Source organism: Danio aesculapii, chromosome 17 (assembly GCF_903798145.1).
Source record: "Danio aesculapii chromosome 17, fDanAes4.1, whole genome shotgun sequence".
NCBI lineage: Eukaryota > Metazoa > Chordata > Actinopteri > Cypriniformes > Danionidae > Danio > Danio aesculapii.
Genome location: NC_079451.1, coordinates 16,344,438 through 16,416,526, shown reverse-complemented (window position 1 = coordinate 16,416,526; position 72,089 = coordinate 16,344,438).

Here is a 72,089-nt window from a genome sequence, read left to right as displayed (position 1 = left end):
CAAACATATAAAATGCACCACACATCTCGGGAGATGAATTGGCCTTCATCTCAGAACAAACAATCCCTTCAATTTGCATTCTACTGAGCCGTGTCCGTCCTGAATAAACTGCAGCACATTTATGGATGGTTATACTGAAATACGAAGCTTGTTTGCTGTTCTTAATATGATTTGGGGTAAACATTATGCGAGTACGAAGACAAATTAAATCATGAATATTTACTTTTGCTAATGTTTTTTCCTCCATCAGCGCCGCTAATGGATGTACAAACATCTGCAGAAATGAGAAAACCCTGCATTAGTCAGTGTGCTACGTTGCTTTGCAATACACTACACCAAAATGTACGACCAGATGGTAGTTAGCAGCTAATGCGCCCAGTAATCAAATAAAAGAATCCAATACTCATTTTCTACTTTATGAAGACTTAAAAAACAAATAGACTTATTCAATTGTTTTTCAAACTGCAATTTGCTTGATCGAAATGAAACAGTTCGTTTGGCTGGAGATTAGATCCATTTTTTCCCAAGCGAGGGTGCGTATCCTCAACATTTAATAGCAAATGAAAGCATTACATATGCATTTGCTTGAAAAATGACGACATTAATGGCCATCTGGCTCTGTATGTATCAATCTCAAACTTGGCTTTGAAACTCACCTTAATTGCTAAATATGTGCTACCAAATGGCTGCGAGTTGTATTGATATGTAGCACAGATACAGGCTGGGGAGTGATGGGACCGTGCCAGTTTACAAATGCAACAGGACCTGATGAATACATGCATCAGAGTATAAGGGATGTGAAAGTAAAAATGAATCATCTCGCGTCGGCCTCCAAAATATTCGTCTGGATATTATGAGAACGTATGGCGTCGTTACTCAAATGTCAAATGCAGGCGGGCGTGTTATACGTCAAGCATGTATGCATGTGCCGGTGTGTCTTAATATCTAGCGGTCTTTGCATATGACACCTGGATATAAAATAGTAACGAGAGCCATTTGATTCATCATGTTCACCTAGCAGGACAGACGAACGCCAGGCATAAACCACCTTGTAGCTATAAAATACCCTACTAAATGGTTTAACACTATTCTGTAGAGCTTTACTGTCTCGGTATCACCTATGATCAGCTAATCTGCGCTTGATTTTACGACCTCTACCAGAGGATGGTGAGCAGACCGCGACAACATTCCACTATCATTTTTGTTTTTCTCTGCTCACCTTTTCTTCCGTCTCTTCATGCAAGCCCCCAACATGACAGTGTTGGTAATGAATGATCAATTTACATGACATGTTTTCTGTTTTTGCTGTTTTTATTTATTTTGTTTTGTTTGTTTTTTATGTTTTATTTTATTTATTTTTATGTATATTTTAAGTAATATATTCTACATATAATCTTAGATTTTTATTCTATTTTAAATTTTATTTTGTTTCATTTCATTTTATTCATTAATTAATTCATTTTCTTTTCGGCTTAGTCCCGTTGTTAATCTGGGGTCGCCACAGCGGAATAACCCGCCAACTTATCCAGTATATGTTTCATGCAAAGGATGCTCTTCCAGCTGCAGTCCATCACTGGGAAACATCCATAATCACTTATTCTATGGACAATTTTAGCTTACCCAATTCACCTAAAGCGCATGTCTTTGGACTTGTGGGGGAAACTGGAGCACCTGGAGGAAACGCACGCAGAGAGAACATGCAAACTCCACACAGAAATGCCTTCTTGCTGTGAGGCGACAGCGCTACCCACTGCGCCATTGTGTCGTTCCATTTAATTTTATTTTTATGTTTTATTTTATTTAATATTTTATGTAAATTTTATGTATGTTATGTATATACTTTTATTTATTTTATTTTTTATTTAATTTTGGTATGTTATGTTATATGATATTACATTTTATTAATTTTATGTTGTAATTTTGTTTTATTTTATGTTGTCATTTTATTTTATTTTGTTTTGTTTTATTTTATTATATATATAAATTTTATTGAATATATTTTATATATAATTGTATTTTTTTATTTTAATTAGTTGTTTTATATGTTATTATATTTTATTAATATTATTTTACGTTTTTATTATTTTACGTATTTTATATTTTATGTAAATTTTATTTAATATATTTATATATAATTTTATTTATTTATATTTTATTTGTTATGTTATATGTTATTATATTTTATTAATTTTATTTTATTGTGTAATTTTGCTTTTTCATGTTGTCATTTTGTTTAATTTTTATGCTTTATTTTACTTTATATTCTATGTAAATTGTATTTAATATATTTTATATATAATTTCATATTTTATCTTTATTTTAATTTTTTTTTATTATGTCATATGTTATTATATTTTATAAATTTTAGGTTGTAATTTTGTTTCATTTCATGTTGTCATTTTAGTTTATTTTACTTTATTTAATATTTTAATTTACTCAGTATTTTATGTAAACTGTATGTAATATATTTTTATACAATTTTATATTTTTTATTTTATTTTGTTTTGTGATGCTATATGTTATTCATTTTATTTTATATATTTTATTTCATGTTGTCATTTTTTATTTTATTTTATTTTATTTTATTTTATTTTATTTTATTTTATTTTATTTTATTTTATTTTATTTTATTTTATTTTATTTTATTTTACGTTAGGCAGCACGGTAGAGCAGTGTGTAGCACAATCGCCTCACAGCAAGAAGGTCACTGGTTTGAGCCCCGGCTGGGTCAGTTGGCATTTTTGTGTGGCGTTTGCATGTTCTCTATGTTTGCATGGGTTTCCTCCTGGTGCTCCGGTTTCCCCCACAAGTCCAAAGATGTGGTATAGGTGAATTGGGTAAGCTAAATTGTTTGTAGTGTATGAGTGTGAATGAGTGTGTATGGATGTTTCCCAGTGATGGGTTGCAGCTGGAAGGGCATCCGCTGCGTAAAACATATGCTGGATAAATTGGCGGTTAATTCCAATGTGGCGACCCCAGATTAATAAAGGGACAAAGCCAAAAAAAAAAAAGAATGAATGAATAATTTATTTTATTTATTCATTTTTTAATTTATTTATTTTTAATTAATTTTTTTATTTTATTTTATTCAGTATCATTTATGATCTCCTAATCTCTGCCACATTCGCAGAGTATGGTGGCCAGACCACAACAACATTAATACACCTCTCTCTCTCTCTCTCTCTCTCTCTCTCTCTCTCTCTCTCTCTCTCTCTCTCCTCTCTCTCTCTCTCCTCTCTCTCTCTCTCTCTCTCTCCTTCTCTCTCTCCTCTCTCTCTAACCACCTTTCCTTCCATCTCTCCATGCAAGCCTTTAGCACTTTACCAGATTAGCTCTGACAGGGTGACTGACTCGAGGTGAACCTCGGTGATGACAGACAATAGCCTTTATCAGTGAATTGCACACCGCGAGGCTGCTGTTCTGAAGATTAGGTTCTCTGATCAGGATTTTCCCCCCAAACTATGTCTGGAGCCTTTGAATATTTCTTATTTATCCAAGAGGTCAAGGTCTGACCGGTTGGCATGGTTAGCCGGTATAACATGTACCCTGACTAAGTCATTTGTTTTGCTGGCAACAAATGAATGCAGGCTCATTGGAAAAACATGCGTATGTCTACATTTCTGCTCATTAATGGTATCTTAATGCGAAATATGTACTGAAAACAAATCCTTCTGTTCACCATTCTTGTTTTGGTTGCAAAATACATGTACCATGTAATACGGTTTTCATAAATTTACATATTTGTAATTTAAAAACAGAATATATTCAGTTTGTTTTCAAATATTTGAATTTTTAAGCCCCCCAAAATGACACTGGTTAATAAATGGGAAATTTGCATTTAATGTGTTCTATTTTTAGCTATTAGCTTGTTTAATAACATTTTATTTATTTATTATTATTAGCATTTTTTTTTCACAGTGGTCGAGAGAAAAGGCAAATAAAAAATAAAAAAAATAAAGCATCTTCACAATGCACATGCACAAATACATAAATGTGCTGCACACACTGTAGTAAAAGATCGAAAGACGGATTGTTTCAAGGGGATCCCAGATAAAAACACAAAAAAATAGAAATGTATAGTAAATACTAATGTATAAAGTACTTAAATCAATCTATTGTGGTATTTCTATAGTTGGTATTTTTATAGTTTTTCTACAACTATAGGGTATATTAAATTACAATACACCACAGTTTACTGTTGTTAAAACTAAAGTATTAACTAGTTTATCGGTTAATTAAAGTACAATACTATAGTATGCTAAATAAGGAATTCACTGCTTATTTAACCAATTAAGTACACTGTAAAACCCAACAGTCAACTTCATCAAATAAAATGAGTATAGTTAAGTCAAAAATTACTGAAAGTTAATTATACTCCTTTGAAAAGACTTTTGAACTCAGTGTGTTATATGTGAGTTAATTAAATACCTCATTACTTAAACTTAAATGGAGTAAGTTTACAGTACTCAAAGATTAGTTTTTTTAACTCAAATGGTTTGTTGCAATCGGTTTCCTCAAATAGTTTGAGTTGCCTTAACTTATGAGGTTTTACAGTACTCAGTTGGTTTGAGTTCTCTTCATTTATTGGGTTTTACTGTGCTCAAATTGCTTTGTTTATTCAAATGGATTAAGTTCACAGTACTCATTAGGATTAGTTTTTAAACTTAAATGGTCTGTTGCAATTGGTTTTCTAAATCAGTTTGAGTTACCATAACTTTTTGGGTTTTACAGTGTACTGTTAGTTTGCTCAAATCAAAAATCAGGATTTGCTTTAAATATTGCTATTAAGGTAATAGGTTAACATAAATAAATACATAAATAAATAAATAAATAAATAAATAAATGAATACATGAATAAATGAATGGATGGATAAATAAATAAATAAATAAATAAATAAATAAATAAATAAATAAATAAATAAATAAATAAATAAATAATAAATAAATAAATAAATAATAATTTCACAACACTTAACACAATTGGATATATAGTCTATATGTCTGCATATATACTAAGTGAAATATGTTAATGTATGCTGAAAGCTCAATCAATTTTGTGCCTATAGTTATTCAGTTAGTCAAAACAGAAATTGCCTCTATAATTTCTCGCCTACATACAGTACACTAAAGGCAAACACTTTCTCAAATAAGTCTTAGTTACATGGCAAATGCTGAAATGTGAGGGGTTTTTATGCTATTAAATATTACTGTTCTGACACATGCAATTTTAAAATGTTGAGAAGTAAACATCAGTTTGTGTTGAATAAATAAGCAAATGTTTTTCCATGGTAGTCTGAATCCTAGAATCACTCCTGGATTTAACGGCACTTGAATTTTATAGGACCCTGAAAGCTCCATATCACAGCACCATATCTATACCAGGTGTGCTACCAAGCATGTTTACCATGCCATAAACATCCTACATATGGAGCCGACAATGCATGTACTGTAAATGCTTTGAGGTCAAAGAATTGGGCAATAAACTGCAAAAAAAAAAAATAATAATAAATCAATTCATCAATTGAGTAGTCTTAATTCATAATTTGTGTGAACTAGGAATAAACAATTAAATTAAATTAAGGTTTCTCACTGCATCTGAAATTGCATACATCCCTACTTTATAGTATTCAAGCTGAGTTGTATGTCTGAATTCATAGGTTTTGAAAATTAATAGGAGAGAAGCTCCCGGTAACCTATTACTTCCGGCAAGATTGTGAAATGTGCATTCGATGTATATTATACTGTACCATGAGGCCAAGAGAGAGCATTTATGATTGGAAATGAAGCGGCGCAAATGACACTGGAACATCATGTGACAATGACAACATGGTGGATGTAGTATTTCTGAATTTCATTTCTTAATACTCAAATTCATGCTATATAAAACATATTTTTCCAAGGTTTTGAAATCTTAAACTGACATGTACATGTAGTTTACATTTCAGTGGATTATATGTATAATTATTTTTTGGAGTTCTTCAAAAATGTACAGTAGGTAGGAGAAATATTTTCCAAAGAGCCAGTTGCAGCTATACATCACAAATATTTCCCCAGATTATAGCAGATTATTTAACAAAAGGCATTCAAAAGTGTGAATGCGGTTATCTTTACTCAAGGATAACCGCTAATCAAGTGTGCTAGCATAGTTACTGTCTTGCTACTCCAGAGTTATAAACCTCAAAACAGTCCAAACACAGGTTTTTGTTAGCAAAAACGAAGGCCTAAAAAAAGAAACACAGTGATTGAGATGAATGGGTATGCTAATGGAAAGCTTACTGCAGGTGTTACAGACCTCACAAAACTCCTGAATCCTCTTCAGGGCTGGTTTTTAATTGGCTCATTTCCTGACTCTGAAGTAGTTGTTTTAATTGACTAGGATCTTTATTGGCTAATAGGAAGCAAATGGACAGAGGGGGAAAGAAACTCAAGGGAAGGAAGAGGCCGAGACTCTGATTCACGTTGACATCCGTGGGACGATTTTCCTGTCTAATATTGCCAGATCTCAAACATAACCTTGGACGGATGATATTAATGGCCTCTCTTCTGAATACAAATTCACGTTTCACAATTCTGATGACCTTGGGCATATTTATGCTTGCTTTCTTATAGCATCAGCATATTTTGAAAAAGTAATGTCATTTTGAAGTTAGATTCTGTCAGCAGTGTTTTTATGTGACAGTTTAAACTGTAATAAGATGTTATGGAAATGTTCGGCAGACAAGTTGTCAATGCAAACGCAAATGACCACATGAAGGAACGATGACCTGTGGTAGAAATATATCAAGCTATACGGCAGGGGGGACAACAGAGGAAGTCTGAAATCTGACAGTGGTGTCACTTTCAATAAGAAGACAAGGTATAAACCAATATAAACCCTCAGGAGTGATTAAATGATGAAACACACTCTACATAATTCTTAACCCACCTGTATCACAGATGTGAGCTGACAGCTTTAGAGACATGCTCGCATTGCCATTCCATGTCCTGGAGTTTCATTGGGAATTTTCTCGGAATACCATCAGGCAAGCTTCTGTAGCACACAGATATAAAATACACAAGCCGTCAATGGGGTGGTACGTTTTCAAACGCATTTGTACTTAAGCATCTATATTGGTACCTTAAAGTCCTGTGTAGTGATTGTGAAATGTGAATTTTTAATTCGATATTTGTCGTAATCTTAATTAAAAATGAAGAGAGGGTGGAATATAGAGTAGCTCCTCCCCTTTAAAAAACAGCCAATAGTATTTTGCTTTTTTCACAGCTCTACCAGTGAGAGCACATCAAATGAAAAGCAAATGAGAATGATCTTGAAGTGGGCGGGGCATTTCAGATACCAGAGATCATTTGATTGGTCAAGAAAATATAAGAAACTGAAGTATGAAGTGACATGAAAAAAACATTGATCGATTTAGGTGAAAGTGACAAACTGCAAGGTTTGGATATATATTTCGGTCACGGTTTTGGAGAACACTAGCTAAAAATCCATATCTAAAGATCTATAGTTAGCAAAATCTAAACATCTAAAACTTTGTATTTTAATTTCATGGGAGCTTAAAATGCACATAAACATATTAGTGTCTAAAGTGTAGATTAGTTCTTTAAAAAAACCTTTTGAAAAGATGCTATCCCTGTGGCTGCTTTTGTACACACAGCCTTTAGGTAAGAGTTGAGGAAAAACAAGAGCATGGTATGTGAGTGTGGCATCAAATCAGTATCTGACTCTTAGAAAGGTGCACTTTTAACTTTAATATTTGTAATGCAATGTATAGCCAGAAACAGATGTCAAATCACAAGCGAACTGATGCACTTGGGTTTGTTTACCACAGAGAGAGAGGACGCGCACACATTAGTATGGGATGAGACACTCATAGTGCATACTTCAATGTAGATACTAAAAGCACGGGCTGTGAATAACAGGTAATAAAGTTGTAAATAATGTTCCATTTGTTGCACTGAGCAATTGTTTAGCTTCATGAGACTTCAGTGCATCATCAGGAGCGACTAGTGGTAATTATGGTTTGTTTTGAATGTTTTTAAACACCCATTGACTTCCATTATACGGATACTGAAGGACAACTTGCAGCTCCAAAAAAAAAAAAAAAGTCACTACATGTTTGACGTTTAATTTTGGGTTGAATTATTACTTAGCTTGGTCAAGTTCTGCCTTCTAAAAGTGCACAGCAATGTCAAAATGACTGACAACGTCAATAAAATTAAAGTAGGCAGAGTTTACAGCTTGCAGAATTAGTGGAAAGACCAGTTTAACCCAGAGTGTGAGTTAAGGCTGAAGTACAGTAGTGATGGGTCGTTCTTGAGCGATTCGTTCATTTTGAAGGAATCTTCAATATGACTCGGGAACTACAAATCCTCTCAGGGAGTGATTCGTTCATCAGTGCGAGCGCACATTTGTGCAGGTGGTATCGTTCATTTTTCAAGTCTTATGAGTCGTTCATCACAGAAAGTCAGAAGCCAATCATATGCATTTTGAGCCAGAAAGAGATTTGATCCGTTCATCTCTTGAGTCCTCTATCGGGTCTGAGTCATTCGTCTTTCTTACTTGACTTGACACTACAGCAGAATTGGGTGTAGAAATTAGTAAATGGTTCCAAATCCTCTTTAAAGATGGGTGCATCATAATCATTAATAATTATAATTTTATTATTACTATTAATATTATTATATTATTATTATGTGCATTTCTGATCTTAAACTGTAGCTTCACTGCACACTGCAACGAGAACCTCAGTCAGTAATATTTATGTCAAATTTTGTTATATTTTTGTTGCATCATGGATCATATTTTAGACTTTTCAAAAAAATTATCAAACAATGTGTACCTAAAAAGCATTTTCTTAGAAATAAAAAAGGTCTGTCCTATTGTCACTAAGTTGTTGTTAGTTTTTTCTGGTGGTTATGTGGTTTTATCTTTTTGCTATTTTACAAATAAATGGAAACATGCTTTTAAAAAATATATATATTGTTTGTCTATTCACTGCCTTGTTATCAGAAAACAAACACTAAGCTAGGCTATATGATAAATTAATCAAATTCCACAATCTGTGATTTGCTCATTTTTACCCCATAGTTTTTTAATATTGTTTTTCTATGCAGACTTTATGTATTGGTCTAATATTTGTATAAAAAAAAGATTGCATTTGCATTTACTCATTTAGAAGCTTTTATCCTGCGACCAACAAGTTATGACAAAAGAAGCACTTCAAATCATCAGAAAGAAGAATCAGACTCACCCTATCAAAGGTTCAGAGCTTGTGTTTTTGAATGCTAACAAACCTTAAGCCAAGTCCAACAAGTAAAGCCACACAGTGTTGTTTTAAAGCTTATTTAATTCTATTTATTTAAAAAAAACAAGCTTGTTGTGCACTGTTGTTTTAATATTCTAAAGTCTAATTTGTTAAACTCATTAGGCTCTGTGGCTTTTGTAGTTTTTTATTTGAATGAATTTTTCACTTAAATTGCTGTTTCATAAAAAAATGTATTGGGAATAGTTGCCCTATTTGATATGAAGCTTTTATGGCACAAATGTGTTATTTAATTTAAAGCTTACTCATTTTTATTTATTAAAACACCTAGCTTGATGTGCACTATTTTTTTTTTTTTTTTTTTTTTTTTATTAACGTGATTTTAAAGTAATCTGATTTGTCATTAAGCTTTTCTGGAAAAAAAAATAATAAAACAATAAACAACAATTAAACAGTGTTTAAGTTTCTAATGCCTGCACCATCATAGGTTACAAAATGGTTTACAAAGACAATTTGATTTATTAAATAACTAATCTCTTATGCTTTCTTTCACGTTATGTGACAAAAGAATGAATGACTCGAATGAACTAAGTGATACATTCATTCGCGCATGAAGATTAGTTCCTTTTCGAGTCCTCTATCGGGTTTGAGTCATTCGTTCATCACGTGAAAGACTAAAGCCTAGCCAATCATATGCATTTAGAGCTGGAAAAAGATTTGATCCATTCATTTCTTGTCATCGGTTGAGTCGTTCATTCAACACATAAAAGGCAAAAGCCAATCACATGCCTTTAGTGCTGGAAAAGGATTTGATCTGTTCGTATCCTGAGTCCTCGGTCTGAGTCGTTCATCATGTGATAGACAGAAGCCAATCATATGCATTTAGAGCCGGAAAGAGATTTGATCCGATCATTTCTCGAGTCCTCGGGTTTGAGTCATGTCTCTTTACATGCTGTCACGTGATGAACGAACAACTCTTTCAGCTCAGACTGTGCATTGGTCAAGATTAAATGTGACTGTCAGTGTCACGAGAACGAACCACTGAAATTTGAAGACTCGAAGAGGTGAGCTGAGCAAAGAAACAAAAATATCTTCATAGACAAAAGAGCCAGTAAAAAATGAATTATTATTTTCTCCTTCTTATAGCATTCTATTTATAACTTGCTTGTAGTGTGATCAAACTTGGGCTAGTTGTAGATGTGTTTGGAAGCAATTCGTAATATTTTAATAATATTTTGGCAGATTGAACAAAATGAATGAAATGACTCGAAAAATCATTCTTTCGATGAACGAGACTCAAAGATCCGAGTCAGTAAAATGATCCGCACTTCCCATCACTAAGTACAGTATACTGTAGCAAACATTTAATATATAAAACTGCTATATTATAGAAAAGTTAAACAATAATGTCCAGTGATGCAAACTACAGTATACGGATTAAAATGTTTATTTGTAACAATTAACAATTAATTAACAATGAATAATTGGATTATTAACCATTTCTGTTATACTTTTTGGTTTAGCAGAACTTTCAAAATTAAGCAAGAATGAACCTGCGGTTCTCCATGATGCCCATTTTTAAGACAGAAAAGCACTCATCAAACAAATCTGTTAATTCACAATCTCCCACAATTATTATTATTATTATTATTATTATTATTATTATTATTATTATTATTATTATTATTATATTGATGCTCAGTTCAATGATAATACTTTTATTGACAGCTTTTAGTATTTTCAAACAATATATTGCAACCCATGCTCATTTTAATTACGTACCCATATATACATTTCTGGGGAGAGCAAAATACATCCCAGGAGGTACTTTTTTTGCAGATCCCAAATTTCTCTCGCGGGTTTGCATTTCGCGTCTGCGAAAATCCACCAATGCCCGCTGTCGACTAACTAACTAACTGACTGACAAACTGACCGATCCTCCCACCCTCCCCCTTCCCTAAACCCAACCAGTGTTTTCAAAAGCAATCCAGAAAAAGAAAAGCCCTTACCGCGGTCTGATTTTTACCATGTTTTAAGATTTTACCACTTTCTCACCCTGTTATTTACTTGTTTATTTATTTTGGCTTTTGTCTTACCTGCTGGAACCATTTTTCATCAGACTCAATCCCCATTGTTGCAGTCAACTTCCCTCTGCGTTTCAAGTCTGCCGACGTACGTGTCGAGCTATGGGACAAACTAGTAACAGCAGAAAAGCCGCCCACACAGCTGGTAAGCGAGAAAAGGAACGGCGTCATACCGCCCTGTAGTGTTTAATTTAAAGACGAAATGCAGCCATACGTAGCTCTGCTACATAATTCGCGATCTCCAGAAATGTATATAGCACTAATGAGCCTATGTTGATATATTGTCTGGTTTGAATAAATTAACACTACAAAAAAGAGTAATGAGCTGCCAGTACATTGTAAAAACTTCAGGGTTCCACGCAATTTATTCATGTTGCCCCAACACAAATCAATTGGGTTAGAGTTAGGTACCATAACACAAAACAATTAAGTTTTCCCCAAAAATCTCAACAAATTTAAACAAGTTTAAGATTCTATAATGTAATTTGAAAGCCTAAATAAATGAAAAACAGCTATGAAGAAAGACTAGTTATTCAACAGATCAGACAGTATGTGTCTCTTGTCTTTTTAATATTTCAAATAAGTAAAAAAAAAAAGATATATAAATAAATAAATAAACAAACAAACAAATATTCTAGATTTGCATATAGCAAGAAGAAGTTTGAGGAAACTCCAACTTTTTTTATTAAGCTACTTAAAAAAAAGATTGTGTGTAGAGTGCTCAAGTACAACATTATTAGTGATATATGTACACTTAAAGGTAAATGAGCTGCTCCGTTTCCATAGACAAGGACTCTTTTTTCTCTCTAAGAGCCAATTTATCCAGACGCTCTGGATTTGCTTGCCCATTAGCTTTCTAATGAAGACACCAGTCATTTAAACACTGCTCTTAACCTGACAGCTCAGAACCGCATTCACATCACAACAAAAGCCAAATGGATCTTTTGACAGCACGTGATTGGTGAGATACAACAGTTCAGCAGCAGATATCGGTCTCAGAGCTCCCAGACAGTTATGAATATTTCAATCAGCATAAGGCTTTAATAATGTCATTGCCAAAATAATCAGAGAAGATCTGCGGGCCACAGGGGCTGTCATTCAAGAAAGAAAAAAATAGTGAGGATGTTAGGTCTTCTGTTTGGGGAAAGCACCTGTCAATCATGACCAAAGCAGCAGGAAAGCATCTGGCCTGTCCAATCAGGAGACGTCCCAGCACAGCAGGTCCGGGACCAGCAAGAGGAAAGCCATCTGGAGAAAGGCTGGACTCTGAAAGACCCACACATCTTCGGGATGACACGCGACAGGTAGACTAAGACTTGACGTGATCTAATAAAACGCATCGAGGCTAAACCTGTCACTCAGACAAAGAGTCGCACAACTCTCTAATGAGAGTAAATCCCAGCGCTCTAATACACATGTACCATATTTTTGGCATTAACAGCAGGACAGATTGGGTAACAGCGCATTACTGATAACTGGTTGCAGGCATCTTTCAACTGAGCACACATTTCATCACTGTCTCAACATGTAGGTGAACTGGAAACACACCAGGATGTCTAGCATAACACAGGGAAGTCTTACACAAAATGTTCACACGTATTTATCACAGTAAAATACATTTACGGCAGCTGTGCATGTCAGAATTTCACTATAAAGTGTGTGACAATGCTTAAGGTATTATATGGTGGCATACAATATTATGTATTACATATTTTTGTGCTATATTCAACACCATGACTACTTTGTGTGAAATCATCTGAGGTTTCTTGCCTTTCCCAACAGACTGGGATTTCTCTGGATTTACTAAATCTATTTATAATAGTATATGATTGATGAAAGACCCAAATTCTTAGTGATTTTATTGATAAACGTCATTTGAGAAATGTGATTTCGCATCACAAACTTCAACAATGGCATTCATGATGAACTGAATTGAAACGTCAAGTAACCAGTAAAGAAAATAGAAAAAAATCTGAATTTCCTACAACTAAATATGCCTAATTTAAATAATTTAAAATACCTGATTTTCAATTAATCACCTGTTTTATTTGTGAATCTGATTTGAGATTATTTTTAAATTAATTCATATTACACTATGTTTTGTTCTTTAAATGGTATGAAGCACTACAGAAATAAAAGTGACTTGTCAATTTGGTAACACTTTATTTTGATGGTCCATTTGAGTATTAGTAGACTGTCAGCTTAATATCTGTTGATACTGCTGCTAAACAGACGTTTAACTGACTGTAAGAAACTTTGCAAGTACATGTCAACTTACACTAACCCTAACCTAACAGTCTACTTATAATCGAATGAGAATTAGTTGAGATGCCGATGCAATGTAACTCAAACTCATCAAACAGACCATCAAAATAAAGTGTGACCATCAATTCTCTTATGACTTTCGATACAAAATGATGAGCCATGATCCATTTTTGCTTGAAAAGACTGAGATGCCAAACAAGCAAGCAAACATACTTGCTTACATAAATATATACATGTTGGGCCTGTTTACATTAGGGCTTCGTATGTGGATTGTTTCATTGGCTGGATTTGGTTATTGACGATTTGAAATTATCCTGGATTGTTTCATTTATTCAAAACTCATCCGAGACTTGTTGTCATACCAAAAGTTCTGGTAAACACAAACCTGCCCAGGAGCAGGCTTATTTCATATAAACAGGATTAGATCGAGTCATATTAACATTAGATGTCGCCTACACTATTGTTGTGTATTGGAAGGAATGCGTCATTAGAGCTGCCATTTTAGTACAGGGTAGCTCTCCTTTGATATTAATGTGGGACCAAGGTGCAGTGGAGGACTGGCCATCCAGAGCCAGAGATATATACTATACATATATTTACATGCAGTATATCTATCATCAGGAATTTTCCTTGTGGTCAGTGTGCAATTTTTTAAATTTTTTATATTGTCATCATGTAATTTTCATCCGCTTATCTGGGGCCGGGTCATGGGGGCAGCAGTCTTAGGAGAGAACTTCAGACTTCCCTCTCCCCGGACACTTCCTCCAGCTCCTCCAGGGGGATCCCGAGGCCAGCCGAGAGACATAGTCCCACCAGCGTGTCCTGGGTCTTCCCCGAGACTCCCTCCCAGTGGGACATGCCTGGAAACGTCCCTAGGTAGGCATCCTAAAGGCATCCAAAAGAGATGACCTAGCCACCTCAGCTGACTTCTCTTGATGTGGAGGAGCAGCTGCTCTACTCCGAGCCCCTCCTGGGTGACAGAGCTTTTCATTCTGTCTATGAGGGTGCGCCCTGCCACCCTGTAAAGGAAACTAATTTCAGCCGCTTGTATCGGAGATCTTGTTAATTCGGTCATGAACCAAAGCTCATGACCATAGGTAAGAGTAGGAACGTAGATTGACTGGTAAATCGAGAGCTTTACCTTTCGGCTCAGCTCCTTCATTACCACAACGAACCGATACATCGACAGCATTATTGCTGCCGCTGCTCTGATCCGCCTGTCAATCTCACGTTCCATCCTTCCCTCACTCGTGAACAAAACCCCAAGATACTTGAACTCCTCCACCTGGGGTAAGGACTTTCCTCCAACCTGGAGATGGCAAACCACCTTTTTCCAGTAGAGCACCATGGCCTCGGAGTTGGAAGTGCTGATTCTCATCCTATCTGCGTAACACTCGGCAGCAAACCACCCCATTGCAGTGTTTAAAAAATGAAAATGAAAATTTTGCATCACTTTTCTACATCGATGGATAAGTGACCGCACAGGCATTGCTGAAAAAGAGCATGTGTTTGTGTGCATGGAAATGTATTATCCTCCCTCCCTGTTAAATTTCATCAAATCCTTGTCCCTAAACACACCCCCTTCCGCTTTCACTTGTCATTCTAATGGAAGGATCGTTTCGTTTGTGAATGAATCCCCGTTATTAACAATTAGTTTATTTAGCCGACAATAATACACGTTTCTAGCACCGCAGCGTCTTGGTTTTGTATTTCATTAACATTGTTTGCTTATTTTATTCATCTTTGGGCTTTGGTCTTCACTATTTCAGTTGAATGAGTTTTGTCCTGGGAGCACTGTAAAAATGTGGCAGAGCTATTGATGCATGCTCAGGGTCCGTATGCGATATCTAGTGTATATATCTATGGGGTCATTTCAAGCAAAGGTATTACAGAATGTATGTACCAAATGCTGATATTTTCTTTCAGTGGTAACCTTTAAGCCGAAAAGAAAATGAACACTGAAAAAAATTATTCAAAGATGATTCCTTGGATTTACTTAATTTTTTTACGTTAAGTGGTTGTAAACAATTTATTTGGGCTGAATTTAAACAAACAAAATAAGTTGAACATTATTAAATTTAATTTGTTTGTTTAAATTCAACACAAATAAATAGTTTGCAACAGTTTTGCATGCAACACCTTTTTCAGTGAATGAGTGAATGAATATATATATATATATATATATATATATATATATATATATATATATATATATATATATATATATATATATATATATATATATACATATACCTAAAGCTTACTATTGAAAGAAAATATCAGCATTTGCTATGGGGTGGCTCACTACTTTGAAATAGCATGTGTCTGTTTCTGTATATACATAGATATACCTAGATTTTTTTTTAAAGGAATAATAATATATGCAGTTATGCACATGTTACGAGAGCTAACATGCCGATGATTTGATGCTTTGCCAAAGTTGCAGACACCTTTACCAATATCAAAATGCTTTTTTTATTTCTTTTTTTATTTCAAAATTTATTTAAACGACCAGTTATTCCTTAACCCACATTATTAAGAAACTTGAAGAGGTCTATAATAAAGAAAATCAGCTCTAAAGCGCTAAATACTATAAAAATATAAAGCTTCCAGCTCACAACAAATGTGGAAAGTTATTGCGTATCACGTTTAACAAACCATTTCCTATGAATTGTATGTCATTTTGATCAGATGGATAGTTGAATATTAATCAGAGGATGTCATTACACTGTTGTGCCATCAGCCAATCACTGCATTGCTGATCATGATTTCAAGGATCTATAGATCTGTCCTTCACAACACACGCAGCAATCTCAGATCAGTTCTTACAGATATTTTAATCTGATTTATGAACTTGTTTGAAGAACCAAATTAGCCAGAGATCAGTTATCAAGATCAAAAGATTCAAGATCTGAAAAATCATCTTAGATCGAATGTCGCCACTTGTTTTGTATCATCCACATCATTAGCAATCATGAACAGCTCCATTCGCCATTCCAGGATTCATTCTCCGGTTTATACTTATTCAGTCTTCTAATTTAGGCAATATTCACACAATTTTCCTCATTGCCAATTTGTTATATACTGTATTAACGAGGCAAACACCAAGAAATGCCATCAGGCGCGTTTTACTTAGGGTTTTACTTTAGGTATATCAACAACGTCATCACAACAAAACATCACATGGCTTCAGTAGTTGTCAAGAACTGATGAGATGCCAGACCAACACCAAATCACACCACAATTTATTTATTTGGAAATTAATTAAATATTTATAAAATCACTAAACATGGAAAAATGACATAAACAGTGGCGTTAATTGTTTTCCTGTTGATTTTATAATACACTTGACATGTGACAATACAATCATTTTTTAGATATACATTCATCAGTGAAAATCTTTCCAGATCAGCTCCAAAACTCTTCACTTTTGTGGGCCCCGATGAACAGAACAATCAAAGACGTACCCCAGGAAATCATAGAGAACACGAATTTGTGCACTATACATTCCCCAAATCATCATCATCATGATTAATAGTGGATTACACATCATAAAAATAGAGAGCCAATTACTGCTGTAAATTAGAAAGCCAGCATTACCACCATGCTAATAAGCGCTGAACATAATTGCATTTACTGCAGTATAGCCAGACGAGATAGATAAAGTCCCCCTCTATCTCATTAATCTCTCAATAACGTCCACTGCGTATTTTGCCCATTATCACTATGATTATATATAGAGAGTCTGCCCTGAAAAGAAGGAACAGAAAGCTCTAGCCGTATCTCCGAGCTCGAGGAAGGGTTTTCTCTGGCCCTTGTAGAGCGCATAAAACAGATAATTACCAAAAAAAAGAGAGGAAAAAAAGTCTCTTTTGTGCAATGGTCTGAAAGGAGAAACTCTCCAAGCTTGGAGAAGATAAAGCCCAAAACAAAAGCAGGCTGAATGGTCGCAGGATTAGCTTTAATAGCGGTAATTACCAGTAGGGAAAGCAGCCGGAGCTCTTTGCCTCTCTGGCCATCGCACAAGGCTGGAGGTGAGTGATGTTTTTGGGGGGTTGCATGCGTGAATCCAGGCCTCGACCAGCTGCCTGACTGCCTGCCTACATTCATTTGTAAAACACTTGGGCGAACCCTCCACCGAGGCCCTATTTGCCACTAAAAGCTGCCATCTCCTCTCAGCCCCCAATAATAGCTCATGCATAGAAAAAAAAGGGTCCTCCAATTCGGCTGCTTCTTGAATCACAATCCAGGGTTGATGGCGATGATGAGAGAGGCCTTTAAATGACTGTTCGCCTGCGCCACTATAGGACCCTCAAGCCACACAGGGCGGCCAAATGAAATACAATTATCCCTATTGGCATTATAAAGAGAGCTAGCGGGGGTGTTGTTGTTTAGAGATGAGAGACGCTGTTTTAGACTTCAGAGACTTAAATGGTGGATTAATAAAACAGCCCAGCAACCTTGAATAAGAGCGTTAATGTCTGACCTGAGATCTGCGTCTGTGCGGGATGTTTCTCGCGTGGCAGCTGCACCACTGTGAATTGGAGAAGTGCTGATTGGTTGCTTGGATGGAAATGAATTGTTCAGCTAATAGAGAGTCACACTGAGGGATGGTACAATGAAAAATGAATGCATGAAACCAGTGATTAAAGTGTCCCTTTTATATATGTAGCAGCAATAGCATTATCTCAAATAATAATAGATATAATAAGATTTATGTCTTTAAATACAATTATTATTATTATTATTATTATTATTTTTATTATTATTATTATAATTAAGTGAATCCTAATTTAGCTAAGTTTAAATTATATATATATATATATATATATATATATATATATATATATATATATATATATAATATATATGTGTGTGTGTGTGTACACAATCGTTCTGTCTGGCTCTCGAATCTAAACTCACTACAGTTTGACAAATATTGCAGCTGTTGAACAATATAATGTACTTTTGAGGTTTTTTAGGAAAGAATAGTTGTTTAGATTGCAACTATGAAGTTTATTTATAAGGATAGAGCTTGTTTTAAATATTTATCATTTCTGAGATTCAGCACGTCGGCATCCATCAGCCTGTAATACTTAGCAGAGCAAAGACGGTTGACGTTCTGCCACAAGATGGCAACATGAGACCACATAATAAGCGCTAAGAGAAAAACAGCATAATTTAAAAGCGACTGCTGATCAAATCATTATAAAACAGGTAAGTGACATTCTAAGTCAATCTATCTCTTTTGTATGTTGTAGTGCTGTATTTATACTAAATTATAATTATTATTGTAATATCCCGATTGCAATAGAGAAATAATGGGAAATGTCTCTAGACTGATGGCATTTCATGTTGTTCAGCCTTATAATCTTAAAATATGAGCAAAAAAAGTATTTAAAATACTAGCTCTAAAGTGACGTTGGTGAAATTAACAATGGTTTCTGCTGTTCTGACGTCAGCTGCAGATGTGAATAAATGATGGAAGGAAGTAGTTTCTTATATATTTGATTATGCTATTGAACTGTTGTATAAACGGCCTCGGATGTCAGATCCTAACACTAAATACGTGATAGATATACATGAAGTTCATTACCTATTATATGAAAGTGAGGACATATAATAAAATGTCTACAATGTATAAATACATTTTAATGAAGCATTACATTGGTAGCATAGACTGCGTGAGCAAAAGGCACACGCTCAACCTAGTTTGCGAGAGATTGTGCAATCTGACATGAGGCACAGCTCGCTTCCTACGTTGTAATTGAACCGGAGACACGCAAAATACAGTGATTTTGATCATAAAAAATGATTGAAATCATTTGAATCATGAATAAATTGCACTTATAGCACAGATCAATGGACAAATATTTATTTTATCTTTAGTATACATCTCATGATGGCATGTGAGGATGATGACACTGCCTCACCTGCCTCCACGTCCCTGATATATATATATATATATATATATATATATATATATATATATATATATATATATATATATATAATATATATATATATAAGTTGTGGTATTTACAACACTAACAACATCACATGCTTAAATATATATTTATCTTATTTGTGCTTCTAATAATGTAAGGGAACCTGCTATACTTCTTTTACAACATGTTTTAAAGTTAACCCAGGCTCATTGGAAATATGTATGTTTTGTTTCACATTTCAGATGACAAATCCCCTAGAGGGCGCTGTTTACATTATTGACAATCTGAAATATGTAACTCAGGGTGATTTTGCTGTACATTTAAGACATAAGATGTACACAAGAAGGCGGTGCTTCCCTAAACCCAACCAATAAAACTTTCAAAAGCAACTGCATATAAAAAATAATGAATCCCTGTAAATATCATTAGTGTGAAAAGGAACAAAAAAATTGTGTAATAATTTTGCAATTATTGTGCTATTTTTACCTGAAAAAAACTGGTCAAATGTATGTTTACTATGAAGTTATTTTTTGTGGTTACATAAAAGTCTAGGCTGAAGCATATATTCCCAGTGGGCCTGTGTTTTGTCTGTGAAGTTTCAGCTCAAAATATCACACAAATCATTTTAACATACTGTAAACGTCCATGTTTGAGTAAAAGCAGAAATATACGGTTTTTGTGTCTCTTTACATGAAAATAAGCTGCTGTTCTTTGCCCTGATTCTAGAAAAGGTGGAATTATTGTAGCCTGTGTCTTGGTTACACTCAAGACCAAACATCAGTTTGTATTACCATGTCTGCTGCACGCACGTGACTCCACAGTTATGCCTCATCATGAAAATTTATTATCTGCATGCGTTTTAAAGCCTTGTCAGTTTAAGCTCATGCATATAATGTGCGTATTAAAACTAAAAATGTCTTTAGTGTTTTATTACACATCCTATCAAATACATCCAAGGTTAAACACAACGTTCTGATATGTCGTTTATGTCTATGAATGTAAACAGCAGGGAAATAAAGCATTTTTATAATGGATCTGTGTATTAAAAATCACAGTAGTGTGATTTAGTGCATTGTGTTGTTTTACCATTGTCTACACAGACTTTAATGTTCAATCATCATGTAAACTGAATTTTGCATACCAGGTAACCTTTACAAAAAGTAATGAGATACTAAAAATGTGTCACATTCAAATTTCACTCTTGTTTCACTCTTTTCTATCTTGCATACTCTTATCCTGGGTTCACACCACCTCAATTGCTCTAGTTTACTCATGGGATGTTTTTTACCTCACGCAAATATTTAGCTCGAACTATTAGAACTTGTGTGGAAGACATGATTTGGGGTGAATATCGTCTAATATTTAGAGAATGCAATACATTCATATTTACCACTGCCTTCAAAGAATTATAAAAGTTGAATTAATTTCGACAATTTGTTACAGTTATTTAATTAATAAAAAACGCATGACAAATTGTCCATTTACACTACCTGACAAAAGTCTTGTCACCTATCCAAGGAACAATGAATAATAACTTGACTTCTAGTTGATTCTTTGGTATCAGAAGTGGCTGGTATGAAAGACAAAGGCCTCTAGATTATGCTTATTTTACCAAAATAAAATATGATCATGCCTTGATTTATAACTATTTAATTAGGACAAAAAGGTCTGACAATAAGGTCTTGTCACTTGACAGAAATAATATACAGTATACAATATAAAGTCATAGTGCAGTGAAAAAATAATAATTATTGAGTATGACTTCCATGAGCTTCTATACACTGCATCTATACATCTCTGCAATGACTTAAATAACTTATTAATAAAGTCATCTGGAATGGCAAAAAAGCATTCTTGCAGGACTCATCTTCAATGCCTCCTCCTTCATTTTATGCCAGACATGCTTAATAATGTTCATGTCTGGTGACTGGACTGCCCAATCCTGGAGCACCTTGACCTTCTTTGCTTTCAGGAACTTTGATGTTGAGGCTGAATAATTCTATCATTTATGCTATCCTGCTAAAGAATTTGCCTTCCCCTGTGGTTTGTAATGTAATGGGCTGCACAAATGTCTTGATACCTCAGGTTGTTAATGTTGCCATCCACTCTGCAAATCTTTCGCACGCCCCCATACTGAATGTAACCCTAAACCATGATTTTTCCTTCATCAAACCTGACTGAATTAATCGAATTCTGTGAGAATCTTGAGTCCATGCAGGTTTCAACAGGTCTTCTGCAATATTTGTGATGATTGGAATGAGGTTCAACAGATGATCCATCTGAAAAATCTTGCTTCTGCCACTTTCCAAAAGATCAACTGGAAGTCAAGTTATTATTTTTCGATCGTACAACTGGGCTCGATGACAAGACTTTTGTCAGGTAGTGGAGAAATCTGACATATGGCAATACATGTAAATCACATATTTAACATACACGTTCATGTTTGGATTTTAAAAATATATGAAAAAAGGAAATCAAATATTGCAAAACGGAGGTTTACATATTTGTTTTTCGGTCATTAGAATTACACATATACACATCTTTGTACAGTATTTGGTCATATGTTAGATTTATGTATGAGCACTAAAACAGAAAATCAAGACACTAAAACAGACAATTAATCACAAAATCACATGTTCTTTAGATAATTAATTGTCAGCCAAATTTCATAATCATGACAGCCCTAGTCTTTAAAGGAAAGTTCACACACACAAAAGATATGGAAATGATGTCATTGTTTACTTACCCTTTACTTGTTTAAAATATTTTAAATTAAGTGACCTTAACTACTATGTACTTACATAATTATTTTATTCATAATGTTTTGCAGAACACTTCTGGTCCTCTTGTGGTGGGATATGGTAAGGTTAGGGACAAATTTGGTGGTATGGGTAGGATTACGGGTGGGTTAAGGTGTAATGGAAGGTCAACGGTGTAATACAATATAAAAACATGTAATTACACAAAAGTACATTGTAATAAATTAGGGATGTCCCGATCAGATTTTTTTGCCCTCGAGTCCAAGTCCGAGTCATTTGATTTTTAGTATCTATCGATACCGAAACCCGATTCGATACTTCTATAATACATAAAGGCTTAGTAGAGACATGAGAGCTATGGACGAACTCAATATATTTGTGGAGAACGAAACATGGGATACATCTAATAACAGGACAAGTAGTTTGTCAGAAATCTTCGTATAAAGGTCTGGCAGAGGTTTCACTGTGAAATAGTGGTGAGGTGGCATTTCAAATCAAGGTTCTACATTTGTTTATGAGGTATCAGTGTTGATGTGTTAAATTTTGCCTTTTCCTTTCCACCACTTGCAATCCCAAGTTTACATACTCACAGTTTGCTATGACAATGTTGTCGTCATCAACTTTATAATACCTCTGGATATAATACCTCTGTACTCTTATAATACACATACTTGTGCTTTCCTCTTAAAGCTACTTCCGTGTCCTACTTTGCCGGCATTTAACCAATAGTGTCTCTGCAACAAAGTGATGTCATGCCGCACATGTCTTTGCTACCTATATATAGATGTGCTAAAAATAATAAGAATATATATATATATATATATATATATATATATATATATATATATATATATATATATATATATATATATATATATATATATATATATATATATGTATATAAATATATATTAGAGTCCTGATCGGGAAGTAATGTTCGATTCCGATTGAGTAGAAACCGCATGATTGGGCCAGATTTCCGATCACGTGGTCGGATCTAGCCCTACCTATAATAAATGTCTAATTTCAGTGTAAGTACATATTAGTTAAGACCTTAAGAAAAAGGCTTAATAAACAGTGGGACCATTATTGTGTTTCAGTGGTTACTGGTTTTCAGCTTTCTTCAAAATATCTTCAATATGTTCAACAGAAAAAAAGAAACGCAAAAAGGTTAATAATAGTGAGTACATTTTCCTTTTTAACTGAACTATCCTTTAAATGCATCTTCAAAGCTTCTGACACCAGGAAAATACACAGTTTTTCTCCTCTACTGACATTTAGTTACACGACCAATATAAAATCTCGTTTAGGCTTTTATTATTTCTCTTCAAAGCTTCACACAAACCGTCACCACATTGCATTCCTGACCTCCATAGCCTCCATCACGCAAGGCCTCTTTAGATCCTAAACCCAATCTCTTCTGTCCATCCTGACTAAAGCTCGCAGCCGATGGAGCCTGTTGAACAGTGAAATCTTCACAAACACAAAAAAGTGTGTGTTTGTGTGAGTTGAATCAAGTGCCTGACACATGTGTGCCGAAGCAGTGATGTCATGATGCTTTTCCTCTTCTACTAAAGACACTTGAGGTCATGATCTACTGTTCACTTCAGCAGATGAAAGCTCAGCTCTGGCAGCTTGTTTTGCGAAAGCCACACGAGAGTTGCCACAATAAACATGAGACCAAAGCAAAGGCACATTTCAGGCTCTCAGTGGCACACACATATGTTCTGGTATCAATCTGTAAAACACATTGTACATAGTAATGCTTAGAGTCACATTTTGTTTCCGCAGTTGAATACGACATGGGGGAAATGAGAATTGAAAAATGTCAACAGGCTCACTTATAGTTCTAAATAAGAACTGTGTGTGTCTGACTGTGCTAAAGAACAGTTTTAGTTCTAAAGGTTTTAATTTCCAAGGCTGTATTAGCATGTAGGTATTTCAAGTATTTCAATGAAAACTTTAAAATAAATTACTATATAAATGCAGAGGAGTGATCAATGATAGACTAATTTGAAATGTTGATTATTAGTGTATTTAAATGTTAGAATAATTATAAAAAAATCGTTGTAAAACGTTATAAAAATAATGTTGGTGTATTACGAAACAAAATAAAAATAGTGTATTATAATCGTTTATATAAATTAGGTTAAATACTTAAATTAAAACAGTAATCAAATCTGAATATAATTGAAAATGTATAACATAAAAACATAAAATTATTATTATTATTATTATTATTATTATTATTATTATTATTATTATTATTAATAATAATAATAATATTAATAATAATAATAATAATAATAATAATAATAATAATAATAATAATAATAATAATAATAATTTTATGTATTTATAATAATAATAATAATAATAATAATAATAATAATAATAATAATAATAATAATAATAATATTGTTATTCATAATATTGTTAATAATAATAATAATAATAATAATAATAATAATAATAATAATAATAATAATAATAATATTGTTATTCATAATATTGTTAATAATAATAATAATAATAATAATAATAATAATAATACTAATAATAATAATAATAATGTTATTATTATTATTATTATTATTATTATTATTATAATAATAATAATAATAATACTTATCATTATTATAATTATTAATTTTTTTTCTTCTTATTCTTCTTCTTCTTCTTATTATTATTATTTTTATTATTATTATTATTATTTATTGCTGCTGCAATTATATGTTGTAATGGTTTTGGAACTAATAAATATATATTAATAAAATAAAATTTTAATAAATATTATTTGTTATGTTTTATTGTTCTATTCATAATTAATATAAATTTAATTTTATCTTAATTTATTTAATATTATTGTTCATTAATAATTAAATAATATTAAATTTGTTTAATAATTTTACCTAATTTGTGTTATTTTGATATTGTATGTTATCTTTTTATCTGATAAAATAGTAATCTGTAAATAAAATAAAATAAAGAAATCTGTCAATAAAAGTCAATAATTTAATCTGATAAAATAGTAATTTTTAATCTAATAAAATAAAATTTCATCTAAAATAATTCAAATGCATTTAAAAACATTTCAGTAGCTGCAACCAATTGGTAGCCTTTTCATGTAAAGTCAAGAACCGAGGCCTGTACTGCAACTGTCATGAAACCCTGATCAGCTTCACACACAGATGGCTAGAACTCAGAAAACAAGCCGACACCACACCTTCCCATTTCTTCATTATTAGTTCAAGCACTCAAAACAAAACCAATTCCCTAGTCATCCAGTGCCTGCAGTGTCACTCGGCAAACTCATTGTGCTCATCATAAATTATCTTCTTTGCACATCACATCTCCTCTAGTGAGCTCAGTGGGGTCTCTGGACTCTCCACCAGCAATTAAGCCCTGAATAGGAGTTATCGTGTGCTGTGACCTGCTCTGACCTGCTCATTCAAAAGACACTGCATTCTCTCTCCATTGAGCCTGGTTTTAGCATTCAAGGCACTGGCCACTCATTTCAACAGCATTATCCTTAGCAGAAAATAAGGTCAGAGGGTCGATTTTTAGAGAATTTCAGGCTTCGTCATAAATCAGTCCGATTGAAAAAAATGCTGCTTCTTTGCAATTAAACTATTGTATGAATGCAAAAATAACAAACATCAACCTTTAAATCTGCAGATCCTAACAAAATAAAACAAAAGTTAAAGAAATTATGTTCTAAACTACTATTATATCATGTATAACTAATTATTTACTGAACCTATTGACCTTATTCTTGACGAATGCGAGCAGGCAAGCATAAATATACAAGCAATTGTCAGCCTTTGAATGAGACTTTAAAAGCCACAAGTTCATTTTAACTAGAATGAGTGAATAAATGCATTATAACTTGGAACTGTTAAGTTGACTTAACTGAATTTGAACAACTATGCACATAGTTAATTCACAGTGCTTTATCATCTTAAGCCAATGGGTTTATTCACTTTTTTAAGTAAACCCAACTAATCATGTTTTACAGTGTTGAAATGTAGCATTTTTCCCTCTAGCATAGCATAGCACATGCACACAAAAACATGCTAATTGGCAGTTTAAGCAAAACAAGTATCAGATTTGACTAATACCTACTAATATCAATGTAAATATGAAATAATTATTGCAGCATCTTCTTAAGGTCATTTTTACACTGCAAAATAATAATAATAATAATAATAATAATAATAAAAATAATATAATAATAATAATAATAATAATATAATAATAATAATAATAATAATAATAATAATAATAATATAATAATAATAATAATAATAAAATAAATAATAATAATAATAATAAAAAAAAAAAAAATAATAATAATAATAAAAATAAAAATAAAAACAATAATAATAATAATAATAATAATAATAAAAATAATAATAATAATAATATAATAATAATAATAATAATAATAATAATATAAAAATAATAATTAAAAAAAAAAAAAATAATAATAATAATAAAAAATAAATAATAATAATAATAATAATAATAATAATAATAATAATAATAATAATAATATAAAAACAAATAATAATAATAATAATAATAATAATAATAATAATAATAATAATAATAATAATAATAAACAAATAATAATAATAATAATAATAAAAACAAATAATAATAATAATAATAATAATAATAATAATAATAATAATAATTCTTACTTAGATTTTTTGTTTTGTTTCTACTCCAAACAGCCAACGAGCCTTAAATCAAGAAACATTTTCTAGACTAGCAAAAATATTGTCTTGTTTTCAGAAATAATATGCAAAATTCGGTGAGTTTTTCGCTTTTAAATAAGCAACATAATCTGCCAATGGGGTAAGCAAAATAATCTTATTTTTTTCTTTGGACATAAGATTATTTTTCTGCAAACAAGACATACTTTACGCTTGTGTAAAAAAACTTCTTGATTTAAAAAAAATAGATATTTGGACTAAAAACAAGACGAAAAAAAATCTAATAAATGCATTTTTTGGAGTGTACTTTGTTTCTTATAACGCTTTAAATCTCAAGAAATGTGATTTCACCCTAAGATTACTCAGTAAATACACACCCCTGACATTGAATATTCAGGTATTTATAGCAATTTACGTTTGATTTCTATCAGTATACGTTTGGGCAAAATCCAAAGTCTGCATTAGCACTAAACAGCCCTTTAATCTTTCCACAGCTACAGTCCTCCAGCGAACACAAACAGTGAAATGTGCCTTAACAAGCCACGACAGACAATATTGAACCATCTTTGATCCAGTCTCTACCAGAACATCCACTGTACGCCGCTAATGATTTTTTACAGTAGCTTTATCTGCTCCCGAGCTCATTAGAAGTAAATACAGTTAATCACTGTTTTCCGAGTCGATAGCTTAATAAACTAATTGCTATGGAGGCTTTTCATTTTCACAGACAACATCTCAAACGAGAGGAGGCACGTGTGTTTTTTGGCCCCCGTTGCTGAAAGGGTGAAGTTCGCGTGTGTTAAATGTGTCTCTTCACCTTCAAGAACCTTCATTAAACGCATGTGTCTAAATGGGAGCCACAAACAGCTGTAAACGTCTCTCTCTGTGCTGCTGCGCTGGTAATTGGTGTGGTGCCTTTCATGAAGATAAGACCAAATACATCCATCAGACAGAAAAACCTTGTTATTTTAGATCATTTTCAATGACACCTTATTTTCTAGGCTGTAAAAAATGATTTTTGAAGTTGTAAATAAAACAGATTATTTCAGTTTTTCTGACTCTTAGTAATTGTGAAATGTACTAGCATTGTGTTTTATCTACAGCATTTTTTCACCGTTGTATATACATGCATAGTGTACAAATGCTGTCAAAGGTCCTTGTGATGCATTTTACAAGAAAATACTACTTCAGTCTGTGTTTTTATTAAATGTGTTTAATTCTAGTGTTATCTTAATGCTTTTCTTTTAATGTTTAGTTATTTTGTGCGTTTTTTAATCTATTTTGTTAGTTTCATGTGTTTTATGTTAGTTTGATATTTTAGTACATGAAGTTAAACTAAGTGAAAAAAATGTGTAAAATAACTTTTTAAAGTAAACTATTATGGCCCGTTTCCACTGAGTGGTACGGTACGGTTCGGTTTGGTTTGGTACGCTTTTATGGCCGTTCCACTGTCAAAAAGCGTACCGAACCGAACCGTACCACTTTTTCGGCACCCTTTCGAAAGGGTACCAAACACGAGAAAGGGTACCAAAAGACGGAGCCACACGCGCAGCTGAACGCTATTGGTTTACAGAGATACGTCATTCACTTACGCAACAAGCCAGAATGAAAACAAAAAAAAAAACCCATGTTTGAAAAACACAGTGAGAGATTTTAGCGGAATTATAAATACATATAATAATGAGCCATGGTCGATCTGGGCTCAAACAAACCTTGTCGTCATCTTGATGGACAGCCACAAAGCCAAGAAGAAGAGCAGATTTACCCTGTGCCCCGTAGTTTTTTACGAGCCAGTCTGAGGCGCGAGCGGTTTCGCTTTCTTGCTAGCGCTCGCTCGCGTCTAACATTATATCTGAAATAACAAACTTCTTGAGCTGATGATAATAACCTGCGCTTGATTATTGACGTGCTTTTGAAACCCGATCCTGTCAGACACTGACAAACGCGAGAGTGAAGCGTGAAGAAACAAAGGAGAAGCCGGAAAAAAAGGAGCATATTATTTTTTCAACAAACGCGAACAAAATGCCATGATTAACTAACTTATTATCTTCACCTTTTGGACTAATATGAACCGGGAATGACGGAATTACTCTCTAACAGAGGCTACATGTGCTGCTGAAGATTACAGACACAGATAAGAGGTTTTCACTGACTGTAGGCTATAATTTTTGTTGTTTTGAACCTAAATACGGGCGAAATGTCTGCTGTGTGTAGTTCTTCTGTAGTTGGTAACATATCAGAGACTGTAAGGGGCTGTATGTGTTTATATATGTTCATTTATTTAGTTATTTAATATAATTACAGACGTTACAGTAGGTCGTTTTGCACTGTCATTGATCTGCAGTTATAATCAACTCATGTTCATTGAAAAGTTAGTAATAAACATTTATACACAAGTATTTATGTGTATGAAGCATCTGTTTTGTGAGAAGTGCTTCTCATATGATATGTGAGCGACCCGTACAGCTTTATTGTAGACATTTCCTCGAGCTAGAATGACGTCGACTGAAACTTTCTGTCATACACCACGCCCACCATAAGGGTACCCTTGTTAGTGGAAACGCAAGCCTGATAAAGGTGACCCGTACCAAACCGAACCGTACCGTACCAGTCAGTGGAAACGAGCCATTATTAAAGGACAAAAGTCTATTTAATGTCGGTTAATAAAAAATGCATATCTAACTGAATGTTCATTCATTTTCCTTTAGCTTTGTCCCTTTATTCATCAGGGGTTGCCACAGTGGAATGAACCGCCAACTTAGAAGCCCAACACACCGAACGTGTTTTTACGTTGTAAAAACGTGAGACGCACCACACTGCCTTTTTGTTGACTAGAAAAAAAAGTCGCTAGCCAACGACTATCAGCTGGGTATTGTGCACAAGTGCTGTTGATATTGGTATAAATTCAATATTTAATAATATTGTGAAATTTAAGATTTGTGAATCATACAGCATCAGATATCAATCCGCTGTGGTGACCCCAGATTAATAAAGGGACTAAACTGAAAAGAAAACGAATGAATGAATGAATGAATGAATGACAGCACCAGATAACTCAAAACAGCAAACAAAGGTCTCTCTTCAAAAGGTGCATAAAGGCTGATTTATACTTCTGTGTCAAGTGCACTCATATAATACGACGCAGCCTATGCGTGGACGCCTCTCAAAAAATGCAACGCGTACGCATAGCGCAGGCTCTGTGATTGGTCGGCTTGGTAGCGCTGACGCGTGTGGGCGGATGTGAGAGCCACGCGAGCGTGAAGGAGCTGCGGATGGAGACTGCTGTTTTGTGTTTGCCTTGTGATTAAAGTTGTTGCACGTCCACTGGTTCCCACCTCAAAATGAGTGAATTTGAGCCACTTGTACATAAAGGAAGCGTTCAGAAAAAACTAAAAACCAGCGAAGGAACTCGACACAGAGAAACATAGCAAGCGTTTTGGAAGTGTATTGAAGAGCATCAGAAACAGCGCGCAGAAGTATAATGCACGCCTACATGCAAGGCTTGCGCCGTAGGTCACGCCGATCACTTGAGGCAGAAGTATAAACCAGGCTTAAAGGGGCGATCACACCGAGCGTTTTGTGCGCTGCTTCTGCACCCTGCGCGCCTCGCGTTTTAACCACCTGCTTTGCCTCATGTTTTTGCTGTTGTGCGATGTGTGCTGGCAGTTGAATAAAGTCAACTCTGGGTGGTCAAAGCATGTTACATCAGTTGCATTTTTTTCATTCTCCAATCAAATGAAAGCAGAGGCGGGATTTTTCTGTTGAGTTGCTTGCTGTGTTTGTATTGTCAAGACAACTATGGAGATTTTTGAAGATGGAGGAAAGACTTGTGGTTGCTGTTTTGAGTTTTCCGGTGTTGTATGACTCACAAACCTTGAATATCACAATATTATTACAATTAAATTTTATTAATTTCAACAGCAACATTGGCAGACATTATGCAACTGATTCAGTCGTTGCCTATTGACATGGTGTGCCTCGCGTTTTTGGAATGTAAATGCGCATTTGATGTGATCGGCCCCTAAACTGCGCACAAAATGTTAGCAGTTGTTAGTAAGTCATAGAAAAAAGGCGCCTCTCAGTGCAAAAAGCACTTCGGTGTGATCGGCCCCTTATCCAGCATATGTTTTACACAGCGGAAACATCCATACACACACACACACACACACTATAGCCAATTTAGTTTATTCAATTCACCTATAACGCATGTCTTTGGACTTGTGGGGGAAACTGGCACCTGGAGGAAACCCACACCAACACAGGGAAAACATGCAAACTCTACACAGAAACGCCAACTGACTCAGCCAGGGCCTGAACCAGCAACCTTCTTGCTGTGAGGTGATTGCAACCTAGGCTCATTCTGAGAACGTAGTCCCGGGGACGTTTCTGGAGACCGCGAAATACGTAGCCGGGGGTACGTACGGCTGCATTTCATTTTTTTAAGCGAACGCTGCGGGGCGGTGTGACACCGTTCCCTTCGGCGCTCGCCGGCCGGCCAGCCGGCCGCTCGCCTCCGTGTGGAGGGCTTTCCCGCTGCAGCCAGTTTGTCCGGTTAGCTCTTCGTGTACTCTGGCGGACTCGAGGCGCAGAGAGGGGCTGACCACGACGTACGCAGGTAAGAAAACAAAAACAAAATCCAAAAAATGAAGCGAACAAGTTCGTCACAGGGTGAGAATGTGGTCAAAATCCGAAAACGTGGTAAAAATCAGACGAGGGCTTTTCTTTTTCTGGACGGCTTTTGTGAATCGTCGTTGGTTGGGTTTAGGGACGGAGGAGGGTGGGTCAGCCGATTGGCCGGTCGCACGGTCAATCATTCTGTCATCCAGGCAGACAGGCGGAAGGTCGTTCGACAGCGGCCTCTAGCGGGGGTTTACACGAGAACGGCGCGGGAAAAAGCGCGCACAGCGGCCTCTCGCGGACTCGCGAAAACAAAAACTGCACAAATACGTACCTCCCGGGACGTATTTCGCGGTCTCCAGAAACGTCCCCGGGACTACGTTCTCAGAATGAGCCTGGGTTGGGCGATTGTGCTGTCCACTGCACCACCATGCTGCTTCATAATTAGATGTGTTATTTGCAATTTCTATAATTAATTGTAAAATATATTATATATTTTAATTAAAAAAAGAATTCCAGAAAGTGTGCTATTTCCTCTACCAAAAATGTGGTAATTTGTTATCATGTATATGCATATACTGTTTCACTTGTGTAAATAAACAAGATTATTACAGGACAATTTACCAGAAAATAATATTTCCTAATTTGGTTTTTTAAACTTTCTGGAAGTTTCTTTGCAACTTTGTAATTTCATATTTCTATTTTTTATGTATTCTTTCTTATTCTATTTTTTTATTTTTTTGTACACTAGAAAATGATTGTTAAAAATTATTTGGATAATAGTATAACATTTAAATAATATTTCAGCTAGTCTTCAACAATCTTTAGTTTGATACATTATTTTGTATTTAATATTTGAGGGGGGCATCACGGTCTGTAGCACAATGGCCTCACAACAAGAAGGTTGCTGGTTCGAGCCTCGGCTGGGTCAGTTGGCATTTCTGTGTGGAGTTTGCATTTACTCCCTGTGTTGGCGTGGGTTTCCTCCGGGTGCTCCGGTTTCCCCCACAGTCCAAAGACAGGTGCTATAGGTAAATTGGGTAAGCTAAATTGGCCGTAGTGTGTGACTGAGAGTGTATGAGTGTTTTCCAGTGATGGGTTGCAGCTGGAAGGGCATCTGCTGCATAAACATATGCTGGATAAGTTGGTGGTTCATTCCGTTGTGGCGACCCCAGATTAATAAAGGGACTAAGCCAAAAATGAATGAATAAATGGTTGAATGAAATTTTAGGGGGGTGGGGGGTGGAGTTGTAAACAAAAATAGTTCTTATTTTTAATTTTAAAATGTCTCCATATTTTAGTATTTTATTACTTTATATTAAACTTATTAAAAGTACTTTATATATTAAATTTGATACATATCAAGTAAAAAAATACAAATATAAAGTATACAGTTGTACAATTTGCATATTATAATAATAAGTGTGCATTGTAAAAAAAAGCAGATGAATTTTAGTAAATAAACTTTTTTAATATAAATTTTTTACTTTAAAATACTTCTTTAAAAAATTAAAAAAGAAGAAAAAAGAAAGAAAGAAAGAAAGAAAGAAAGAAAGAAAGAAAGAAAGGTAAAATTAAAACAACAGTAAATTTTAAATCTAAAAAAATTATTAAGAAACTAAATATTTTATTTAATTTAATACAACGAACATAAAATAAATATGTAAAAAATATGAATATATACACAAATATGTAAAATATGTAAAAAATCTATTGCATAATTACAAAAATACATCAAATTAAACTTAATGATAATAAAACACTTGACAACTGAACACTAAATTTGAGTATTTTATTATTTTACATTAAACTTTCTTATTAAAAGTGCTTTGCATGTTTAATTAGAGATATTATTATTTTATTTTTCAATTAGTCATTTGAATAATTTTACTTGTTTTATCTTTTGCTAACCTTAAAATACATTAAATTACTATATATACTGTGCGTATCTGATCATTTATGAACGAACAAAATGAACACAAATCTTTTCTAAGCCTTTTTTTTCTCACTGTGTTCACAAACATCCATCTACCCTGACCTCTCATCCATCAAAACGTGACCTTCCATGTTTTTTAATGTTATTACCAAAACACTGATTTTACACCTCCACCATTATCCTGAGTGGCTTTGCTTGTCTCGCGTTCCAGGAGCCGTTTTACGATATCATATTTGTGATAACAGAAGGACTGACAAGGCCAGTAATGGCCGTCCAGTGAAATGTCAGGGGCCCTGAGCAGCACAGGAGGGCCGTTGTGAGACGGGGCCCCGAGAGCAGATGTGAGCTCCTCGAAAATACACGCACAGAGCTGCTTTTGTGTCTCAGGATTTCAGTGCTCCTCTGGGCTCCAACATTAACACAAACTGCCCACAACTGACAGAGACAGAGAGGAAACTTACTGAAGAAAAAAACTGAGTATGTTTCAGTTTATGAGCAGTTTATGACTTGACATGAATCAGGGAGGGTGTATAATAAGCAGATGAGATGAATTGTTAAAAGTGTAGCAGCAGGAGAGCTGTGGCTGATGGCGTAAGATCTGACGTGATGAGCAGAGCTGTTTATTATGCGAGTAAGATTTCAAAGAACACTTTCCGATTCTGTTTCTCCTTTGAACCCCATTGTTTCTTTGACAGCTGCAGTTGTAAAAAGTGGTCAAATTTAAATAATAAATATATAAAAATATAAAGTATACAGTTTAATTTGCATATTATAATCATGAAATGTACACTCACCGGTCACTTTATTAGGTACACCTTACTAGTACCGGGTTTGACCCCCTTTTGCCTTAATTCTTCGAGGCATAGATTCAACACGGTACTGGAAATATTCCTCAGAGATTTTGGTCAATATTGACATCATAGCATCACACAGTTGCTCCAGATTTGTTGGCTGCACATCCATAATGTGATCGGCTGATTAGAAATTTGCAATGAGTTACAATGAACATGAAATACTTATATAAAAATATTAATATATACACAAATATGTAAAAAACAAAAATTGCATAATAACATCAAATATATCACATTAAATTTAATGCTAATAAAGCATTTAGCAAATGAACACTAATTTATTTTCTTTATTAATAAAATAAACTAAACATGTTGCTGAGGATTATGGCCAATAAACAAACAAACAAACAAATAAACAAACTAATAAATAAATAAATAAATAAATAAACAAACAAACAAACAAACAAACAAATAAATAAACAAATAAATAAATAAATAATCTGTCTTGAGATAAATATATAAAATTTCCAGAAAAATTACAAAATAAAATGTTTAGAATAAACTCATTAAATTTTGAAAATAAATTTTAGAGAAGTTGTAAAATGAAAAGAAAAAAAAATAAATAAAATGATAAAAATAAACAAATAACAAACAAACATCTCAAATGGTTTTGAGAAATAAAACCTAAATAAAAACTAAAATAAAATTGCAATTTGCAATTTTAATTAATTATTGACATAATATTGCCTTATAATAATAATAGCAATAATAATAATAATAATAATAATAATAATAATAATAATAATAATAATAATAATAATAATAATAATAATAATAACAATAATAATAATAATAATAATAATAATAATAATAATAATAATAATAATAATACATGAAGAACTTCATTATTAATAACTGCACATTTGGTTGAGGCAGTAAATCTCATCGAGCAAACATTTGCCTCTTATCTCTGTGTCTGTAAGATTCAGAGCAGGATGATTTTCTACAGAAAAGCTGCCACATCTCCAGCACTGGGCCAGGAACTGCTTTATTCAATTATCTCCATTGCTTAGCAAATACAATTTCCCAGCATAAATCATCCAAATGATCCCTATGACTGTCAAGGCCTCGCAGTGGATTTTTTCAATCCTATCAGCTGAGGCCCAGCCAGGTTACGCTTTATCCCACTTCTGTGCTCAATATCTATTGAGATGCTCCAATTGTCTGTTTTGAGTTTCAAATCCTCCGCTATCATTCTCAGCTCCTGATAAAAGTGACATTAAGCATCCAGCCACCAAGTCGGTAATCCATTAGGAAGAAAGAGCATGCCAATTTAACTAATCCACCAAGCAATGACCCGGTGACCTTGACCTTGTAAACATCACAATGGGAGATTATGTGTGAATATGTGGAATCATGCAGGGTTGTACAGTATGCATTATTATTAGACATTACCCAGAATATCATCATAAGAAAGGAAAATATAACAATTTGCAAACATAATTCTGAGGTTCTGCATCTGGACACCCAAAGCCACTTCATGAGGCATGGAATCTCTAATTCAGTTCTTGTTTAGCTTTGTTGAGAAACATCCCACACAACAAAATTTCTCGGGCCCAGATCTGGCCCACACAATCAGCTTTTGCTTGGCCCACAAGCTGCAGTAAATTATGGTACATGAATGGACCAATTCTGGCTTCCATACAAGGGTCAAACATGGACCATGTCTGGGCCAAGTCTCAGCCTAGTTAATAATCCATAACTGGGCCAGATATGTTGGTGTGTCACGACTGTTATGAATTTGATAAACCCATGAAGGATTACGCATTATGGACATGCTTTACTCAAAAGCGACTCGATTGTTAGAATTTTTTTTTTTCTCAAAAAATAAAATAAATGTATTTTAAATGTGGGTCAAGATAGGCAAAATTTACATGGCCCACATATAAAATGTAAACATTTGGGCCAAATACTACATTTGATATCTGGCTCAAGTCTTGTGTGCCGCCTTAAAGACAGTGCCACCACTGCTAAACCCAACCCATGTTTGTCCAACATGCCATATGCCAGTCCTGGACGAATGCCTGCTCTGCGTGCTTTATGCCAAATATGGGTCAGAATACTTTGCTACCTGGGATTAATGATACAATTAATGATTCTGCATTAATGATTTCTTGCATTTTCAGAATGATTATTAAACATATTATTCATATCATTATTTCAATACATTTGTTAAGCAAGCATTTGTAATTAACAAAAATATTAATGTATTTGATGCATGAATGTTTTTTAAATTATATTCAGTGTTGTTAAATATTATTCGCAGGTAGCAAAGAATTCTGGCCCAGATTTGGCACAAAGCTGGCACAGCAGGCAATCATTCTGCACTGGCATACAGCATGTGGGCCAAACATGGGTTGGGTGGCACTGTCTTTAAGGTAGCACACAAGACTTGGGCCACATTTTAAATGTAGTATTTGCCCCAAGTGTTAAATTTTTTTTTGATAAGTGGGCCATGTACGTTTCTTGACCCACATTTAAAATACATACTATTTTTGATTTTCATTTTTTTAAATTTGCTTAATAACAAAGTCATTTCCATCTTCCTGTTTGTATCTTCTAATGCCTTCAAAATCCAGGAAATGGCAATTTAATCTAGGAAACAATCAAGATTTAATTATTTGAATAAATTAATCTATTTTTCCCTGTATGTTGCAAAAAACTGAATTTAACCTACATTACATATATTTTATTAACCAAATTATTATTTTACAGTTCATTCTAATCCTGGCCCAGTTCAGATTGGTTATTAACTTGTCCAAGACTTGGTTCAGATATGGTCCATGTTTGGCCCTTGTCTGGAAGCCAGACTTGGTCCAGTCATGTACCGTAATTCACAGCGGCATGTAGGGCAAGCAAAAGCTGATCGTGTGGGCCAGAGCTGGGCCAGAGAAATTTTGCTATGCGGGTTCAGACATTTTGCTTCTAAAGGACCTAAATGCATTATCACGAGTCACAGGTAAGGATAAACCGAAATTAATATTTGGGGCAGAGGCTGAAAATTATACGTGCACTTGCTCAAACACTGAAGCCTAAAATGCTTTATGATTGTTTAATTCAATAATATTACGGGGGGGGGGGGGGGGGGGGGGTTTGCATATTAAAAAAGCAAACACACATGAGACTGACCGTAACATTGTTCAGAATTAGGAGCAGTCAGTTTACCAGTATTGCCATAACGGCACAGTATAGCTTCTGAAAGCAGCAGGAACAAGTACATATAAATGTTCTGTCAGCACTTTTTTTAAGCAAATTTAATGTTGGTGAGGTGAGGAGAGACCCCCTTACATCATTGTAAAAGTGCTTTGGGTGTATGGCCATACATAACAAAGGCACAACGTAAATACACATCGTTACATTACAGTTTTTACAGTGACCATGTGTGGTTCCATGCATAGATCTGTTTATGGGTACACGAGTGTAATATTGAGCTATTTTGAATTTGATCGTGATGTGTGAGCAAAGCTGGTCAATGGTGTGCTTCATTTTTCTTGCTAGTCAGTGTGAAATAAACCATGCTTGCCCAGTTTAAGCCATTGAAATGAATGGGTTTCATAGCGCCGTTCTTTCTGCATCCAGTGTAAAATGCTTTACACAATGCAGTGACTACTGTGCGGTTGAAGAGATATTGCAGCCAGCATACTAAACACTAATATCATAACTTCAAATTTCCTCCCATTTTTCTATTTCAACCAAAAACTTATCATTTTTAGAGGTTGAACATTCAGTACATCCCTATTTGCAAATATGAATTTAGTTTTTCCTGTATATGTTTTCTTGACTGACAAAGTTATGTATTATTATATTAATCACCAAGGTTTACTATTTCAAATAAACATCTTCTATTGAAGAAAACAAGTGACCTGTATCTCAGGTGGCATGAGGCTATGAGTATAAATTAACAGCAAATAATCATTTTTAGGTGAACTATCCCTTTAAGTCCTAGCTGTTTTGCCCAGTTTCAGCCACAATTTAGAAAATCATCCTCATGTCAGTAGTTTGAGACTCTGCTGGAAGCTAAACGCAGAGATTTTGCCCTGAACCTTATGAATGCTCTCCCATCATTCACTGCTGGTTTAAGAACATCTGTAACACACTGACATAAACAGTCCAACTTCAGGCTGATTCCAAACAGCTGTTCCTAGACTAATAAAACAGAGCCAGTTTCACACAGCCGAGCTCTAGGGTTGCTTCCACACACAGGCTAAATGCTGAAGGGACAAAAGCTTTAACAATGTTCTCCTAATACAATAGAGGACGAAGACCTCCGTAACCCTCCTGAGTCAAACCGTGAATGAGCAAGGAATTCTTTTAATTCTTTAAATGCTGTGGACCATCAGCTTCCCCCAGTTGCACACCACTGAATTTTTTCTGCTCTTCTAAATAAATCCTGAATACAGAGAGTCTCAAAGGGATAGTTCTCCCAAAACTGAAAATTCTGTCATCATTTACTCAACATTTCCTTATGGCAAACCTGTTTGAGTTAAATAAATGAATATGGAAGTCAATGGTTACCTGTTTTTATGGAAGAATGCGAATATTATGTATTATGTATATTATTATGTATATGGTAAGGTTTGAACTTTTGATATGGGACAAGTGGATTTATTTTCAAGGGGCAAGTGAAAGATAATTTTACATGCCCAACTCGACAATAATAAACTGACTGAAACATTCCACAAGGTTCTGACACTGATATTGTTCTATAATATTATTCATCCATTCATGTTCTTTTCAGCTTAGTCCCTTTATTAATCTGGGGTCGCCACAGCAGAATGAACCACCAATTTATCCAGCATGTTTTTACTCCAGCTGCAACCTATCTCTGGGCAACATCCACACACACTCATACACTGCGGACAATTTAGCCTACCCAATTCACCTGTACCGCATGTCTTTGGACTGTGGGGGAAACCAGAGCACCCAGCGGAAACCCACGCGAACGCAGGGAGAACATGCAGACTCCACACAGAAATGGCAACTGACCCAGCCGAGGCTTGAACCAGCGACCTTCTTGCTGTGAGGTGACAGCACTATCTACTGCGCCACTGCGTCGCCTCTGTAATAATAAAGAATTGTAAATGAAAGATGATTCATCCATTTCAGCTGATAGAACAAAGATAAATAAATAAATGAAAGTAAGAGTTCACGTAAAACAAATATGAAAAGTACAATTAAAATAATAATAAATAATAAGTTGTATGCTAATATGCCTAATTCTAAATGTGAGACATTTTAGATAATTTTAAATAATTTAATGGCATAATTTTAATACATTATTTTCTTTACAGGTTTACACTACCTGACAAAAGTCGTCATCGATCCCAGTTGTAAGAGCAACACATAATAACTTGACTATTAGTTTATCATTTGGAAAAGTGGCAGAAGGTCAATTTTTCAGATGAATCATCTGTTGAACTGCATCCCAATCATCACAAATACTGCAGAACCTGCATGGACCCAAGATTCTCACGGAAATCAGTCAAGTTTGATGAAGGAAAATTCATGGTTTGGGGCTACATTTAGTATGGGGTCGAGCGAGAGACCTGCAGAGTGGATGGCAACATCAACATCCTGAGGTTTCAAGACATTTGTACTGCCCATTACATTACAAACCACAGGAGAGTGCAAATTCTTCACCAGGATAGCGCTCCTGCTCATACTTCAGCCTCCACATCAAAGTTCCAGAAAGCAAAGAAGGTGAAGGTGCTCCAGGATTGGCCAGCCCAGTCACCAAACATGAACATTATTGAGCATGTCTGGGGTAAGATGAAGGAGGAGGCATTGAAGGTGAATCCAAGAAATATTGATTAATTAAGGGAGTTCTGCAAGAATACTTTTTTTTACCATTCCAGATGACTTTATTATTAGGCTATTTGATTCATTGCAGAGATGTATGGATGCAGTCGTCCAAGCTCATGGGAGTCATACACTATATTAATTGTTTTTCCATTGCACAATGACTTTATATTCTATACTGTTCATTATTTATGTTAAGTGACTAGACTTTTGTCTAAGCAAAGTCAGACTTTACTGGGCTAATTAAATAATTATAAATGATCATATTTTATTTTGGTAAAATAAGCGTAATCTAGAGGCCTTTGCCTTTCATATAAGCCACTTCTCATACCAAAGGATCAACTAGAAGTCAAGTTAATATTTGTTTTTTCTAAAACTTGGATCAGCGACAAGACTTTCGTCAGGTAGTATAAATAGGGTAAAGTATCAAAAACTGCTGTCAAAAACTAATTTGACTATTAGGGTGCATAATTACATTCAAATTAGAATTCTGACAGTTTCACTGAAATTACACAAATTACATCATTAGTAAAACACTTACTATTTTATTTATTAATTCATTCAACTAATTTAGTTTCAATACGCTGAATAGTAAATAAAATAATATATTATAATATTACCTTTTCAATTATTTATTAAACTTTAAATTTTTTTTCATCATGTTCTTCATTTTATAGTGTATATTTCACAGTTGTTTATTACATTTTATTTGTGAAAGGTTGATTCACACTTTTGGACCCTGCTATTAGTGATTTATTCATTTATAATTAAATTCCTGCTATTAAAGATTATAATATGAATTGATAAATTGACACATTGCATGTTACAAGCAATTGGGTAGGTGCAAGAATCATAATAAAAATAACACGACAAACATAAGTCATTGATTTTAACTCAAGACAACATCCTGAATTTATAATTTGTAATAAATGAAAAACAAATCAGTAACCTAAATGTTTATATTACTCGATTCTTCATTCTCTGGCATACATTTGAGTTGTTTTATGTAGTTTATTTAAAGTTTTAAAAGTTTCAAAAAAGCATCCTTGTACTTTTACAGCATTCTGTAAATCATTTATTAATCTGCATAATTAAATCCCTGCGATGAGAACTGAGAGCAGTGAGTGACAGAGTTACAAAAATCAAGAACAAATGCATTTTTCAGGCCAATTAGATTCTCGTTGCCAGTTTTATGAACTAGAAATACATCAGATTCATTTTTATATGTGCTTCATCATTCATCATCAAAAAATCTCCAATGACACAAACACATCCCGGGAATGACTTGGAAAGCCGGGTGCTGTCATCCCTCAGGCTCATATCAAAATCAATCATCACTCACAATGATTCACTGCACGATGAAAAAACGTCAATTTTACAGGAGCCATCAATTGACTGGGTTGGACTGACAGGAAGAATGAATATGAACCCGAGCGGCTCTTTCCTGGCAGATCCACACCTGTGCGAGTGAGTACAGGATCAGGAGCTCATTAAAATCCAAGTGTGATCCCTTGTCTGGATCCCTGTGGAGCTGCAGTCATCAGACTCGCTCTCTGATAAATACAGCAGCAGAGAAAGAGAGAAATTGAACTTGAAACAAATGGCCTTTCTTACTGTCTTTAAAAACACTGGCCTGATAATAGCCCTCCTCTCTTTGTTTTCCCAAATGAGCTTTGAGGGAGATTCCTTTTTTTGTATGTGTTTTGTTTATGGCTGTTGAACTTTTATTGCATGTGTAAGGAATTATCGAGGATAAAGAAGCTGTTGAATTATTACAAAATAATGCACATGGAGTAAAGTGGCTGTGCATTACTTTCTAATAATTCAATGGATTGAAATCAATTATTTTGCTTATACAATGGTAGTCATTCTTAAAGACATTGTTCAGATGTTATATTCCTAGATATTTGTTAGGGTTTGTTCTCAAACTACTTCTGTGTGTAGTACTAATTTAGTTAACACATCTCATCTAAAGCCTTTTGTTTTCATTTTGACTGTTGTTGAATGTGAATTAACATATAGAGCATAGTGATAAGCGGTCAAGACCTGTTTGAAAATACTTTAGTGAATAATTGCACCCTTTAGAATGTTCATCAGCCAATCAAAGTCAAGAATTTACCAGCCCTGTAGTTTAAGTATGGAATATTTAATGACATGCAGCTGAATTATTAGCAATAATGCACAAGTTTAAATGAAGTGGCTGTGACACCTCGGGTGTGGACCAGAGTCAATTATTTTGTTTACATAATGATTAACATAAAGACATTGTTCAAATGTTATATTTCTCGATATTTGCAGGTTTTGTCCTCAAACTGCTTCTTTATGTTGTACTAATTACTTACGCATCTCATCTATCTTTTTTGATTTCATTTTGTCTGCTGTTGACTGTGACTTAACATAAATCATTCAGCAAAGTAATATGCAGTCAAGACCTGCCTAAAATACTTCAGAAAATAATTTCACCCTTTAGAATGTTCATCAGCCAATCAAAATTGAACATTCACCAGCCTTGTAGTTGAAGTATGGAATACTTGGTCCACTACTTGGTCCAGTTGAATTATAAATGATAATGCACATCCAAGATAATGTCACCTCACTGGTGTGCATTGTTTTCAAATGATTAAGTTTAAGTGAATAATTGCACCCTTTAGAATGTTCATCAGCCAATCAAAGTCAAGAATTCACTAGCCCTGGAATATTTAATGACATGCAGCTGAATTATAAGCAATAATGCACAAGTTTAAATGAAGTTGCTGTGACACCTCGGGTGTGCATTCATTTCTAATAATTCAATGGACCAGAGTCAATTATTTTGATTATACAATGGTAATCATTCTTAAAGCCATTGTTCGGATGTTATATTTCTAGATATTTGTCAGGTTTTGTCCTCATACTGCTCTTTTATGTAGTACTATTTTCTTTTGCATCTTGTCCAAAGACTTTTTTGATTTCATTTTATCTGCTGTTGACTGTGACCACATAAATGATTCAGCTAAGTGATATGCAGTCAAGACCTGCCTGAAAATATTTTAGTAGTAATTGTACCCATTAGAAAGTTCATCAGCCAATCAAAATCGAGCATTCACCAGGCCTGTAGTATAAGGATGGAATATTTAATGACGTCCAGTTGAATTATAGACAATGATGAACATTCAAGATGGTGTTATGTCATGGGTGTGCATTATTTTCTAATAATTCAATGGACCAGAGTCAATTATTTTGATTATACAATGGTAACCATTCTAAAATGCATAGTTCAAATGTTATATTTCTCAATATTTGTCAGGTTTTGTCCTCAAGCTACTCCTTTATGTAGTACTAATTTCTTACGCATCTCATCCAAAGACCTTTTTGATTTCATTTTGTCTGCTGTTGACTGTGACCACATAAATGATTCAGCTCAGTGATATGCAGTCAAGACCTGCCTGAAAATATTTTAGTAGTAATTGTACCCATTAGAAAGTTCATCAGCCAATCAAAATCGGGCATTCACCAGGCCTGTAGTATAAGGATGGAATATTTAACAATGTGCAGTTGAATAATGGACAACAATGCACATCCAAGATGGTGTTACATCTCGGCTGTGCATTATTTTCAAACAATTCTAAGCTATTTGCTTTGATTTTGGGCTGGTGAAGGCTGTGAAACGATTTGTAGCAACTGAAATCATTTAGCATAGTGTTATGGAACTGTGATGCCTAGAGCTACTTTAGCTATGTGTTTATCTGAAAATAATCGCACACCTTACAATATTCATCAGCAAGCATTCAACAGCCCCATAGTATACATGAAGTTCTATTTGCCAGTTGTGCTGAAGCAGGTTTAAATGTTGTTATTTATGACTGCCACTGGATGCACACAAACAGGCTTATCATGAAAGGTTGTGAAATGATGTGTAGGTAAACCTGACAGACATCAGACCTGTACATATGTTTCAGTTTGAGTATTACCGCACACCCACAGAGAGACACAGAGACCCTGACCCTTAATCTGTCCTCAGAGTCTGCTGTGATATTATTTACATTTATGATAGATGAACAGGCTTATATGTAAAACTAGAGCCACAAAACTGTGAGATGTGAATGGAGTGGTCTTTTAATTAGCAATACTAAACTGTAATGCTAACTGTATAACTTTAATATCATAAAAAAAATAATAAAATAAAATAATAATAATAATAATAACAATAATAATAATATAAACTCACCGGCCACTTTATTAGGTACACCTGTCCAACTGCTTGTTAACACAAATTTCTAATTAGCCAGTCACATGGCAGCAACTCAGTGCATTTAGGCGTGTTGACATGGTCAAGACAATCTGCTGCAGTTTAAACCAAGCATCAGAATGGGAAAAAAAAGGTGATTTAAGTGACTTTAATTATGGCATGGTACAAAGAATGGTCCGAAAAAGAGAAAATATCCAGTGAGCGGCAGTTCTGTGGGCGCAAATACCTTGTTGAGGTCAGAGGAGAATGGCCAGGCTGGTTCCAGCTGACAGAAAGGCAACAGTAACTCGAATAACCATTCGTTACAACTGAGGTATGCAGAAGAGCATCACTGAAGGCACAACACGTCGAACCTTGAGGCAGATGGGCTACAGTAGCAGAAGACCACACCAGGTGCCACTCCTGTCAGCTAAGAACAGACAAATCTGCAGCAATTGCATGATGCTATTATGTCAATACGGACCAAAATCTCTGAGGAATATTTCCAGTACTTTGTTGAATCTTTGCCAAGGAGGATTAAGGCAGTTCTGAAGGCAAAAAGGGGTCCAACACAATACTAGTAAGGTGTACCTAATAAAGTGGCCGGTAAGTTTATATATTATTATTATTATTATTATTAGTTAATTAATTTCATGCATTTTGCCCCAACATTTTACACAATAATTGTTGTTATTTAACTTTTACTTTTGCAATGCTGGCATTTCAATTTACAAATGTGTGCTACACAACATCAACTTAACATGAAAAATAAAACAATCAACCAACCAAACAAACAAACAAACAACTAGACAAATCTAAAAGACTCTATATCAGATTTCAGTGTATATCTATAACTTTATACTGTTGCACAGCACTTTTCTTTTCTCAGTATAAGCTACATCTCCTGGTTACACAAACCAAATTGAGACAGAAATGCAGACCGACACATCTTCATAAAACCAAATCTTCTCTGACTCCCAAAAGGAAACAAAAAATAAAAGTTCTAAGATATAAGCAGCACACCAGGATTTTCAGCAGCGGTAGGAAGCCACGAGGGTGGAAATCTGGCCTTTTGTCTGGTGTTAAAATAGGTTTGATGAGCTCCGGGCTGCAGGCTGCAGTTGTCAAAGGCCTGGTGATCTCTAGTGACAAATGATTCCCTTCATTTCAGAGCCGCGCACACACTTAGACACACTTACACACACTCTCACGCACACTCCAGTCTCAGAGAGCCGGGCGCAGCCAAATGAAGTGAGACCAAGTTACAAGAAAGTGCATAAAAAGGCTTGTGCGACTGCCAGAGATAGTCCAGTTTTACTTAGGCAGAGCGAAAGAGACAAAGTGCTCCCATTCACTCCTCAGCTTCAATGAAAGAAGGATGCAGCTCTTCTTAACACACGCACATGCACAGAGAGATGCACACACACACTCTCTCTCCGAGGCATTTCATCTGATTATGAGTACTTTGCAATCTGCGACAACATGATTGATGCTCCACTTTCATGAGGGGAATTTTAACAGCACCTCTTCAGCGCTCAGTGCACACCCAATTATGCGTCTGAGCCAGTAACCTTGAATTTATGTTGCCATGGCAACAAATAAAAAAAAAAAGCGAAGAGGAGAGAAGAAAAAAAAAATGGTCATGCATTATGGATTATCATTGAAATTCTACACCCCAACCCAACATAATGAGAGCTCGGGACTTAATCAAATCAGCCATTGCAGGCGACGCAAGCTGAAGAACTGGCTTCCATTGTTGGGGCGCCTAGAGAAAGGCAGCAGGCCTGACGAGAAAGCAGCTGCGGGGCTGCAGTCTGATAGATGGCTCCCATATACATCAGTGAACATATAGACAGATGGTCCTCAATGCTCGGAGTTTCCAGCCCAGGAAGCAGCTGCTCAGACTAACCTCTGCTGTTCATCTCACCTTGTTGTCATGGGACATTGAGCAAGGAAGGAGAATGTGGACGGCTCCACTTGGAGTCCTGCCGGAGTCGCTGTTTGTGTCCCATTCTTTTACGCTTTTCCCTTTCCCTCTGGTCTTTTTTCATTTTTGGGGGGGATTCGGTAGGGTGGGAACAACAGGAGCCCCCTCCCTCATGCCTGCTTTCAAAAGGAGGGATAAGACGGAGCAGAATAAATCGGATTTGGTGTTTTACTAGCAGGCTCGTCTCTTAAAATGTGGTCCTCTGATAGATGACATAATTGTGAAGCACAACGCTGGCTGCTGATTAATAGCGCTGCGGTGGGGGTGTTTACAATGATGGTTTTAGTGGCAAAGGGATTGGAAGTTTTTAGCCATTTTTTTTTTGAGAAAGCTAGTGATGATGATGGTAATGTGGTTGCATGGAGCTATTCAGAGGAGATAATTTTATGCAGACAATGTGTCAAAGGGGTGATCATCAGTGCAAGAGAGGTAAATGTAGGTTAGACAGTACAGCTGAAGTCAGATTCATTAGCCCTCCTGAATTATTAGCCCACTTTTATATTTTTCCCCAATTTCTGTTCCCCAAGTAATGACTAATTTAATTTGATTTATTTTATCTTTGCCATGATGACAGTATACAACATTTTACTACATATTTAGTTAAGATACTAGTACTCAGCTTAAAGAGACATTTATAGGCTGAACTAGGTTAATTAGGGGGGTAAGTTAGGGGAAGTCGTTATATACTGATAGTTCATTCTGTAGACAAGAAAAAAAACAATATTGCTTAAGGGGGCTAATAATATTGATCTTAAAACAATCAAACAAACAAACAAACAAACAAACAAACAAATAAATAAATAAATAAATAAATAAATAAATAAATAAATAAATAAATAAATAAATAAATAAATAAATAAATAAATAAAATAAGACTTTCTCCAGAAGAAAAAATATCATAGGAAATACTGTAAAAAGTTTCTTGCTCTGTTAAATATTATTTGGGGAAAAGAAAACAAAATTCACAGGAGGGCCAATAATTTTGACTTTAACTATGTGTGCTGCTGCATTCAAGTGAATAAAAAAATAAAAACAAAACCAAACTAAAACTAAAAAAAAAATAAAAATAAACAAATAAACAAATAAATTAAATAAAATAAAAAATAAATAAAAAACTAAAAAAGCTAAATGAAAAAAACAAAAACAAAACAAAACAAAAAAATTTATAAAATAAAATAATAAAAAAATGAAAAACAAAATAATTAAATAAAAATAAAATGAAAAACAAAATAAAATAAAATAAAATAAAATAAACAAGGGAAACCTGATTTGTGTTTGACTGCCAGGGAGAGACCCTGTTCCCCATTTTTGTTTGTTTGCTTGCTTATTTTTTATTTTAATTAAGTTAATTCCCTTAATGATATAAGATTGAGTAAACATGCAGTTTGTTACGATGTTCTGGGTGGTTGCCAAGATGTTGCTATGTGGTTGCTAGGGTGTTCTGGTGTGTTGCCAATACATAGCCATTTGCCTTTGTTTACTGTATTAACACATATTTGTCAATAGATGTATGTGTTGAATAGTAAAAAAGGTCAGCATATGCCTTAAAACAAGATTAGTTTGTTGTAAATGTTGTAAATAACACAAAAATTTATAATTAGCATATAAGATTAAATTATTACATATTACTTGGTGTTTTTTCGACCTTCAATTGAAACTTATTTTGACTTATAATATAATATAATATATTATAATATAATATAATATAATATAATATAATATAATATAATATAATATAATATAATATAATATAATATAATATAATATAATATAATATAATATAAAATAATACAATATAAAATAATACAATATAATATGATATAATATAAAATAATATAATAATATAAATATATTAAATAAATACAAATTACATTTTAATAATTTATTTTTCTAACACTAAAGATGTTCCATGCTTTATGTTGTTGACATCTTTTTCTATGTAGAATAACACTGAACAAATTATTTCCCTTGAAGGATATAACAAGGCTTTGTGTTTTAATTGACAATATATCTCATTTATGATCAGATTTTCAAATGCTATGGGGCAATTTCACAGCCCACCAATAAAGTTAAGGCATTCAGGAGTGGACACACATGCTCGACACTAACAGTATACTGACCTTAATGACCTGTCGACCTCCACAGACTAAATCAATGACAGCGTGAACAATGACAGAATATACACACAATGTCACAATGTGCCCTGTTTATGATGTAACCAGCCAGAATAAATAGATAAAATGTATCAAAAAATCATAGAGCACTAGCAATCACATAGTAATAAATAAATAAATAAAAATGAATGAATGAATGAATGAATGAATGAATGAATGAATGAATGAATGAATGAATAAATAAATAATATTTAGACTATATTCACTTAGTTCATAAACCTTAATACTTTCAGCTATCACTAATATGGTCTAAGGCAAGCTGAAACATCTTAAGTCATTCTAACAAAATACCAATTAACAACATGGTAAATATGTTAACATGTTAGCAATACACTAATTTATTTGAACAAGTCAATCTGTAATTATTGTTTAACAGAGCAAGGAAATTTTCACAGTATGTCTGATAATATTTTTTTCTTCTGTGAAAGTCTTATTTGTTTTATTTCGGCTAGAATAAAAGCAGTTTTTATATTTTTATTTTTAATCATTTTAAGGTCAAAATTATTAGCCCCTTTAAGCTATTTTTTCAATAGTCTACAGAATAAACCATCATTTTACAGTAACTTGCCTAATTACACTAACCTGCCTAGATAGCCTAAATAACCGTAAGCCATTAAATGTAACTTTAAGCTGTATAGAAGTGTCTTGAAAAAATATCTAGTCAAATATTATTTGCTGTCATCATGGCAAAGATAAAATAAATCAGTTATTAGAAATGAGTTACTAAAATTATTATATTTAGAAATGTGTTGAAAAAAAATCTTCTCTCCCTCACAACTGTATATATATATATATATATATATATATATATATATATATATATATATATATATATATATATATAGCAACACGGCTAACATGTTTAAACATATTATTAACATGAATTCGGCTGTTTCTAATTTGAACTAGCATGCTGTTATCATCGATACTTGTTATTAGTCAGCTGTTTCTAACATTGTTAGCGCATCTAAGTTTAAATTTGGCATGAAATCTAAACTTACTCTTTATTTTTTTTTTCATTTGTATAGCCCTGCTGAAAAAAAACAGCAAATGCTGGTAAGGTATGTTTTGATGCTTGTATGCTGCTCTTGCTAATTTCAATGCTGGTTTTGCTGGTCTCGATGCTGGGCTTGCAGGTTTCAGTGCTTGTCTCAATGCTGGTCTTAGTGCTGATCCCGACCAGCATTGAAACCAGCAAAACAAGCATTGAAACCAGCAAGACCAGCATTAAGACCAGCAAAAGCAGCATTGAAACCAGCAAGACCAGCATTGAAACCAGCAAAACCAGCATTGAAACCAGCAAGACCAGCATTGAAACCAGCAAAAAAAGCATTGAAACCAGCAAAACAAGCATTGAAACCAGCAAAACCAGCATTGAAACCAGCAAAACCAACATTGAAACCAGCAAGACCAGCATTGAAACCAGCAAAACAAGCATTGAAACCAGCAAAATAAGCATTGGAACCAGCAAGACCAGCATTGAGGCCAGCAAAACCAGCATTGAAACCAGCAAGACCAGCATTTAAACCAGCAAAACAAGCATTCAAACCAGCAAGACCTGCATCAAAACATCCTTTACCAGCAAATGCAGTTTTTTTTTTTTTTTTTTTTTTATCAGCAGGGTGAGTAATGCTTAATGAGGCATCTTTGCACTTTATTACATTGTAAAAAAAAAAAAAATCTCTTGTAATCTTATATAAATTTGGCTGTACTAGTTTTTGTTCTGTTATCGTAAGTTATTTTGTTAGATTAGCTCCAGATTTGGCTTCAGTACTGACTAATCTAATGTACAGTTGAAGTCAGAATTATTAGCCCTCCTTTGAATTTTTTTTCCTTTATTAAATATTTTCACACAGTAGTTCCTGTAATATTTTTTCTTCTGGAGAAAGTCTTATTTGTTTTATTATTTCGACTAGAATGAAAGCAGTTTTATAAAAAAAAAAAAAAAACATTTTAAGGTCAATATTATTAGCCCCTTTAAGCTATATATTTTTAAGATAGTCTACAGAACAAACCATCATTACACAATAACTTGCCTAATTACCCTATCCTGCCACCTAATCAACCTAGTTAAACCCAAGCTGTATGGAAGTGTCTTGAAAAATATCAAGTCAAATATTATTTACTAAAACAAACAGGGGGCAAACAATTCAGGGAGGCTAATAATTCTAACTTCAACTGTATATGCACAAATATAATATTGTATAGCTTCCTTTTAAAATATTAGTTAAAAAGATGAGGGTGTACTTATAAATGCTAGGTACTGTATATGAGTTCACCCCTCACAAGTCTCTCATTTAAATGAACATTTTCTAAAGAAAACTTTACAATATTATATTTGTACATATGCATTAGTTTCGTCAGTACTGAAGCCAAATCTGGAGCTCATCTAACAAAATAACTTACAATAAAGGTTTAAAAATTAGTACACCCAAATTTATGTTAAGTAAAAATATTAAATAACATTTTGTTGAAATGTTGTAGTTCGTATATAGTTTTTTTTTTTTGCAATATTTTGCATGAATTTGTCTTTGTCATGAATTTGAATATGTCATTATCTTTCCATTTCTAAAGATGTTCTGACTAAAATATTATTTTAATAAATATATCTGTTTAATAAATTTGTCTTTTTTATTATTATTATCTTTGTTATTAAGTAAAACCATGGTTATATTTTCATTATCAAGGATTAGTAATCCATGTGACACATTAAACAAAGTAATTCAGGCTGGTAAAAATCTGAAAAAAATGCAAAAAAATTATGTTCAAGTAAAAAAAAAATATGTTCAAGTAAAAAAAAAATATGTTCAAGTAAAAAAAAATTATGTTCAAGTAAAAAAAATTATGTTCAAGTAAAAAAAAATATGTTCAAGTAAAAAAAAATTATGTTCAAGTAAAAAAAAAATATGTTCAAGTAAAAAAAAAATATGTTCAAGTAAAAAAAATTATGTTCAAGTAAAAAAAAATTATGTTCAAGTAAAAAAAATTATGTTCAACTAAAAAAAAGTTATGTTCAAGTAAAAAAAAATTATGTTCAAGTAAAAAAAAATTATGTTCAAGTAAAAAAAAAGTTATGTTCAAGTAAAAAAAATTATGTTCAAGTAAAAAAAAAAGTTTTTTTCTTTTTAGGTTATTTAGTTTAGATTTGAGTAAGCTTTATTTATTTATTTATTTATTTATTTATTTATTTATTTATTTATTTATTTATTTATTTATTTATTTATTTATGCCAGCCTGTTCCAATTACTTTATCTAACAGATGACATAACTGTGAATCACTTCTCTGTGTCATTTCTCTTCTGATAGGTCCTATCTGAGCCGTTGTGGTGGATCAAATGCCTCTACAGCTGCATACAATATTGACTGCTGTTGTATATTTCTTGAATGTATATAAGCATTTTTATTAGCTAAATGACACACGCAGTAAAGGTGCTTGAAATACCTCAGTAACCTCCCCCTTTGGCTCTGACTGGTGCTCGGCTGTGCAGTGGGAATTGGCAGGCAGGGATAAGAGAAGCTCAACTGCAAGATGTTAGTCATGGGCTTCCAACATCCTAATCCAGAACCCACAGAGAGACATGAACTAGCTCCTCAAAAGAACTGTTTTGGCTTCACATCTACACCACAAAGACTGCAAATGACACACCGGGAATCTCTGGGAAAAAAAAAATGATAGCGATGCTAAAAACAGAAGAGAGAATCATCAAATAAGAGACAACAACCAAGCATGAGCTGAATCAGTTTCACAAAGATGGCAGGTTGTGTTCATGTAAATATAGAATGACAAGTTTGCTGTTGCATTGGTGTATTTGGAAGAGCAGATGTCATCCCAAAAAACAGTCTGAGTGTGCTAAATGAAATCTGCAGCAGTGTCACTTGACGGTGTGTGGGTTTTGTGCCATGACGTCCTGTAAAGTCTCACACCCACAATTGACACTGTTTTTTTCCCCTCCGGCTGTGAATGAACTGACACAAACCTGTAGGAAGAGTTCGGAAGAGCTTGAACTATGCTCATGATATCTATAATTCATAAGCTTCAGTTCAGGTGTTTGTCAACCGATGATGAACTTGTGAGTCACCAAGAGTGACACATCCTGCTCAAATTAAATCAGATATTGACATCAGCTCTTATGACATATGGTATGGCCAATGAGTTTGCATTTATTTCTGTAATAAAATTTACTTTCAAATTTTTTGTTTTGGCATCACATATAAAATGTCAGGTTGATGTATATAGTCATATAATAATGAACCAAATGCAATATTAAAGAAATAAATTATTTACTGTAAGTAGTTTGCCATATAAAAGGAAATGAATGAATGAATGAATGAGTTTGCCATATAGTCTTTTATTATATAGAAAAATAAATAAATAAATAAATAAATAAATAAATAAATAAATAAATAAATAAATGATTAAATGAATAAATAAATACATAAATACATAAATAAATAAATAAATAAATAAATAAATAAATAAATAAATAAATAAATAAATGGATGGATGGATGGATGGATGGATGGATGGATGGATGGGTGCAACCAGCAAGAATATCAAAGAACACAAATCTCTAGCTTAGTCTAGTTTGCTGAGTCCTCTGCAATAACCTTCCCTTGATGTCTTCAGAAGGAGAGTCACAAGTATGGCTTTGTCCTAATTAGCATTTAATTAATGATGCATGCATATGCAAAGCAGCATTTAAACAATACTGATTACCTCCTACCCATTCACAGGCCAACAGTCAAACATGTCTGACATGCGTCCGCCACATGTAAACTCCCCACTGAGAGGTCAAGCCTAGGAAGAATGGAATGATATCGAGACCAAAAGTCTTTCAACTAAATGTGTGTATTGACTGATTGACATATTTTGTATGCACAGAGACACAAGACACAACATTTATTTATTTATGTATGTATGTATTTATTTATTTATTTATTTATTTATTTATTTATTTATTTAGTGGTTTATTTGTTTACTTCTAATCATCTAATTTTCGCACAGTAATTGTACAATTGTGTTTTACAATTTACTAGTACCAGGTTGGACCCCCCTTGTCCTCAGAATTGCCTTAATCCTTCGTGGTATAGATTCAGCGAGGTACTGGACAATTCCTCAGAGATTTTGGTCCATATTGACATGATAGCATCACGTAGTTGCTGCAGATTTGTTGGCTGCACATCCATGATGCGAATCTCCCGCTCCACCACATCCCAAAGGTGCTCTATTGGATTGAGATCTGGTGACTGTGGAGGCCATTTGAATACAGTGAACTCATTGTCATGTTCAAGAAATCAGTCTGAAATAATTTGCACTTTATGACATGTTATCCTGCTGGAAGTAGCCATCAGAAGATGGGTGGAAACTGTGGTCATAAAGGGATGGACATGGTCAGCAACAATATTCAGCTAGGCTGTGGCGTTGTTACTAATGGGCCCAAAGTGTGCCAAGAAATTATCCCTGACACCATTACACCATCACCACCAGCCTGAACTGTAGACAAAAGGCAGGATAGATCCATGCTTTCACGTTATTAACACCAAATCCTGACCCTACCATCTGAATGTCGCAGCAGAAATCGAGACTCATCAGACCAGGCAACATTTTTCCAATATTTTATTGTCTAATTTTGGTGAGGCTGTACAAATTGTAGCCTCAGTTTCCTGTTCTTAGCTGACAGGAGTGGCACCCAGTGTGGTCTTCTGCTGCTGTAGCCGATCCATCTCAAGGTTCAACGTGTTGTGTGTTGAGAGATGCTCTTCTGCATACCTCGGTTGTAACGAGTGATTATTTGAGTTACTGTCGTCTTTCTAACAAATAGGACCACTCTGGCCATTCTCCTCTGACCTCTGGCATCAACAAGGCATTTGTGCCCACAGAACTGCCGATCACTTGACATTTTCTCTTTTTCTGACCATTCTCTGTAAGCCCGAGAGATGGTTGACATGAAAATCCCAGTAGATCAGCAGTTTTTGAAATACTCAGACCAGCCCGTCTGACACAAACAACCATGCCACGCTCAAAGTCACTTAAATCACCTTTCTTCCCCATTCTGATGCTTAGTTTGAACTGCAGCATATTGTCCTGACCATGTCTACATGCCTAAATGCATTTAGTTGCTGCCATGTGACTGGCTGATAAGACATTTGCATTAACAAGCAGTTAGACAGGTGTACCATAAAGTGAGTGTATATGTATAAGTACAATTGAATAGTTCAGATGCAAAAACCTCCAAGTGCTGTCTGAAGTTTCCACCGAAAATAAACATTGTTCTCAGCCTCCTTTGTTTATTTCATTTTAAAGACCAGGAAAAGGACTTATTCTTTGCCATACAAATTATATTAGTGAACATATCCACAGGAGCCTGATAAAAAAGCAAATTTTACAGAAAAATTTCAGATGTCATTTAGAGGTTTTTGCATCTAAACCCTTCAATTACAAATGCACACTGAGAAGATGAACCGGAGTATTGCCAGCCTGATCTCACGAGAAAACGTAAATATTTTACGTTTTGTCAGTTTAGTGGCTAATTCGTACGAGTTCAGTCGTATGAAATTGCACGATTTTAAAAAGGAGGCGTGGCACCTTACCCCACCCCTAAACACAACCATCATTGGGGGATGAGCAAATCGTACGAAAATGTACGATTTAGATCGTACGAATTCATACGAATTAGCCACTAATTCAAAAAGTTACGAATTGCCGTGAGATTGTGTTGGTATTGCTTAACATTAGCAACACATTAGTTAGCTGTTGATATCTATTACTAGTCACTCACAGACATCACTAGTCTCTCACAGAATATCACCTAAAGGTGTATCTAATAATGCAAATATTACTAACATTTCACACTCAAATATTTTTCTAATTTAAAATGTTAACTGTAAAATGTTAATTGCAACTTGTTATTTCCATGTTACAATTTGGAAATCATATAAACAATTTAAAATGAAAATCTTCAATACATCTGATATTTATGCACAAGCAATGGCCTGTAATATAGACACACTTGTCTTTTGTTGTTCAAACGTGGAAGTAAATTTACCAGCGTCACTGAGGCATTCATTAACGATCGCATGTGATGTAAGTCTACATTACCGGACATATTTATGACCACTTTTTGTAAATGATTGTTTTATTGCTCCTGTGATTATAGAAATCCTCCCCCCTCTTTGACTTGCAAAACCCATCAGTCTGCCTATTTATTATTTATGTCAAAGTTAAGGAATCTGACAAAATCATAATGGATGCCCGCTGCCTTGTTTCTCATATTCGATACCGTATGAAAGTGCTTTGATAAATCCATGCCCAGCCTCTGTTTTCATCTTGTGGGCATTTTTAGCTGCACGGCATGATTGAACTCAGCCTGCTCGGGCCATAACACAGTCAGGGTAATGAACCTGATGACAGCATAACGCCCGTCCTGAAATCTCATGCATGAAGGCACCGTCGAGCCGTACCTCAGCCTCCCGTGTCATTTGTTATCGTTAATCCTTACATTTATGGCTGCAAATATCTTATTAGGAGGCGTGCCTGAGGTATTTCACTTCGATTCTAGGCTCCGTGACATATTGATTAGACCGGGAGGATTGCCTGAACAAGCCTGAGACCTTGACTTTGGACACCTGCAAGGTATGAGTATGAGCGTCTGGCTCATATTCAACATGCAGGGTAATTTCCCTTAGACGGGAATCAAGGGCAAGTCTGGCCTTTCAGACCCCAGGTATGGCATGAGAGACGTGGAGTGAGGGATGTCAGATGGATTGCGTTTCTATGTGGCGATCCATTCTCATTCTGATATAGCCTGGCTCTTAGAAAGCCATTTCATTGCTGAAACGATCACATGAAGACCAAAAAACGTGCACTTAGAAACTAGAGGCCGATTTATCCTCAAGGCGGTAACATTCTGGACAGTGGGATAACTCAAAGGTATTGCACACTTGATGTGTCAGAATTGGCTTACGACAGCGGTGTAAGTAGTCCTAACTGATTCTAAACAAAGTGGCAACAATGAAGTTTAGTGCAAGAATTAAAAATCATTCTGGAAAATCATTCTTTTCTAATGGGTGTGTTGCAAATTCAAATGTAGTACCTACTCGAGCATTAGTGATTTCAGACACACCTCAGCTGGTGACTAGTGATATTCTGTGAGAGACCAGTGATGGATGTGATGGACTAGTAATAGGTAACAACAGCTAAGCTAATGTGTTGCTAATGTTAGGCAATGCTTCTGTTCATTATCTCAGAGTGCATTTGTAATTGTAGTTACACATATACGGTCACTGGCCACTTTATTAGGTACACGTCCGACTGCTCATTAACTAAAATTCCTAATCAGAAAATACATGGCAGCAACTCAATTGTAGACATGATTAAGGCGATCTGCTGCAGTTCAAACTGAGAATGGGGAAGAAAGGTAATTTAAGTGACTTTGAATGTGGCATGGTTGTTGGTGCCAGATGGGCTGGTCTGAGTATTTCAGAAACTGCTGATCTACTTGGATTTTCATGCACAACCATCTCTAAGGTTTACAGAGAACATATCAAGTGACCGGCAGTTCTGTGGTTGCAAATGCCTTGTTGATGCCAGAGGTCAGAGGAAAATGTCCAGACTGGTTCCAGCTGATAGAAAGGCAACAGTAACTCAAATAACCACTCGTTACAACTGAGGTGTGCAGAAGAGCATCTCTCAACACACAACATGTCGAACCTTGACTCGGATGGGCTAAGGATCAGCTAAGAACAGAAAACTGAGACTGCTATTCGCACAGGCTCACCAAAATTGGACAATAGAGTGTTGTAAAAACGTTGGCTGGTCTGATGAGTCTCGATTTCTGCTGTGACATTCAGATTATAGGGTCAGAATATTGCGTCAACAACATGAAAGCATGGATCCATCCTCCCTTGTATCAATGGTTCAGGCTGGTGGTGGTGTAATGGTTTGGGAGATATTTTCTTGGCACACTTTGGGCCCATTAGTACCAATTGAGCATCGTGTCAAAACCACAGCCTATCTGAGTATTGTTGCTGACCATGTCCATCCCTTTATGACCACAGTGTACCCATCTTCTCATGGCTACTTCCAGCAGGATAACACGACGTCATACACCACGTATCACCTCAGATTGGTTTCTTGAACATGACCTGTACTCAAATGGCCTCCACAGTCACCAGAACTCAATCCAATAGAGAACCCTTTGGTATGTGGTGGAACGGGAGATTCGCATCATGGATGAGCAGCCAACAAATCTGCAGCAACTACGTGATGCTATCATGTCAATTTTGGACCAAAATCAAAAAGTACCTTGTTGAATCTTTGCCACAAAGGACTAAGGCAGTTCTGAAGGCAAAAGAGGGCCCAACCCAAATACCTAATAAAGTATTTGTGAGTGTATATGGACATGTATATCTGCAATAAACTTTAGTAGATAAACTAACACAATACAAGAAAAAAAAATGTATAAAAGCCTTTAATACTGATCTACATATGAAAAAACAAACCAACAACATAGTCCTCCCTGTGAAACTTTAGCTAATTTGAATGCAGTAATTTGAATTACTGTAAATAATTATCCATTCCAAGATGGCAATGCATTTAAATGTTTGTTGTGGACAAATGTGGCATCTATGTATACATATTAAACTGCATTTAGAGTCTTTGATACACTGGAACTAACCCTGCAGTCAAACCAAAAGAGGTAACTCATCTTCACAGGGCAGGACATGACATGCTCATTAAATGAGCATTAACTTCCAAAGACATACATTTAAATTATAAAGACAGTATTTAGACATGTATACAGTAAGTTGCTATTGGTGAAGTCAGTCTCACAAAGACTGCATTCACGTACATGTGGTTAAGGCATACAATGATGTCAGAGGAAAATTAAAATGTTTCATGGCATTACCCGAATATTACAGTCATATTTCAAGTATAGGGGTGATTCACGGACAGAGAGAACAGTGTTCATGCAACTCAGCAATGTGGCATGTTTATGATGTAACTGGATGACACAGGAAAACCACATATCAAGTGAATTTAGACTATTTACAGGTTTGTGAAACATTTAAACCTTCTGTTTTCCTGGTGCTTAGAGATTTAAAATTTCGGCCGTAAGTCTTCCTGCATCATTTGGCCTATGGCTATGAAGGAGTTTTGACACTGTGGATTTTATTGTATGCTACAAATTACAGAAACAATGGAAAATGAAATGAAAAAGAAATAAAGGGAAAAATATTATTATAAATAAATAAACTTCCCAATTTGCACACATTTAAAAAAGAAAAATCTGCAAAGAGAAGTTAAATTGGTCAAAAGTCTAGTAACTTTATTTTGATGATCAATTTGAGTATTAGTAGACTGACTTCTGAATATCTGTTGATACTGCTTCTAAACAGACATTTAACTGGCTATAAGAGACTTTGCAAGTACATGTCAACTTATACTAACCCTAACCCCAACCTAACAGTCTACTTATAATCTAATGAGAATTATTTGGCATATAGATGCAATGTAACTTAATTCAACATACAGACCATCAAAATAAAGTGTGACCAAAAGTCTCAAAAGTTTCACAAAAGTGGAATTTATAGTGCAAATTATTATTTTTTTGGTTCAAACAAACATTTAAAAAAAATACTGAACTACTTTTTGAGATCCAAAATGAGCAAATTATAATAATGTGGTGGAACATTAGTAAAAACTGCCTGATGGATCTTTTATCTTCGCATCACAGGGATAAATCATATTTTAAAATGCATTAACACATTTTTTTCCTCCAAATATTATTTAACCACACAAAATCGTGTTAAAAATTATCCTGAACACTTACACAACTGGTGCGGCATGGTGGCTCAGTGGTTAGCACTGTCGCCTCACAGCAAGAAGGTCACTGATTTGAGTCCCGGCTGTGTCAGTTGGCATTAACATGTGCTGGAAAAGTTAAACATATGCTGGATAAGTTGGTGGTTCATTCTACTGTGGCGACCCCTGATGAATAAAGGGACTAATCCAAAGGAAAATGAATCAATTACTATTCATTAATTTTCTTTTCGGCTTAGTCCCTTTATTAATCTGGGGTTGGCACAGCGGAATGAACTGCCAACTTATCCAGCATATGTTTTACGCAGCGGATGCCCTTCCAGCTGCATACACACTTATTCACACACATACACAACGGACAATTATAGCTTACCCAATTCACCTATAGTGCATGTTTTTGAACTTGTGGGGAAACCGGAGCACCCGGTGAAAACCCACACGAACACGGGTAGAACATCTAAACTCCACACAGAAATGCCAAGCCGGGGCTCGAACCAGCAATCTTCTTGCTGTGAGGCAAACGTGCTACCCACTGTGTAGCACATATCCATTATTATTATTATTATTATTATTATTATTATTATTATTATTATTATTATTATTATTATTATTATTATTATTATTATTATTATTATTATTATTATTATTATTATTATATCTCCAATTGTAATCAACTGGAAAACAAGTCATATCCACATGTCGTCGGAAGCCTTGAGGGTGAGTACATGATAGGTTAATTTTCATTTTTGGGTTAACTCTTTAACTCTGGAACATTACAAAATATTGTACAATCACTTTTTATTTCATGATAATCTGAAATTTGCATAAAATATTTCAGTTTACTGCACTGATGGAGCAAAATCTAGGATGCATTACAATGCATAGTTACTTAGAATGATAAAGCAGTCTTTTCAACTGAATGTGTAACTTTAGGGTCTGAAGGTACAGTTAAACTTCTGTTGCTCTGTCTACACTGAAAAACCATTCATTGGATTTACTTTTTCTTTAATGTAATTGGTTGTAAACAATTTATACGAGCTGAATTTAAACAAATTAAATTGAATAATGTTCAACTTAGTTTGTTTGTTTAAATTCAGTTTATATACACAAAAAAATCCTGGTTGCTTTAAATTTTTAAGCTAAATCCTTAATGCAAGTAACCTTATGAGTCCATTGAACTTGTATTATGTTAAACTGACTTAAAACAGCTTGCATAACTTATAAAATGAAGTTAGAACATGATTAACTTAGTTAAATAAGTTACAATGACTTAAAAACATATGATGTTAGGACTAATTAATCATATACATTTTTACCGTGTATAAATTGTCTGCAGAAATTTGCAATGAATCATTTTTCTGTGTCCAAAGCACCATATTCGATTGTTTTGTGGTTAAAAAAACAAAAAAAACAAAACAAAACAAAAAAAAACACTTCATTAGAGCTCAAAGACAAAGCTTAAATCAGATTTCAAAATGAAAATTCATCATCTCTGCATTTTCAAATGCTTTACAGCTCATTTAATGCCTACCAATAAATAAATAAAATTCAATAAAATATCTGTGGACACATTGTAGATGAAAATTGTCAGGATATTGTGAAAAATGAATTCCATAAGGACCAAGTGTACCGCCGTCAAAGGTTTCTCATTGAAAGTAATGGGGTGACTGCACGTGTTACTATAAAAATGTTAAAGGACACCTATTAAAGGCATTATTGGATGCTTTGCGGGTAAGAACCTGTTGTTAGAACTGTGCGGTTACGTTATTACAGGTACAGGTGACATTGGACTCTGCTGGGATGGTACAGTCCAGAATGATGGCTTATCCCTCGGTGCCCTTGAAGGCAAGGTGTCTCTGCATAACCAATCCATCACAATCAATGCCAGATCATTTATATTAAATGCCTTTTTAAAGCAGTCCCAGTGACAGTGTGTTTGGAAACAGGCTTGACTGGAAAGCGGCCCTTACCTGTCCCCGTAATTTACCACCCCAATGCACAGGAAGGCTAAAGACTCCAAGGTCCAGATCCTGATGTGAAATAACCTCCGGCACTTTTGATCTCTATTCTCTGGGTGCTGTGGCTTCCTGCCTGAAAGGTGAGCAAAACCCATTAGAGAGGTCTCGAGTTTACGGAGAGTAATAATGCAATTTACATAAATAGTATGTCTGTTGGTTGTTCCATTAATCTTACTGACATCTCAACCAGGTAATTTATTTATATATGATCAGTCTAACCAAGGATTAATTAAAAGCGTTTTTGTTATTACCGTAAGAAAAAATTCTAGGTGTAGCTGTGACAAGAGGTATGGTTACATAGTTTTTAGAAGATTAAGATGCAACAAGACAAGTTAGGAATTATTTATTCTGTTTTTAAAGTTTAGAGGAAAATGTGTTCTTGGATGTTGTTATGAAGTTGCTTAAGTTAATTCATTAATTTTCCTTCGGCTTAGTCCTATTATTTATCCAGCATATGTTTTATGCAGCGGATGCCTTTCCAGCTGCAACCCAGTACTGGGAAACACCCACACACTCTCTCATACACCACAACCAATTTAGTTTATTCAGTTCACCTATACCACATGTCTTTGGACTGTGGGGGAAACCCGAGAACCCGGAGGAAACCCACCCAAACACAGGGAGAACATGTAAACCCCACACAGAAATGCCAAGTGCCGCAATCGGGACTTGAACCAGTGAGCTTCTTGCTGTGAGGCGACAGTGCTAACCAATGAGCCCCCATGCCGCCCAATAATAATATAGTGCTTAAAAAAATAAAGGGATCGCTTAAATAACACAACGTAACTCCAAGTGTTTCCTTTTTTTTTTAGCAGTATTTTAAATATCCTGGATCTACAATGACAACACAGTTAACCCTCAAAAGCACATGCTACACACACATTCTTATCCGTAAAGTGGAAAGCATCTCTCATAATGTATGTATAGACAGCTGGCAGAAGTTATACAACTTTGTTTATAGCATTTTAAATACTTCTCTTACAAAAAAAAATAATAATTTATTTGCTACAGGCAGTGGTGAAAAGAGTACTGAAAAATCATACTTAAGCAAAAGTAGCTTAAAAATTTAGTGCGAGTAGAAGTATCTGTCGTAAATATTATTCAAAGTAGGAGTAAAAAGTAGCCCTTTTAAAAGTACTCAAGAGTAGTTTGTAGTGAGTATTACTCTATAAAAAGCTGATGTATTTGCATGTAAGTTGTGGATGTGTGTAAACGTAACATTCTGTAGTGCATTTAGTCATTGCTCAGCAGACACACAAGACATTAGACTTAAGACATACGTCATAAGACATTAATATTAGGTTAGATTTATGTCATGAGGTCAGGTGACCAAAATTCAATGTCTAGCCTGTGTCCAAGTTATTTAGTGTCAATATTATTTTTATCACCAATAATAATGTCAAATGATGTTGATATTTGGTTGATTTTAGGTTGAGTTGGAAGGTGACCAAAATCCAATGTTGAACCAACATCTAATTTATATTGACGTCAAAAACTGTTTTTTTTTTTTTTTAGGTATGGCAACCAAAATCCAACGTCTGATAGACATCATATTGGTAACGTCAACACAACGTCAAGCTGTAACATCATTAGACGTTGATATTTGGTTGATTTTAGGTTGGACGATGGACATTGACATCAGCATGGCGGTGAATTCTGACATCAAACGGATTTTTATTTCCAAACAAAACGCGATGTCCCCACGATGTTGAGGTACAACATCAATCTAAGGTCATGTTGACGTCTTGTGCCTGCTGGGTGTTCAAGGCCCGTTCAGTCATCATACAGTAAAAAGCCATCATCTTCTCATCAGTGACATGCATCTAAACAGTCTCAGGGTAAATTTTTCAAAATTCGATTTTTCTAATCCCTATAGACAAGAAAAAGTAAAGTAGTGACTGCAGGTTGAAGGAAAGAAGTGGAGTAAAAGTACAGATGCAGGACTAAAAATGTACTCAAGGGAAAGTAAAAGTACAGTACTTAGTAAATTACAATTCCTGAGAAAAACTACTCAATTACAGTAGTTTGAGTCTTTGTAGTTTGTTACTTTACACCACTGGCTACAGGAGAAGAAAGTTAAAAACACCTAAGATGCCTTGAGGATGAGTAAACCATGGACTAAGTTTCCTTTTTGGGTGAACTAACCTTTTAATATGCAGACCAGTGACTTAATATGAAATTAATTAAATATAAACAGCAAGGACCATAAACTAGTGCTAAACCGCAGACAATAACATCTTTATTGTTTCTATAGCCTACTATAGACAGTTGCATATCTTGATGAGCACACCTTAAGTGTTTTAGTGTTTTATGAATACTATAAATAAGGACATGTTTTTTTTTCCTCCAACTATTTAGAGATTTTTTTTGTTTCCATTTTATCAAAGTAGAATGCTTAACCTTTATTGTTCTCCAGTATTTCACCAGTCTTTAAATCAGGTATTTTTTCCACCAAATAATTGTTATTGATAGCAAACCACACACATTTTTTTTTAAGTAATTATAATTTCCTATGTTGTTTGTTTGTATGAGGCAAACAATTCATTCACAATCATTGCTGGATAGACGAGTATTAACTGCCTCAAACAATCGATCAAACATGAGCTCATTTGTTAGTGAAAACTAGAAATACAACACCAAACATAAACAATCCAAAGAAAGCCCTATAACTTTCAGGTCACTTTGGCTGACCCTCAGTTGTACTTCTGTAGCAGTATTGCTGAAGTGTGATCTTTCTCTGTGTTTTGGCTCCAGTGTGCTGAATTTCAATAAACACAGCAAAGTGACCCAGCAGGACAAACCTGCAGACAGTGTAATAAGGCTCTGTTAGGATTAATGAGCTACCCACGGCATTATTTGTTATGTTATATATCTTATTGATTGCGTTGTCTTTGATCTTTGCATGGACTTTCTCGCAGAGCTCTTGTACGGTTTGCGTTCTTGGTAGACACCAAAGGTTGAGTGGGCAAAACATGCAGAGCATGATCTGCTTGAGGTCACACGGGCAAGACATTCATTCAGTGCATTAAGAAACTGCCAAAAGAAGGCATCATAAATGCTCCTGCAGTGTTCCAATTAAAATGAGCAAGGATGTCTGTGAAGTGTAAATGAGGAATAAGTTGTGTTTTCCATTACATCGTAATGAAAAGTCAATAATAATGATTTACTTAGCAGGGGGAAGTTCATAATGTGATAAAAAAGCATGCAGCTTTGGATCAGCAGGCAAAAATAAGAAGCAAGTAAATGTTTGATGCAATAAGGAAGGTTCTGGTTTTACTTAACCATGCATCCACTTGTTGCAAATGACAAGTCCAGTCTTAGCACACATAATGAATATAGTTTGTATGCTACACAGGTTCATTGGCAAAACGTGCCCAGGGGTACCTTTTTGAGAACCAGCAATTATGTGCTCACTGGTACTTATAGCTGCATGTTGTGTGTAAAACGAATGCCATGGGGCAGTACTGCTGACTGCTTACCTCCGTATGACCTTTTTTTGCAGTGTGTTTGCTCGGTAGCTCACCATGAACGGTCTAAGACTTAGGATGCGAAGTGGGTTGAACTGGGGTTCAAGTCTGGTGAAGGATGGTTCTAGAATTGAGGTAAAATGAAACCCGTAAAAGCAGTGTGAGATTGCGATAGAAGCAATGGCTTTTCTACTGTAGTTTGTTTTTAAACACACTATCGGTTGGGTTTAGGGAAGGGTTCAGGTGGGTCAGTCAATATCAAGCTGATATATTATGCACATCAACAAGCTGACTTTTCTCAGTTTGAGAAGGACGTTGAGATTTCCAGAAATGTCCACAGTGGCTCCTGGTGGATTTATAAGAAATAGCATGTATCTAGCTATAGTACACTAATTACTATTGTTGACGAGTATAAGCTTTTAAACAAGTGCAATAAAATTAATCCCTGAGCAAACAAAGCGATTCAATCTCACACAAGTACTGAACAGAACCAGTGCAAATCGCAATATTGTTTTTTTCTTTGCCAGAAAAAGTATGACATATTTCTGACTTTAACAAGATGAATAATGTATTTTAAAATGTCCTTTGACAATTGTGGAGATATTAACCTGCAGGTGATGACCGGCCTGCATCACTCATGTATCTGGCAAGGGCATTCTGTTATTTGCCCCTGAAATCGTTTAGTGCTATTGTGACAGAAGATGATTGTTAATTTGAATCTGCTCATTTTAATCATGTTGGATTTAATCAATATTTTATCTTTTTGAAATTATTCAAAAATATTAGCTAAATTCTTATAATAAAACAGATTATATTTTATTACAGACATTTTGAAGTAATTTCAAAGCAAAAAAAAAAATGCCATAAAAACAGGAAATTAATTGTATTAAATAAAGTGTACATATTAAATTTAATGAAATCTACAAGACCACAGAATGACTTCTTACAGTGTATAAAAAAATATACCCCAGTAACCTATTTCAGATTGTAAAAACTGAACACGCCATCCTCTAGTGGATTTGTGAAAGCAAAAAACTGCAAAAAGACCTAGTCCAGGGTACATATTTGTGGGTTCTCAAATTCGTAGCACTGGGCACATATTTCCAATGAGCTTGTTTGTATAGATGCTAAGTTGTAACATTTTTGTTCAGATCAATTGATTTGTTGCTGAAGGTTAATACTGTTACACTGTATATATATATATATATATATATATATATATATATATATATATATATATATATATATATATATATATAGATAGATAGATAGATAGATAGATAGATAGATAGATAGATAGATAGATAGATAGATAGATAGATAGATAGATAGAGATACATCATGAAGCACTCTAGTAAATAAATTAATAAAAAATAAATAATAATGAATCAGAAATTTATTTAAAAATAAATTATAAAATGCATAATAATTGGACATCATTTAACTTGTTTACCAGCATGGTCAAACAGTTAACATTAGTAAACAGCACAGATGGGTTAGTAATAGCTGACTGACTTTCTGAGTCCATCAACCTGCTAAGAGTCTGGAATCAAAGACAAATCATCAGAAAAATCTTCATTCATTAAAAAAAATCCAATAGTAAAACAGCCTGCATCACTTATAACACTGGTCATTTTACAGTAATTTTGTAAAACTAAATAAATAATTTGTAAAAATAAATTAATAATTAATAAATAATAAAATAATAATATTTAGCTGCACTGCTGACCTCACACTCTTTCAGTGTTAAAAACTGAAGTGCTTCTTGGAAATTAATGATCAGCTTCTGTGTACTAAAATGTCACCTTCTCTGATCGCACTGGCCATCTCAGTTACTGTATTTTGACTTTTTTTTACATTTAAATATGCTACAAATGCTAATTGCCACCCTAATAACAAACAGAAGAGCATCCATTTAAAATTTTGAGCAGGACAATTTGGCAAATGAGAGTTTGGTTACTGCCTAAGTAGATCAGATGACTTCAACAGCATTAAACATAGTCTTCTAAAGCCACATGACAGGTTTATTTAAGGTTCAGAACAATTTTTAAGATATAATTAACGATGTGTGATTCAATAAAGAATGATTCATTCGAATTTTTTTTTCAACAAATCTGCAGCTCCAGTTCCCAAAGCCAGCCTGAACAATTGGCTTTGTTATCCACTGAAGACATAGAGATTCTGAGCTACAAGAGGGTGAGTAAATGATGACAGAATTTCCATTTTGGGCTGAACTTATGCCTTTAAACTCTTGACTATATAATGAGATGAATGTTTGATGTAGAAATGCTGCTGCAGTCTGGATCCAACATGGAGAGATTGCTCATATCAGACTGGATTGAAAATGTGCAACACTTTTAAACCGTCACAGCAGCTAGTCATGATAAGGAAAATCCTTCTTGAGAGATTTTCCGAAGATCGACATCATGAAATAAGGAGCTTTCAAACCAAATTCACAGAAGTAAAGAAGAGAGTCTGGGAGAAAATATGACTGAGAAAGATAGATAGAGAAAGAGCTGAAGCAGGAAAACAATGCAAACGAGCATATGAATATTAATGAGGCAACAAAGGCCTTTTGAATGCTTGTATTCCTGTAGTGTATTTATGATGAATGAGGGCCTCAGTGCAGTGTGTCAAGGTCTCCTGACCGACAAATAGCAGGCTAATGACAAATCTCTAAAACATATGCTAATAAAGCTCTTACAATGCATTGGAATCTCTGACCTTTGGGATATAACCCTAAAGGGCAGTGTGAGAGATGCAAAATTCCAAAACTAACTGCAATTTATTACAACGAATGCATTTTTTATGCGGGTTATCACTGAGCACTGGGTAATCAAACATCACAATGTTGTAAACATTACCCTGTTGTGTTCAAGTCACGCTTTAATGTAAATCTGATGATTTGTTGCTGTACCAACTGCTTATTTACATAACATTTGATTGATATCTGCTAAAAAGCACACAAACAGTATCAAATAAAACACTTGAAGTTCCTGGATGCTAGCTTTTCTCTGCAATGTTGCCAAAATGTATAGCCAAGAAATAGAAGTGGTAGATGAATAGGGTAAATGCAGAAGGACTTAATTCTCAGTAACTCAGTTCAAGTGCTTCCAGTGAAGTGTGTGCTGTAACAAAATTGATGTGCTTAAGTTAAGGGTCTGTTTTCTTTAAAAAATTAATTATTGTTACTGCCTGATTGAAATACGATATAAAGTATGCCTCATATTGATGAAAAGCACTGCATTAAGTACCAATTTTCCGTGCCATGTCTTTAATTTATTTTACAACAGTATTTTCAGTGAAGTTTCTGCACTTGCTGCTCCTGACAGCGCTTGTGTTTAAACAGATTTTCATCTTGCTTGTGCTTGAACAACTAAATGAACGCTTAAGTATATTTACTGATTAGTAAAATTAACCATATGAAATTGAAAATAGTCACATTACCCTTTCACTGGAAGCTTATTGGTAGGGGAAAACACACTAGCTGTGCATATATCTCTTTAGGGTGACTGCTGTCTATTTTTTATAAGAACAAGTAAATGCAAGTACAGTATATAGTATAATTACCTCTCTTTACCAGGGATGGTAATTTTTCCAAGGGGCCACATTAGACTCTGGGGCAGGTTTAAGCCTCATTCATACCACAAGCATGTCACAGCAGCATTTCAACGGAGAGCGAGCGACTTCCGGAGTCCTTGTCTTCGTGAGCGTCAGCTACCGTTATCGACCAGGTGGGCATGTCGAGCAATACGACAAAGTTAAGAATCCTTCAACTTCATGCAAATGAAGAGCGACTTTCTTGAGCGACAGCGAATAAGAGCACCAATAGATCTCACGTGATCCTCTCTCAGCTCGCTCAGATGCTGGTTGTATTCGTGCTATATATACCTACACAGACCCGTGTTTGCAGCAGGTCGACCCCCCAGAGCGACATGCAGCTACAAAGTCGCTGTGAAACTATTCAATAAACTATTCATAAACTCGCTAATGTTTAAAAATCAATTTTACACAAAAAAGTATTTTAAAGACCAGCATCATAATATCAGTTTGCATATAAATACCACAGGGTTGTTTGTTTGATTGCTTTACCTTAGTTAATTTTGTTAATTAATTAATTCATATTCTGTTCAGCTTAGTCCCTTTATTAATCTGGAGTCGCCACAGCGGAATGAACCGCCAACTTATCCAGCACATGTTTTACGCAGCGGATGCCCTTCCAGCAGCAACTCATCACTGGGAAACATCCATACACACATATTTACACACATACACTACGGACAGTTTAGCTTACCCAATTCACTTTTACCGCATGTCTTTGAATTTGTGGGGGAAACCAGAGCACCCGGAGGAAACCCACGCGAACACAGGGAGAACATGCAAACTCCAAACAGAAACGCCAACTGATCCAGCCAAGGCTTGAACCAGCAACCTTCTTGCTGTGAGGCAAAGGTGCTACCCACTGTGCCACCATGCAGCCCAGTTTGTTTGTTTATTTATTTATTTATTTATTTATTTATTTCATTTATTCATTCATTCATTTATATATATATTTTTATCTATTCAGTGAAAGAATTCTAGCCTGTGTTGGGCTGAACAAGTGCATTGAAGTCAGGTCAATGTGAGGTGGATATGTGATGCAATGATCATCACTAAGAGAGCATCTGTATCTGGATTTATTAAATCATTAATCGGAGGTAATTAGTCTACCTTTATTACAGTGTAATTCCATACAGTGTATAGTTGCCTGGTTTGTTCCTGTCACATGACTTGTGGTTCACTAGGGGCACTAAAATGTTTCGATTTTTTTCAACTCACTGCTCCTGTAAATGTGGTCGTTACATATGGCATGTCCATCCCTTCCTATTTGCGCGCTGAACAGGCACGTCTCAATTTGAAATAACGAAATCGAGCATGCAAAAGACGCTATATGTTAAAGTCCCCTTTTGATGACTCGCAATATCAGACCTGTGCATTGCAGAGCCTTGTTTGTGGCTGAATTTGAATTAAATAAATACTTCACGCAGGCTGCAGAATGCCCAGGTCTGCTCTATACAAGTGAACCAGTTAGTTACAGCAGTTTTACAATACCAAACTTTAAAAATGAAGGTTGGTTGTTGATGTTTATCTGCCAGTCTCTGTCTGAACCATGTCCGTGAATGTGCCAATGTCATAAACGTTACTGCGCAAATATGGCAATTACATATATATATTTTAACATAGGCAGGTAGGACAGCCTATCATATTTTTAGGTATAATGTTTTGATAGGACAAAACTTTCTTATCTTCCAAAGGTTATTAAATACATTTGGACAACTTCATTTAATTATTAGCTATGATGTGAAGAAACTCAACCAGAATAACAATTTTGTTTCCAAATTGCACCTTTAAAAAGAACATTTTCTAAACCAATCCTTCCTCATATTAAATTCTCAGGAATTAATTTCCTTCATTAAACAAAGTTTAAAATCCAAGCCGTCCAAGCGTTAGTCTGTTACAGACTGGACTAGGTTTGATATTAACTTAGTTAGTCCTGTCCTACCCCAACCCAACACCCAAGTCCCTGACAGATATAAATGAGGTCTGCAATAGAAGCTTTGATTACCTTTTTTTCCCTAGGCTGGACGAGGACTTCTTGGAATTTAGAAGTGGGATCCTTTGAGGTCACCAAACCTGGCAAGATTTAGGATGAGTCCTTACATTTAATTACATAAAACAATGACAATTACTTGAAATAAGACAACCTTCACCACAAACTCCACATTTTTAAAGTCATAATTTTATATGCTCTGCCCTCTGGTTTCATGGACTGTTTCACCATTAGCCACCGGCTAACAAATAACCTCAATAACACAGACTCTCAATGTGGACAGCAGAGACGAAGTGAAAGAAAATGCATTGATGACCTCAGGGTTATACATCACTTTCTGCCCTCTCTTCTGACACCAGATCAGCCAAAACATTCATTCCGTTCAAGATCAGCACATTCATCTCCTACTTTCAACATCTTGCTGCTTCCTCTGACCTTCTCCAATGCCTTTCTTCTGGATGTTTGGAATTATAGGTTGGCATTTAGTCAAATACCATCCAACGTTTTTGCTTAGAACAATCTGCTTAACCTCAACAATCTGGGTTCAATGCTGGCTGCTCAGCCAAAAACTGTCTTTCTATCTCAGTGATTGAAGCATTTATAACAAGTTTTCTTTTATTTGGATTCTCCACTATTTATATACATCTTTGACACTGTCTGCCATCAAATGTTGTTGCAAAAACCCAATTGCAATCATTTGTTTGTTTGATTTGTAAGTGAACTCTTTGAATAGGTCATCAAGATGCAACTACACTAGTGAGACCAACATTTAAATCTGAGACACCTTCTTTTGTTTCTTAACTAACCAAGAACCATAAAATGTGTACAATCAAATAAGTTATCCCGATCATATCATATATATACCATTATTGTCAACCATTTTAAAAGGGATAGTTCATCCAAACAGTTAAATCAAAGAGTTTCTTTCTTGGGTTAACACATAATAAGATATTTTGAAAAATGCTGGTTGCTGGGACCCATTTACTTACATATTAATTAGTTTGACCTACCATGGAAGTCAATGGGTCCCAGCAACCAGCATTCTTTAAAACATCTTCTTTTTTGTTCAACAGGAAAAAGGAATTCACCAGTATGCAGGAGATTAAATGATGAGGTAATTTAATTTTTTTTTGGTGAACTATCCCTTTAAAACTTGATCTTTTCTCACAAAATGCTCTCAGCTGCATCTAAAAATATACTGCATATGGATACATAAACCCTTAAACATTTTCTATTTGCTTATTTTATGGAGCATAGAGGTGTGAGTTACTACACTCTTTAAAAAAATGAGGTATTTAAGTGAATATAACCTTTGACCGAAATGTTTATAATCAACATTCTGTTATTGCGTTTTCCTTTTTTTCGTATGTAATTTACTTCCAACTCACACGGATGTTTTTCCTTTCCTTCTAAGCCTTGATGTCTGATTGCATGTGGTAGTTAGATTTAATGAGCTGATTCTAGTGCAGAGAGCTAATTTTGTTAATATAAATGGACCTTTTAATATACAGTACGTAATGGTTTGTTGAACATTATGTTCTCAGTGCATACCTCTTTTGAACCAGCATAACTGGCTTTGAT